The sequence below is a fragment of the Argopecten irradians genome, chromosome 8 (assembly GCF_041381155.1).
Source record: "Argopecten irradians isolate NY chromosome 8, Ai_NY, whole genome shotgun sequence".
In the NCBI taxonomy this organism is placed as follows: Eukaryota; Metazoa; Mollusca; class Bivalvia; order Pectinida; family Pectinidae; genus Argopecten; species Argopecten irradians.
This window is the reverse complement of record NC_091141.1, coordinates 19,985,625-20,046,572: the sequence shown is the minus strand read 5'-3', so window position 1 is coordinate 20,046,572 and position 60,948 is coordinate 19,985,625. Positions and strand designations below refer to the sequence as shown.

General features: G+C 33.0%; 3 protein-coding genes across 3 annotated transcripts; all 3 read left to right on the top strand.

Annotated features, from left to right (window-relative positions):
• Positions 1-8,949: 8,949 nt before the first annotated feature.
• Positions 8,950-21,294, top strand: LOC138329781 (A disintegrin and metalloproteinase with thrombospondin motifs like). The gene is made up of 16 exons (XM_069277074.1): positions 8,950-8,962; positions 10,328-10,566; positions 11,092-11,181; positions 12,644-12,806; positions 13,513-13,720; positions 14,095-14,188; positions 14,634-14,705; positions 14,981-15,132; positions 15,449-15,492; positions 16,788-16,893; positions 17,183-17,341; positions 17,584-17,728; positions 17,879-17,998; positions 18,365-18,416; positions 19,190-19,528; positions 21,140-21,294. Exons 1-16 carry the CDS (start codon positions 8,950-8,952, stop codon positions 21,292-21,294), a joined length of 2,151 nt encoding a protein of 716 aa, XP_069133175.1.
• Positions 21,295-21,522: 228 nt separating this feature from the next.
• LOC138329620 (uncharacterized) lies at positions 21,523-24,741 on the top strand. Its single transcript, XM_069276714.1, has 4 exons — positions 21,523-21,622; positions 22,766-23,659; positions 23,918-24,028; positions 24,247-24,741. Exons 1-4 carry the CDS (start codon positions 21,523-21,525, stop codon positions 24,504-24,506), a joined length of 1,365 nt encoding a protein of 454 aa, XP_069132815.1. The 3' UTR covers positions 24,507-24,741.
• A 29,917-nt stretch (positions 24,742-54,658) lies between these two features.
• LOC138328815 (histone-lysine N-methyltransferase, H3 lysine-79 specific-like) lies at positions 54,659-58,989 on the top strand. Its single transcript, XM_069275548.1, has 4 exons — positions 54,659-54,780; positions 55,273-56,784; positions 57,154-57,264; positions 57,598-58,989. Exons 1-4 carry the CDS (start codon positions 54,690-54,692, stop codon positions 57,855-57,857), a joined length of 1,974 nt encoding a protein of 657 aa, XP_069131649.1. The 5' UTR covers positions 54,659-54,689; the 3' UTR covers positions 57,858-58,989.
• Positions 58,990-60,948: the final 1,959 nt, after the last annotated feature.

The following is a 60,948-nucleotide window of genomic DNA, read 5'->3' as shown; positions in this document are numbered from 1 at the left end:
AGCCGGAGAACTCGGAGAAAAATCAACGACCAGCTGTCAGTACCTGGGAAATTCTCCACATCGGATTCGAACTTGTGACCCAGAGGTGGACGCTTGTGGTAATATGTCGGGACATCTTTACCACTCGGCCACTGTGGCCCCACGAATAGAGTTCATATAAAAGGTCTCATAAATGTTATGATAATTAGAAAGATTGGCACTTATTAAGTTATATAACCCATTACCCTAATTGCCAAACATGAAATTCCAATTAGCATTATACATTTCCAAGGCATTTGTTGATTAAAGCATATTATATTGTTAAATATCTTATGTAAGTATGATCAGATGCATGTACATTTGTATACCATCAAGGGTTGAAAATGACAACTGACTTAAAAGGGTACGTGGGTTTTTAAATAAAAACTTTATATTCTTTAAATATTCACATGAACAGTTTTCATTTGGATTGGATAAAGGGAGGTAATTGGCTTATTTGTTTATTTTTTAAGGTATTTTTCTAGCAAAATGCTCAATATCACTAAAAGAATTTGCGAAAACAGAGAAATGTATGTTTTGTTATGGATTGAGTATTCGGTCAGACCAATATTGTCTATATTATGACAATTTTTTTATCTACATGAGGAAAAACAGTTTCTTATTGATAAAATGGGGGTAGCAGAGACTTTTACATGATTATTCGTGTATATACATGTATACATGTAAGTACATGATATTTTTCAAATCTTTGATGCCATGTCATTATGAAACGAAATAGTCCATATTAAATGAATTCTGGTTATTTTAGCTTGATTATAGCAGTAGTTTTATTTTTTTTTCTCTGTAAAAAACTGTTTAACATTTCTTGTTCTCTAAAATGTATGTGTTTGTAAGAGAATGAGTGTCCAGCTAGGCGATATTGTCTGTTATTACCAAATTTTTTACTTATTTTTCGATAAAATGGGAGTAGCTAGCAGAGACTTTTACATGACTATTCATGAAAATGCATATTCCAGGCAGCAATAGCAATTATGATGAACTCCTTGCTTAATTGTATGTCATAGGGACAATTATAAAATGCCACATTCATTTATTTAAGAAATACCTTTACTTAAGAAAAGAGCCTGCTCAGAGTAATAGCCTAATCCTTCTCCATACGCCAGGGGTTACAATCACTGACATACTATCTATCCCTGCACTATTTCATATTAAACTGATCGCCAGCTGTCAATCAAACCGCATTGTTTGTTTCGACATTGAATAGAAACACAAGTGTTTGCGGGTAGAGGTGTGGCTATATTACACCTGACAAATCGGTCAATGAAACTGCAGGCAACAGAAGACACAGGTAATCAGATCATTTAACGTACATCAAAGGAATTGTATAATGTGGTTCACTGTACATATGTGTTGGTTTGAAGTTGGGTGCCACTTTCTCTGTAATCTTGAAAGGAAGTCTATGCAGGACTCAGTTTTGAAGTCACCTGAGATGAAGTCTCCAGTGACCTAATCTAATTTTGCAGAGATCTTTCATTGCCAAAGGTCAATCAAATTTTGAATTATATGGTCTCCTAGGGACCTGAGGGTTGGGGCCAAAAGGGGTCAATTAGGCTAAAACTTCAACAATCTTCTAAAATTCCGGAAATAGTGGACTCAAATACTCGTCACAGATGGATTCACGTTTCCCCCTGGGGAGGGGGTCAAGTTTACCCCCTAGGTAAAACACATTTTTGAGCATTATTTGGTCATTTGTAATAGAAAATGAGTCAAATGTTGTCAGAATTATCAGTATGAGATGGTCACACGGGTCAAATAGACTAAAATCCTGATATGACTTCAAACTCTGGTATATTTTCCATTACCTAATGAAATTGGTCCCTTTTAAGAATAACAACAAGAGTTATCTCCCATTTCTCTTCTCTTCATTTCATCCGCGACACTCCTTCAGGTGTCGCCCAACTAGTACAATTTTTCATACATTCATCTAGAAACAACTTTATTATCAATGTAATCCAAATGAAACATAAAACATTAACAATAGATTTAGAAGTGATTGCAAAAATCGTCCGCCGAAGATGCGGAAGGATAATGTCTAGACTGTGTGATACGGTTGTCTCCCGCTTCGATTCAAAATGGAGAGTCACCGTAACTGAGACGTTCTAACGTAGTTTCGACACACGTCTTACATGGACATGACACATTTTATTTTGCTTTGGTAGGCAAAGTTGCTGACTCGAACGATACAGAAGTGTCACGGAGTCAGTAAAACAATAGTTCATAAATATTCTTTTAGAATTGTAGAAATCGGTCCGTAATATTTGCATTTAAAAAAAACCGGCGCTGTTTAGATCTATGCCTAGGCCTAGCAGGAAGCTTTTCAGGCAAAAGTAGGTCTAGATAAAATATTTTCTTGTGCGAAAATCGATGTAAAATACCCAAGTTCATACCCAAGTTCATGAGCAAACAAATGAAACCGGATTTTTAAGTAGTTTCATTGAGTCCAACTTCAGTGAAAATTGAAATATTTGAATATATTCTTCATTTATGTTTGAAAGAATTCAGTAAAGTTAATTAACATGATAAACAAGGGCAAAATATCTCATGATATATTTGAAATTTTATGAATTTATATTCAAAACACATTCTTGTTCAGGCATTTTCCTCTGTAAGGTATTTTATAACACTTACACTTGTACTTTTATTTAGTAAGTGTGTAATTATAGATCGTCTTGTGATTTTGTCTTTATACAGAGTTATCGTTCTTTCTTCCCTGCATAATGGATATGAGTAAATCAACTTATTTCAATATTTCCCATTTGTCAATTTTGAAAATGTATTTTACGGTGTCATAATTGATAATTTTAGATTGTTTCTGTTGCAATTACTTTGAGGTTAAACTTTTGTGACTAGACTAGATGATTAAGTGACACATTATATTTGATTTAGGACCGTTCGTTACCATGTTTTGTTTACTGCCTTATTTCGTGATTAAAAGGTCTATATACAATACAGATGGTGAATTATGTAAATGGATATGCTCGCAAACGCCAATTATTCACGTTAACTAGAAATGATACATTTTGTATATACTTTTACAAAATCTTGGGTGCGACTGATATACTTGCATAATCAAAATGGTAATGTGAACAATTAAATGCAATTTATTGTCATTGCCTATTCACTGATGATATTCCACCGTCACAACGCAACAATTGTAAAGATGTATGATAAATTCCTTTTGATTTCACCACAATTTGTGTGTATGCAATACATTGGAATATAATAAAGACCAATTAGTCATATATTGTTTATCATAATAAACTAATTTTACGCAGTCAAATAGCGGTATTTGACTTGGCAACTGATCGAATTTACCTATAAAAATGTCGGCAATTTTTTTTATTATAAAATTCTTGAACATTATGAAAAAAATAGACATTTAAACATGTGAAAAAAAGATTGAAATGTTTATTCGCGACAAGAATATTTATATCAGGGTGATAAATTAAAAGTACACCGAACAATATATACTAGTAATTATCCATTGGATTGAACCATCATTTTATAGGGTCAAAAATATCATCTTTTTAGCACAAATCACCAATGTGATAACATTATTAGCTCAATTGGTTTCTGCTATAAATCTTTTAAATGTTCATTGTGGTGAACTTATCAACCAATTAAGTATGGAATAATAACGTTTTTAGTGTGGATTAAGTATCTTTTCATTTTTTTAAATGAAAAATATTAAACATTGTAATAAAGCAAAATCAATTACATTGGTATTTTAAAGTCGGTTTTAGTAATCCGAACTTTATATGACATATTGAATCTATCAAAAATAGTGAAAAGAGGTAATTATGTAAACAGTCACGAATCCTTTATCCCCCTGTCTTACCACACTCCAACTGCAATTAAACATTCTGCTTTTATATGTTTAGATGTCTCGATGTCTGTGTATTTTGGGATGATGCTGCGAACAAGAACAGTCTACGCGCCCTGTCACATACTGACAACGGGCGAACCAGTCATCCAACCTCGTTAATGCTGTGCGCGCTAACAAGATTATAAACTGCCAATTTGGACTATCATGCGATGCGGCCAAGAACATAACTCAGAATCTTCCTCACAGTGGCGAGCGCTCCGCTGAAGTCCAAAAGTGAGACAGCGTCAAAGGAAACGCTAGGAAGAAGCATGGAACTACGGGGTCCCAAGTAACCGATGTGTTTGCTTGGCATAAGTAATTGCGAAAGTTTTGTATTTGCTTCCAAAATCACCCAACAGCGAACACAATCTCCAAAAACCCCATATTCTTCTCCACAGAGTCGAACGTTTCAAATATTAAGCCAAGAGACAGTTAGAATGCAGTAGGAGGAATGGACAGGGAAATGAGATGCAAACTTTAGTCGTCATTATTGATCAATTGAGAGCAATTCAAAATGATACAAAACTTCAAGGAAGTACACACATCAGCAAGAATTTGCATACAAAGTTTTCTTTTAGATTCTTGTAAATCAATAATGACTAACAGATGAAATTTTGTTTCAATCATTAAGGCGTTTTAATTCGATTGTGACATAACATACATTCAGCTTAGTTTCGCCCACATAATCATTGATAATGCGAGAAAGCAACTAATTCACTCTTCTATGTAGCTGCTAGACTAATTGTCGGAGTACTCAAGGTAAGTTATTACCATATTTGATATGTAGATATCACGCTTACTCAAGATAACGTATAACCGTGTGTAATATGGGGGTATCACGTTTAATCAAGGTAACTTATTTCCACATGTATTATGCAGGTATCACGCTTACTCAAGGTGCCTTATTAGCATATATAATATGTAGGTATCAGACTTAAATGAATTAACTTATTACGATATGTAATATGCAGGTATATATAGGTATCACGCTTACTCAAGGTAAGTTATTACCATATATACTTGTAGGTATCACGTTTACACAAGGAACCTGATTACTATATGTTATATGTAGGTATCAAGCTTACTGAACGTAACTTATTACCATATGTATTATGCAGGTATCACGCTTACTCAAGTAAACTTATTACCATTTGTAATATGCAGGTATCATGCTTACTCAAGGTTACTTATTACCATATGTATTATGTAGGTATCACATTTACCCAAGGTAACTTATTACCATTTGTAATATGCAGGTATCACGCTTACTCAAGGTTACTTAATAGCATATGTAATATGTAGGTATCACGCTTACTCAAGTAAACTTATTACAATATGTATTATGTAGGTGTCACGCTTACTCAAGTAAACTTATTACCATATGTATTATGTAGGTATCACGCTTACTCAAGTAAACTTATTACAATATGTATTATGTAGGTATCACGCTTACTCAAGTAAACTTATTACCATATGTATTATGTAGGTATCACGCTTACTCAAGGTTACTTAATAACATATATAATATGTAGGTATCACGCTTACTCAAGTAAACTTATTACCATTTGTAATATGTAGGTATCAAGGTTACTTATTACCATATGTATTATGTAGGTATCACGCTTAATCAAGTAAACTTATTACCATTTGTAATATGCAGGTATCACGCTTACTCAAAAGGTTACTTATTACCACATGTAATATGTAGGACTAACGTTTAAGGTCCAAAGAAAACAGCCTATTATGCATTCGTTAGATCTGTGATGCATTTTATTGAATTAAAATGTAACAGTAAAAGCGTTGACATTAGGAGACGTGAGCTGATGACGGATGTGTCAGAGTGGGTGTCACATTATACTGTAGCTGAACACACTGTCCTTACATCTTAGAACAAGAGAGAATTGAGACATCTGTACAATTTATCTTTTAATTCAAATTCTAACGATATATGTCAAAATATTTTTTAATTCAAATTCTAACGATATATGTCAAAATATTTTAGTAATTACTTTTCTCGACCATTTCCTTTAAGAATCGGAGACCACAGTAAAGTAACAGTAGTTTTGAGCCATTAATTAAATATTTGCTGTAATACATAAATATAACCACATTTCCTACAATAAACACAGTTTCTTAATAGTACCTCTGCAAATATATTACATGATGAATAGAGAATATGTGGTTAGTATCTAACAATACAAGGTTTATTTTGGTGCGAAACTTAGGAAAGCCGAGATGACGAGGCTTTGTCGAGTTATCTCGGCTTTCCGTGTCGAGCACCACAATAAACTTTGCATCGTAAAACACTAACCATGTATTCTGTTTATCCTGCAACCAGTATGACATGCAAAACGAAAGCAAATTGTCAGTTATTTACTTGCTTTCGCTCAAGCTAGACGCTTCTTTGATGCGTAGGAAAAGATTCATTCAATAACCGAATGAGAGTTTACCCATTTTTACTATGATGGGAAATATATAAGCGCATTCGCAAAATGTACCAGTGATTATATTCAGCGTGTGATATCACTGAAACTAAATGAAAATACTCAAAAATCAATAACAATATAAGAATTTCTATACGATACATACCTTTGCCATGAGCCAAGAAAAAGACGACACCGCTGTGCGTTACAGATATCCACTTTTATCACATACAATGTTATCCGCCTGATATCCAGTGCTGTCTCCCGTGTAATATTTTTGCGTATGTCCATAGCGTAATATGACCTAGAGCGATTTTCATTGGTTGGAAATTCATTGTGACCTCAGACAGAAACAATAAAATGATGTCAGGAAAAATGACGTGACGTCAGGATTACAAAGACTGTGGGATAAAATGGCGGCCTCTGCTGGATTTTCAGAATACCTTTTGACGTAAAGTCTGTGTTATGTAGGTATTTGTAGTTATGTGATAAAAAGTATCCTAAATTTGTGTTAATTTCATATGAGATTTTATAAAACTCGTCTCGCCAAGGCTCGCAAAAATAAAAAAAACTTCTTAGACTCGTTTCATGAAATCTAAAATGAAATGATCACTCATGTAAGTTCCTATATATTTGTGTCTAGGTTTTCTTTATCAATATGCTCATCAACTGGAACGTGTAGGAGAATGATCAATAAAAGTTCAGTTATACTCAGATGTTGTGGGCACAATTTTGGAGAAGCAAACAAATGACTTCATTGTTGATATAGTAATGAAAGAAAATAAACTGCATTTGTATGCATGACTTTCGAAAAATAAACATATTAAATAAAATCAACACTCTCTTATTTATGATAAGTAAATGAATATACAACAATGTTATCAGAGGTATTGTATGATTCATGTATGAGGGAGAATAAACTTGGATATCCATATAATACAACTGCGTAAGGGATGTCTACATTATTAGAAGCAATCGTACATGGCATTTAACGATAATAATGAGAAGGATTATAATGCGATAAGGGGAGTAAACTTGTTTTCTATATTGTTTGATTTATATTATTTTGAAGATTAAGATGTGGCTTTGCCAGAAAATCGTGCATTAATCAAAGGCAGAAGGCATGGAAGAATGAACATTTACACCTCTTTGTACATACATGTATAATCCAATGCAATGTAAGCGGAACCGACTTCAGGACATATAAGACTTGGGGCAATAAATTCGTATATGCAAATATATCATGCATATGCAGATATATTCTTGTTATAATAGTTTCATTGTCTCATGGTAAGATGTAAAAATTCTTTCATTGAATTCGGAACAAGAAAATAAAATGGGATTTTCATTAACGGTGAACCAGAATGAAATTCAATGCAAAGATTCGATTTTAGACGGGTTCAATATACAGTTAATACAAAAACTCGGAACTTTTAACTAAGCCAAACATATAAAAGTTTCGTTTTGACCACAGAAATAATTTTAAAATTTATGTTTAACATTATTAAGACAAGAACCACCTTTAAATTAATTAAAATATAATGACATGTTTCTAATGTATAGCTCTTACAGTTGTTACACTATCGTTGTGACCTGATGCCTAACATAATTATACAAGACCAAACAACTAAACCAACTAAATTCTTTTTCATAGATCCCTGTTACTGTAGTCGAAAACAAAAGATTCTCAAATAACACTTGATATAAAAAGGATGGAGTCTTTCATCTTAAAACTCCTACCAGGATAGTTATTTGAAAATTCATGAAATGTGTTTACCTATTCATTATTAAAATTGATATTTCGAACCTAAATTTCAATCTGGATTTCCATGTTCATATTATTGTTACCTAGAGATAATAACATGTCAGAAAACGTTTTTACTTTTTAATTTAATGATTAACCAGCTGAGATTTTTTTACTGGGGTCCACAACACATGGGCCATTTCAAAGGTTTATTCTTCACTGATGGAAGACTTAACTGTAGTTATCATTGATTACATTTTGTCTACATTTTAGCTCATCTTGTCAGAATCCTGACTCTGACCCCAAAGGAGCAAGACGGGCGGGTCCAAATAGGGAAAATAGAAGTAAATTCTTTACATCGCTACTAGTATTAAAATTCCGCATAATATGTAATCAAATCTAGTCAGAAACATCTTTGAAGAAAGTGGAACAGGGTTTTTATTAATCTTGGGGCTACCCAACAAAAATTGAAAGTAACTCCTTTGGGAACCTGTATTAAGAAGATTTCTTGGCACAGTAAGCCAAGTGAGCGATACAGTTCATCTGGGCTCTTGTTTCGTTGAACAAGTCAACTTTCTCTTTCAACTACTCGACAAACGCATGACGTAGCACGGTGTTCAGAGGTGGTTTTTTCTCCAATCACGCTTGTCAATGTACTCTCGATATTGAATCGCATTTTATTAAGATTGGTTTGTAATGATACCAAAACCTCTCAGTACTTGAAAGACACCATTGATATCTTTAACTTGAATGTAATGTAATTGTCGGCGTAAAGACATTGTATTATCAGAATGTTGACAACAATAGAAAATACATCAGAGGTCAACTTCGGTATAACTGTACTCGAAGTGTAAGGCATAGTGTATGAAGTAGGGGCAATGGAGAAAGCGGGTAAACCTTCTGCGACAATATCTGTAATCCAAATAAAGGTCAAAGATGATTTAGTGACGAACCAGACATTTCTCTTGGAGATACATGGGTCAAGCTGCCTAGCTGTCAGAAACTATTGGTAGTGCGCGTAAAACTCGTAATGGCGTCCTCCCACTAGGCGCAATATCTAATGGGGCGACTGGGTTCTTCACTTACGTGGTACTGTTGGTAAATATAACAAACTAACTATTAGGCGAGGTACATAAGTTGAATATAACGAATTCCCATTGAACTTAAATGACCTTTATGTTTAATAGGGAGTTATGCCCAAATAAATGAATGCGCGAGTACTTCATATATCTTATATGTATATTGCATTCATTGACTTATTATGGTAAATACATGATAATTAGTTATTTAAAAAAATCTAAAATATCTCATTGCCGTATTTTTGTACGAAATTACCATAGGTCTCATACGTAGACTATGTAATGAATTTTATTGAGCGGCCGTTAGCGGCTGATCTGGTGAAATGCTTATAGCTCGATTATATATAGATATGTATGAGTTGCTCGTCACCTCTGACAGGCGTATAAAACTAACATGACACTAGGTACTGCTCATTTAGTACGTTTATCAGTGAGGGGGTAGGTCACGTCGTTATAGGTAACACTTAATGAGTTGATAGTGCACCGACTGATAGACACACTAGAAATCATTTATTGGATACACTTTTCTGCGGATCCGTCGACATTTCGCCTTGGCCTTATGTGATAACATAATTCGATCGACGATTCAGGATTATCTGTAACACAGAACAAGATTTTTTACTACGACCTCAAGGACATTTTAGTTATTGATTTTACACTTAATGAATTTTAATACTGCAATGGCTATTTTTATACAAACTGCAATTTTTTTCTTGATGAGTTTGCAAGGGTGCCTTTGTCAAAATGGTAAGTTTGCTCATTTTTTTTTTTACTGCAACGCCCTTATAGATTCCATATGTTACATAATGATACAATTTTGATAGAATAAAATCATAAATATTAATTGGTTCAACTTAGCAAAAATGTCTTGCAAGTAATTATTCCAAACTGTTTATGCATTGGATGACTTCAGTCAGAAAAATAAAGTCGTGACTAAAATGATACTTAACATATTTCTATTCTACAGTCTCTATCATCATCGCTATATATTTGATCTCCAATTTCTGACTTACCTTTTGTAGTTATATTTCTTTTAAGAAAGTTACTTAAATTCTCTAGTTATATTTTGTTTAAAGAAAGTGATTTTTCGTTCAATTTCACGCACATGGTTATAAATAAATGTGGATATTCATAGTGTATTCTTGTTTTCATGTGAATACTTACATTTGTGATACAGATTCAGCTATCGAGGTAGCAGTTGTGGAGGAGAATCTTCCCACGGGAGATGAGCAGGAAGGTGCGGCATTACCATCCAACTTAAACATGACCATTAACCTCTTCCAAAATGACACGAACGCTGTTGATCTGAGGCTTGATATGAATAATGCTATGAATGAACAGCGAAGTATTTACGTGATACGGACAAACAAGGCGGGAAAACAAGTTTTAAAGAAAGAGCAAATTCCAATTGAAGGGGTAAGTAGATATTCAGTTAGGTTAATGACTCTTTAACATATGTTAAATTAAAGGCTTGGTGTGTTTCTGATTTTATATCGTATTTATAGATATAGCAATATATTTTTTTTCGTTACGTGGACATGTCTTGTGTTGGGATTTTAGCTGAACAGTAAAATATGTATACGTGTGTTAACAAATTTATGGTTTTTGTGTTGGATACATCGTTCGATATAGTGTCTTTCCCTGGAATGTTTAGATCTGAATGTTTCAAACCAAATTTCAAATAATCATTAACAAAAATTATATAAAACTGCGGAAATCGTCCCAAATCATTTTTAATATAATGTAACTAAAATAAAGTAATAGAAATTACATCAGTCGTTTCATAAGCCCATGAAACATTAATAATCAGTTTTGTTTAAATATTTGTTTTCTTTAATTCATTTTCTGAAAATTATTTTATAAGACTATCTCTTTTTAACCACTTCCAAAACCTTTAAAAACATCTACCGAGTGATAAATCTATGTCCCGTTCTGTTACAGAACATCGCCTTTTACCAGGACAAGGACACTGGAGCTAATGTGATGGTACGGTGTGACGGATTTACCAGTGGCAAGTGTGACCCAACTCTCGTAAGTATCCGATCCTGTACATCTGAAAAGTGTTACATGTATCGCATGCGCAATTGACCGCCAACCCGACGTAATCACTTCTTGTACTTCCACACCACGTGTCCTTATTCGATGTCGGAGAATATGGTATACCATATCCATTACAAAATGCAAAGCCACGTACGATTATAAAGAATATAGCATTATTAGCCAAAGGAGCGATTTTCTGTTTACAAGGAGATATTGTTTTTAGAATTTGTCATTTAAGGTGCCAAAAGAAACTGTTAATATGATCTCTATAACATTTATATTTATAATTTATAGCTAATAGTGCGTATCATACAAAGGTAAGATTTAGCTGTAGAAATGATCAAGAAGTGAACTATGTGAACAAATGTAATCATATTCAAGTAAATAAAATACCAGGATACTTTACCTTCAATATTAAAAAATCGGTATTTAATCAGGGTAATGCTTTACAATGATGTTTGTTTGACGTAAATTCATAAAAAACATTTAACGACAGCTTTATTTGTATGTCAAAACAGTTTTATTAAGCTCAGAACTTAGAAAACCAGCAAATTCTATGTCAACACTTTACAATTGTAAAATCGAAAAAACCAGTTTTCGATAGCGTAATATTGCGATTTAATAATTTGTGGTAAACAAAGAATTTGAATTGTGGTGTTATCTAATTTGACTAAGAGCCAATATAAATTCCAGTTACATAGAAAGAGGTTACATAATTCATTTTGCTTTAATAAATTCTCATTTTTTGTAGATTTTTTAAAAACTAATCAGTATGGTAATCGATATGGTAATATGATATGAATTTAATTGATTGATGATGCATCTCATACATTTATGAAGGAAATTCGCACCATACAATACCAGAGGCCACATTATTGAAATTAAAGTGGTTTCCCTGTGATCATTACAAGAGATTGATGTCATAAGTTATCAATTTATACACGGTGTAATAGATGACAAGGAAACACTTGATGTTGGATTCAATTACATAGAATAATACAAGCCAAATTGGATTTGCATTTTCAATCAATCTTTGAAGCAATTTAATGATTATAATTCAATTACATTTTTAACTTATATTCGAAATGTATGTTCTTTTTATTGTTCATTCAATGTTCATTTCAATTAAGGCGTGAATTTATTAATCTTTTTGATCAATTATTTCCTTTTTTCCTAATTAATAAGTAGTCATCAAAATTCTTATTTTTATCTTTACACTAGTAATCGTTTCTAATTAATCAACGTGGTTTCAATAATATGAATTCCATAACCATATTAAAAAAAAACAAAAAACAGAAAACAAGTTTTTATTATTTCCAATATATCACCTGGCATTATGAGTGAATTCAAAACTATTATTAGTTGTTTGTGGTTGGTACCGAATATCCGAATACACGGCATAAAAAATTATATGGTATTAATTGCAAACACAATGCATACTACTTGTTTATAGGAAGGAAGCTTTTTTGTGGATCAAGTGGAATACGGTCTAGAGCCATTGCCATTCGACTCTCCGGAAAGGAAAAAGAGGAGTGTTACTGGGAGTCGAAGGGGAAAGTTATACTCAGTATTCAAACGGAAACAGGATAAACCGGTCAAAGACGATTTTGTAAAGGGTAATTATTTCTATGTCACAAATAAGATATAGGAGTAGTATGAGTAGTATAGAAACACAGGGCTCATTTGAAATGTAAATTCAGGTGATAGCAGGGAATACCGTAAAACAAGACAATTATTTCTGTATTTAAATATGTTTTTACATCAAAGGTGCTGGGTTGAAATAAAAACAGATGAATGACTCCTTTCGAATTTTTAATACCAATTTTACAGCCAGATATATTTTTCATAAATTGTCCACCGAGAGACAAGAAAAATAAAATTGTCCAGCGAGAGACAAGAAAAATAAATATGTTAACCATGAAGGAGCTGTCTAGTTATTTAAAGTCCCCTTATGCTTTCACCAAACTTTGCTAAAATATATATTAACATCCCTTATGAAAGGTTCTTCATTCGGTTTCTTTCCAATGAAGATAATTACGCAATAATCAATTAGTAAAGAGTTCTTAAAATAGAACGGGTTGATTTGCATAGTTAAAAATACCTCGTGTATACGTATATGTTCGATACCCGGATATAGTAAACAAAACAAGCATTCACCCCAAAACATAATGGGGCTTTAACTTAATGGTATTATGTAAATGTTTTTTGTAAAATATGCATTATGATCAAATGCGTGCATATACTTCTACTATGCTATTTACGTTAAGTTGTTGTAAAATCTTAAACCAATACAAATATCTTATTTAAACGTATATTTCCTAGAATCTGCAACAGGCCCTGGACAGTCCATGCAGATGGTGGACAGAATTGTAGACCTGAGTGAATTTCTTAGCCCTGAGAGTGCCTCCATGACGATGAGAAGACGGGTTTCACACTACCCTAAACGGAGGCCAAAGAAACAGTTCAGAACAGACGATACCCCTTACGAAATGGGACTGATTGTATTGATAGACTACAGTGTGTATCGCAGGTAACACACTAAGCTCATATTGTGTTACATGTAATAATATCTGTCATCGCTGTCATGTAATTAAATAAAGCGAAATGTTTAGCAAGAGCATTTTGATATTACCGCCATCCTTTGCCTTAAAATAATTGATGAGAGTGAAACAATTATATGCGGCAATGAACACTTATATCTATGTGCCGATATACAAAATGACAAATCATCACGTATATGATCTTAACAAGTAAATACATGTCTGGAGAAAAAGGAATATAACTGGAATTTAAGAAATGGATGAGATCTTTCTGATCAGAGACGTAGATCCCAGTCCAATCCCACCTTTTATATATGAAAGTGTGTTTTATGTATAATGCAGATCATTTTATTTATATCGACAGTTGGTACCAGCGCAGTCACCAGAAAACTCACGCCGAGAAGGATATCGAAGCCAAGTCCAAAATAAGGCAGTACATGTCCCATGTCATCAATGGGGTGAGTAGTCTTCTACTGGAAACTCAATGCTTCTCATTGGGATCGGCTAGTTTATAAACATTCATCGAAGGTGTGCTCATTTTGTTTGGGTTCAGAAAAATAATAAATATACACATAAAACATAAATATATATGATAATCTGATTAGGTACAAATGATATGATCTTATGAAAACATAAATCATATATAAATCACTTTGGAATAATGCATCTAATTCACCAAGCATAATCAATTGAAATCTAGCAATGTAAGACGTTATTGATGTAGTTGCTGACGATATTACAATTAGGTCATTTCATAACAAAATTAGAAAAAGTGTTAACAGTATATGACAAAGTTTGATTGATATATTAAGAATTAGTGTCGTAACAGTTGTGTGGTCGGTATATTATATACTGTATCTAATGATTACAGCGGTATAACCAACATATTTGTTTGAATTACAGATTGATCTGCGGTTTCAAAACCTGAAGGTTAATCGTGTCAAGGTTGTGGTATCACGGTATATTATAGCTGACGTAAGTTTTCCCTTTCTACTGAAGCTTTATTTCATTATTATATAACATAAGTTTGAAGCGGATATATATGAACATTTTGCTGATTTTATTTGCTTTGTAATCGTTGATATTTTCGGTTTTCGTTATTTCAATTCGAATTCAACGATAATTACGTGCGTACTTCTAACACACACGAAACGCTATCCCTAAGATCGTAGGTAAATGAAGAAAATTAATATAAATATCAGCATAACAATCAATCGTATCCATTTATACTGATATTTATGTCTGTACAGACGCCAGAGGCCTCCCACTGGACAGCCGACCGTCTGGAGGCCAGCCCTCGAGATCTGGTATATGCTGATGAAGTTTTAAACAAACTCATTAAATGGCGATTCAGGATGGGAATGGACCTTCCAGTACACGATCACGTCATTTTGTTTACCGGGTAGGAAAGCTTTAATCACATGACTTGCTTTGAGTAGCTAAGGGAAGAATAGCTAAAAATGTAACCATCATATTAAGTTTGAACATTTCATCTCGAACATTGTTAATGTAAAACTATATAGAACTACCTGTCATGGGATATGCTAACACTTAACATTGATATCGGACATTAAAAATCAAATTCAACATATTCTGATTTCGAATACTATTAATTTGTTTAATATTTTTATTTCTTTATTTGCAGGTGAAAAAATTAATTTATTCTAAAAGTTACATTTGTACATATTTCAATTACATAACGGTTTTTCCATTGACAGGTATGACCTTTACAGACCAACCGTTCAAAATAAAGGAGTCGCAGGTATGTCGTGTGTGACAGAGATATGGAACTATATAATATTATAAATATTCATACTTTATATTTGGTATAGCAGTTTATTAGAGGCATTTCTTTCAAACGATTTTCGAACGCAAATATTGACAAGCAATGTAATTGTTTGTGACAGTGATGTCCTTTATAAAAGACTAGTGTGCTATTTTAGAACGTCTCTATTATTAATGAAATCGTAGCAATATATTACATGGAATCTTCAGAAATGTAAATGAAGTTATCTATATACTGAAATAAGATATGAATATTTATATCAATAATCAATTGTATTGTATTTGTTATGTGACACCTCGTAGAGGCCTATATTATGTGTGAGTAAGCTTATTTCCGTATCCATTTATTAAAATAGTAAGGATGACTTTGATAGATTGAAAAATTCAGAAATTCATTCTATAAATTGATCAAATTATGTATATTAATTATCCGATACCATATCTTAGGTGGATTATCAGTCATAAATGGGATTAAAATATTTGACATTGACATAGAAGAGCATATAAGGTCTGATAATGTGTGACTTTACTGATTTATTCACGTGAATTAATAGTCAGTAAAACTATGTAGCCTTGTATGTGAAATATATCAATTCTACACATTTCCTTTAAGCTATGGATGAACATTCCCATAAACTATTTCTAACATCTAAGATTTTAATGTGTCAAGGTAGATATATTAAAGGGCAATGGCCGACATGTCAACAGGCAGGCGTTTCCAGTACTTTCGGAGGACACAATCCATTAAATCTTAACATATATATTACCAACACAACATCTGATGTGTTAAACCAATATTAAAATGTATTACAATCACAGAATATGAATATGTAACATTAATATTTAAATGTGTCACAAACACAGCTTCTAAATAAATGTTACATTAATATCTAAATGTATTACAAACACAGCATCTAAATGTGTTACATTTATATCTAGATGTATTACAAACACAGCATCTTAATGTACTACATTAATATTAAAATGATATTCCAGTTACTTGGACGTTCGACTTCATGCATAATATGTATGACTTGTCAAGAGAACGTTGGTCATGTTTTATGTCATACCTGCCAGTATGTTCACACAAAGTTCTAAATAAATTAATATGGTTGGATTCCTGTCGATTTCGGGTATGTAAAAAGTCATGATTAGAAGGTATACAAAATGAAAGCGTGAATAAATTAAAATAATTAAGATATTATAAAAATAAAAAATGAATATATGTTTGCCTGCATATTTGTTTTATTTTGATGATGTTGTCTTTAACAGGTTTTGCACGTGTAAAATCTATGTGTACTCACACAAGTGTGTCTATCGTAGAGGAGCACGGAGGATTCAACAGTATACTCACTGCTACTCACGAAATAGGACATAGGTAACTATTTAAAGTTTAAGTTCTGCAATCTGCATACTACAATCCCCCCTAAATCATTTCTATTGGATCCACAACATTGCTTAAAGTTTTCCACAGTTATTACTTACAGATTGAAGCTACCAGTATTTAAGATAATTCTTATAGACTCTAAAGAAATTGTATAGTACAGTTTTCTAGTGTAATATATTGGAGTATACTTGAGACCGTGACTTGATCCTATCGTATAAAGTGAACATAAAGCCGGATGATAACATTGGCACTGACCTCTGAACCTCTTTTCACTTTTCAGTTTGGGGGCCTATCATGATGGTCACAATAATTCGTGCGTTGGCCAGGATAATTACATCATGACTCCTATTGGAGGCTCTGCAACACCATCGAACGCATTGAATCCGTTTCAGTTCTCCCCGTGTTCACAAGACGCCTTCCAATCCTACCTCGATTCATTGTAAGTCGATGTGAATCGCATCTAACCAATAATTTAAAAGTTATTCATTACGTTTACAGAAATGTTTAACGTATTCAATATGGTATCGATACATGGGTAATGAAATATAACGTATTGTTTAAGCAATGTTGAAATGTCGCATGGCAATATACACAATACATGTATATCTATTTGATATTGAAAACGACAAATAAAATATATATTTCGAAATAATATGGTTGAAAATATGTATAACCTATCAGACCAACGAAGAACTGCCTGACGGACGAGACAGATATTTATGATGAGGAAGAGTTTCGGGAACATCTAAGTCAGGAGGCTGGACAGTTGTACGGACCGAACGAGCAGTGTAAGCAACATCTTGGCCAGTCGTCTTACTATGCATGGGTAAGTTCAATATCCCCCTCCCCCCAAAAAGAGAAAGAAATGATTTTAAATTACAAAACAAATCTATTTCAATAGAAGGCAATCTGATAATTCCACTATAAGTTATATTTGGCTTCATAGATGTAACATGAATCATTGTTTATTTTACAGGGTGGTATTTTAGGTGACGCAGCAGAGGTATGCACACATATGGCCTGTAAGAATTCAATGTCCGACACCAGTTTTAATATATATTACGCGGCTCGTGGGACATCATGCGGAAACAAAAAAGTAAGTAATTTGTCTTCAATGACAAATATCAATAAACGCCAACTGTTTACAACGAATGTTTTTTTTAGAAAAGAAACAAAGCAAAAAATAAAAGAGTAATCTATTTTCAATTATAGCAAACAATTTGTTCCGACCAATATTGTAGTCTAAACTTACTTATTTCAAGTTATGATTCTGAAATGTATCGGCGTTTAAATTTACATTAACATTATCGACTGATATGTATTTCTTTTTACCGATAACTTAGTGTAAAGTGTCTATAATTCCTTATATAAAGGGACATAGAGACGATGTACATCAAACATAGAGATACATGTTGACAACTATAATAGTTCATTTTACACATAATAATTTCTTTTATTGTAGTGGTGTATTGACGGCGTGTGTACCTATTCGGAAGAGGCTCCTGACAGAAAAGGTAAGATTTATTATCGAATTAGATCTAGAAATCTTGTAATACACCAGTGGACATCACATTGCTAACCATAGTAAATCTGGCTAATTGCCGTGTAACTGAATAGAACCGTTTCCGGCACGCGTTGATCCCCGTAAGCTAGGATTCCATAAAACACCTGATTACCGGACAGACGGCTAGGACTATTGTCTGAAATGATAAAAAGACAGAGACATGTGTCAAAGAAAATAGGATTTTTTTCCTTTTGTTTTTAAATGCTTGTGTTCAAGATTTAACAAGATTTCATATACGAGGCTATTAAAGGGTCAACGTTTCCGAAACAAAAATTAAAACTTTATTAATATCAATTGTAACGTAAAAGCATTTCCATTCACGGCCGAAGATGAAGTTATAACGACAAAGAAATGTTGTATTTCCTTTGTAAACATATGTCAATAATAAAGGTTCATTTTGTTGAAGCGTATACTATACTATATTTAGGACGCCATTGGAAAACATAGACTACTCGCATCGTACAAATTAACATAATATGTATCGATTTAAAATTTTACATTTTCAGAATTAAATTCAACTTGGTTAACTTATGTTCCTTAAGATAGAAAGAAATAACAAGAATTATTCTATAAACGACATTTTACATTAATATGCTATGTTGAGCTGTCTTCATACTACTCCAATTGTTATTTGAGAAAACGATTTCAAATGCTTTCGGGAAGCATGTGCAAATTAGATTTTGTGATACCATGGCGATTCTCAAAAAGCTAAAATTATTCCAGCTCCTCCAAACGAGACCATGAGCTTTACGAACGATAAAATAGATGAAAAGCTGTCTAAAGTGTTGATGGAGGAAAGCCTGTTTAGCACGTTACACTCACTGAGAGACGACATCCGAAACGAAAATCACAAGATGATGCAAAGACTAGTGGATAAAATTTCCATACTAGAAGATGAAAATAAGAAGCTTCGAAAAAACGTGTCTGTTTTACAATCCCGTCTTTTCACCGTGGTGGATACTTTAGAAGCACATCTGGTGAGAGGGAACACTACTGAACAACACGATAGCAACAATTCAATAAAGGTGATAGAAGTGAAGGACAGTGGCCCGAGGCCGATTGGTGATACTGTGAAGAATATAGTCCAGTTTATAGGTCATACAATCTATGTTACCGTTGGAACGTTAATTTCGCGGGTGGGCTGGACCTCAACGAAACAAACAAACCAGGAACTTGTATTTGCGAATGTATCTTTTGGCGAAACGAGTTCCAACTGATGAAAGGGAAATAGGTTTTCGCAATACTGCCAGGTTGAACTGAAAATAATATTGACATTATGAACTGATACGTTAATACTTCATACTAATTTTCAAACTATTGCCACTTATTGGATTATGTAAATGGTATATGGGTTTATTCGAGAGTGGGCGAAGACGAGCATTGAGAAAAGGTGGTCAATATATCACGTAAATACGCACATATGAGACGGGTATGCACTAGAGGACTTTTAAGTAGTGACATTTGGGTGTACATGTTATTATTGTTAATTATATTTTATTTTGCTAATGTTTATTGCTCCGTTCAGTAACGTTCTTTATATTACTTTATATTATATATCAATTTACATATACTGTTTTATTAATCGCTAACGTTGTGTACATTTATATTTTTGATAATAAATATTTGAATATTCAGTCTTGTTTTAGTATAAATCACACTACCAGTTGTTATTAATGTTAATAACATGCTTATCTGTAACGGAAGCCATATAATACAGACATGGACCCAGGCCACAGTAATGTGTGTATGAATAGCACTCATTTGATATATCGCAATTTACATAGAATTATGTAAATGTTCCAATGTTTGTTAAATTAATCTATTACACAAATAAATGATGATTAATATGCAGATCATATATATTAATTACAAGAGTAATTAAACTAAGTATTTGTCGTCATACTTTAAAAGAGGATGTGACGAATGTTTCGACATTAATTAGAGAATTATGCAAAGTCTGTATATGCCCGTATATTTTTCAATCAAAATAAAATATCAAGTTTATTCAAGTCACGACAAACAAGTCATGTACAAACATAAATTCAGTGAAGTAAAAATGTCGTATATACGTCAAAACTGGCGATAACGCTTGGCTTGATAGGAATAAAATACAAATGAAACGAGCCAATTTTTACCGCTTTGGATAACATTAAAGTTTTGTTTCAATAGACCAGCTCTGAAATATAGGCATATTTGTTGACGCCTGCCTAATAAATGACATTTAGATACGTGTTTTTCATTAAAAAGAAAATAAATCTGAACGTGAACTTCCGTGTCAATATGCAACACATAAATTATACTTTAGACGGAGAAGTTTTCATGGCAATAAAAACTGTTTTAAACTTGAAAATTGAGTACAATAAGATTCAAACAATCAAATCAAAAATGCTTCTTCTATTCACTGTAAACATGTTTTGTGGTTTGATTGACGGGGTTGATTTTGTCTTTTATATTTTAGATAGATTATGATATATTTTGGTCAAAAAACAAACAATCTTAGCTTAAAAATCTGACTGATTACGGTATAGCGACTTCATTGTTTTTGGTTCTGTGCGATAGAGCAAGCAAATTGGGCGAAAAAACCCTATTTGTTCAATATGTTATTATGACAACATGGGTAAAGGGAGGCAACTGCATCATTCTGAGTTTGATCAAATGTCTTATATTATTCAGAAAATTGTGTCCATGGCGATGCCCAGCGTATGTTTGGAAACAAGACTTGCTCCCAGTATATATCAGAGGACCCCGGTCGGTGCTACTTTTCCTATTACAACAGATTCTGCTGTACGTCGTGTGACAGGGTTCGGCGACACCAACGTGGTGAGTAGATTGTGAATTCAGATATATAAAACATTTGTATGATTTTCTTCAATTTTTTCATTACAACATATAACACAATTGATGATAATCAAGATAGCTTTTAATACAAGTTCGCTTAGTTGTTATAATAGTGTGTGGGTAAATCAAATATATTCTTAAAATACACCAAAAACCGTTATGCTCAAAATTATTCTGATATGCAAATTTCAGATTGTGAATTCGGAAACAGGAAGAAAATGTGCGATATCGTGGATAAAGAAGCTAGATTTTGTTATCACGATGATAACGAGAGGATGTGCTGCGAAAGCTGCAAACGCCATCACACCGGGGTCAAAGGTAAGTTCATATCACACTGGGGTCAAAGGTAAGTTCACATCACACTGGTTCAAAGGTAAGTTCACATCACACTGGGGTCAAAGGTAAGTTCACATCACACTAGAGTCAAAGGTAAGTTCACATCATACTTTGGTCAAAGGTACACTAAGTTATCGGTGCGAGACAAACACTATCGGTACATCAATATCAATATTCTGTATGTATTTTGTGACGACGGCATGAGTATCGATATGTTTTTTAAATAAATATGATTGTATCAATGTAACAATGTTTTGGGTGGTTTTGCTTGGTCATGGGATGATAATTGATATAAATGAAGATTTCTACAGCTTCGGCCTGATAAATCAAATACGTTCATGATAGCTATATATTCACTAATCTAAATCCTTGTATTCCACACACGTATGGAAGTGAACGTGAATGTACCATATAAACGTCATATATGGGTCATCGTTGATGTTAACGATGTAAACATATCAATCTCTTAGGCTCGTCGTCTCACTTCTTCAAATGTGTGTATTACAGCTAGTCACTTCGTCGATCTACGTATTTACGATATACTGCTTCAGAGAAAATGATTTCAGACACAAAACGCAGAGCTTCGAACTTGATTTGTCCCACAAATATATGCATATTTTACAATTGCACTTACTGTCTAAATAGGTGATTGCTCATTTAAAGTGTAAAACTAAATGATATTTGCTCTCTATGTATGCACTATAAATTATGGCGGAAAGCTGCCGTGTGATACGTATCACTAATAACAAGAATCAAATAATAACCACAGTAACAATATAGAATCAAAGTTATGAGAAAAACAAGTTTTATCATCTTAATCTAAAGTCTCAATATCTAATTTTCAAATTTTGAAAAGACATGTGCTAATTAAAAAAATTCCGTGTCTTTTCAAAAATTGAAAACTAACTAGCAACAGCTTGCTAAACATGATAACCAACAGGCACTTGTTGGTGAACCTCTATTTCACAACCAAAATAATTAGAACGTGCCAATCTAGCCAGAAACTTGTCTAAAGCATGAACCAACACACGTCATTTGATTCATAGCTCGCTGCTCATATAATGTCATTACTGACACCTGCAGTTTTATGATAAATAAACAATTCGACTTAAATTTTGTTTACAGATTGTGAATTTGGGAATAGAATTGCAGACTGCGACCCCCGAAGATGCTCAGACTATAACTACGCGACTCAGTGTTGTCAAACGTGTGCTAGGATAAATAACAGGGACACCACACAAGTGCCAGCAGCTCCAAAACCAACACAAGGCGTGTTGTTCTTCACAGATCATACACATACGACTCTTTCAGACACCGGACCGAAAGCCAACTTACTACCAACGTTGTCATCGCCCCTTAGGCACACCAGAAAACTCCAGGACAATACTCTACTTCCCCAAAAAGAAATAAAAGTAGTAACTGATGCTGACATATCGGTGCCAGCACTATCGCTGAACAAAGGAGGCACAACGAAACCTTTGGTCGAAATGCAAGCTGTGCCTAGCGCCAAAAAGTTTAAGTCACATGGACCTTACGTTCATCAAAACAAGTTGGACCATAAGCCAAGGCCAACGCAACGTCCACTGACTAAACCTCCAGTCAGACCTACGGCACCATTTAGGCGTACGTCATCTTCTACTGCAAGGAATCATTGGAAACAACAACAGAAGATAAAAAGACAACGAACACAAAATATACGCCAACCGGAAAAGGTTCCATCCAGGAGTCGTAATCAGTATTACAACACTAACCATTCCCCTAAATATAACAAACCTCAGAAGGTTAACAATCCCAAGCACTCGCGTATGATGACTACAACGTTTAGAACAAGTCTCAACAGACAAAGTAGAAAACAGAAGATGTTTGCATTTCCATCACAGAAATGTGTTAAACCTGACGCCACATTCATGTCTCTGAAATGTTCATGGTTAGTACGACTCATGAAAGGACTCTGCTCAAATGCTTTACTTGGCAGTATTTGCTGCGAACCTTGTACGCCTGCCAAGAAAAAAGAATTCGGTACGTATCATGTAACAATTTAACCTTTTTAAAGAATCATGGAATCATGAGAGAATTTAAAATGCTTAAGTAACGGAGCGTTGATAAAAATAAGTAATTTAGTTAGATTCTACACATGATTATATTGTTTGTTTCAAACGACAGCAATAATAATTCGCAATATTAGAAATACTCATCGTGAATTTGGAACTTTTTGCAAATGATTTTTAACGATAGGTGGTAGGTCATATCTCTAAGAATATTTACGTACACTTACAGTTTGTAAAGACCATCAAGGATGTACCGCGAAAACTGGTGCACAATGTTACAACGATATGATCCGCTCCAAGTGTTGTGCCACATGTAAACGTTTTGATACAGGTTATCCAGGTACGTTTACCTATTCAATGGTCAATGGAAATTATATTACATTAATAAATATGGATATGAAAACGTTATCTTCGTTGTTTTACCTTTTACACTACTCCATCGCTGTTAATCAATGTCTGGCATATTTAAAGTTCATTTATATATTGTACATTGTCTATCTATGTTATAATTTGTCCATATATTGTATTATCTAATAAAGTTGTAATTTATCCTTTCAGACTGTCGATATGGTGACAGGGAAAGCCATTGCAGTTTGTTCCTTCATTACATGCCTGCATACACATGTGGTACCTTCAAACAAAAGTGTTGCATGTCGTGTAAATCAAGCAAAGCTCAAATCACAACAATAACCCCAAAAGTGTCCAGAAATGAAGTGCATCCTTCCAAGGTTAATCCTGTAGTATCCGGAATGACTCACTCCTCGTTCCAGGACCGCACGCAGAGGTTTAGACCGTCATATAGCTACAGACGTTGGTAGTATTATAAGGATAATTCAAGATTTTAATTTCGCTCATCATCCATTTCGCATATCTTTTGGATTATTCATATGGAAATACACATATTTTCATTAGAAAATTGCATTCATCATATTATGAAATCCACGCCGGAGTTCGCCAGGAAAAACGAGTCAGTTTAAACAGTGGGAAATATCTTCTGCTTGGAGGGAGGACGTAACACAACATTTCCAATACCTCAGAAAACATATGTCAGGACTAGTCATATTCATCAGCAGTTCATTTTAATGATGACCTTTCTTTCAACCAACATATGTCACAGGACAATCCCAAATCAGGTAAATATACATACGATTATTCTTATATCATTCCTTGTAGCGTCAACAATTTGTTTCGCTTGGTTGCACCCTATAATTAGCAGTCCGATTTACATGTATTTTCGGGTTATCATGTTTGATTTGAGCCGATAGATAAACAAGATCAATATACTGAAGGCTGGCACAATAATTCGGACTTCTATAGATACATGACCGTCCTACAATGAGCTATAATAAGGAAAGGGAATACAGACGACTAAGATAAGGAAGAGTCATGAAAAAGAGAAATCACGGGGGGTTTAATGTTGATTGGATAAACTATTGATTTACATAGGATGTGTTTATATACGAATACCATAGATACTTCAATCTGACGACACTTTATTTTCTGTTTCAGAAATCAATCGCGTAATAACTATTTCGGTGGTTCATCGGTTTTCAACACGTATTATTCATCCCGTCTTACCCTTAAATCTCGGAACAGCCTGGACGGGATTTATTACCAAGAATAGAAATCCAGAATCGACTCATTTTAGTGTCAACGACGCTTAAATAAAATCATGTAGCTAGATTGATATAAAAAACTTTAAACATATTTATTATCATGTTCTTGAGTTTCATTTAGAATCAACATAGCCATGCATTAGTTATAGATAGTTTATCACTGTATATTTTCACAAAGTAGTCAATATATACCACTGCACTTAAATCGATATCAATAAATTGCACCTTCAAATATCGTGCATGTACTGATAAATATATTATTTATCAACATGATTGTGTGTTGATTATATACCTAGCTTCTATTACATGATACCCCATTACAATGCGCAAATATTTATTTCTTTGAACTCATATATTCATATTGTAATTTCTTCATTTTCAGACGATATATTTTGTCCATGCCATGATTACGTTCTATGAGTTTTCATTTAAAGAATTTTACATACTTGTGTTCCATATATGTACCATGAATTCTGTTGAATTCTTACTTCTGAATTCAATTGTTCACGACGCAGAATTGTCGCCGATTCTGCAACCATTATATGTTATAATGAGTACATGACATAGAAAATAGCAATACCTGTCTACATAAATCTTGTATGACATAAGTATATTAATAATTCATAACGACTTTTTATAATTGTAATCAAATAATAGTTTGGGGGTACAAGATAAGTTTAAAATAAAAAGTGTTTAAATGGTTTAACGAAGACATAAATCAGTAATCCTTGTAATCTTAATAACCATATCAATTGTTCAATAAAACGTATTTTCACTCATATATATGTTGTTGTTATTTGTTCCTGATAGCTTTAAGGTGCTCTGATCTCTGGTAATTGTCAGGTTTCGGAATCGATATTGTTAGGAAATTTTTATCTGATTTATCATTGATCGATTTGCACCAAAGAAATACTAGTATAAGACTATATTGGCCTTTCTATCTGCAGGCGAATGATACAACGCAAATGGCATAGTATCATATCCACAATCAGGATTTCTCAATGTATTATATTATTTACAAAAGAAATAACAGCGATATTATTACTGAGAATAATATTTTCATTTTTATTTGGTTTGAATTTACGCACAACATATAATTTACCTATTACCTATTATCAAATTTTGTCTTTGTTAAAATAATCGTGTAATTATTGAATTCATCAATTCCCAACACTCATTTTTTATTTTCTGAATTACAATTTGAAAATAATGAATAATTAAATTTCACATCTTGCCTTAAATGCACTGTTTGCTTTTCATCCCGTTTCTTTTTCGTCTATCAGGGTAAATTAAGGCAGAGCTATTCAGAAAAAAAACCCATAGATATACCGAGGTACATTTAACATTAACACATCATAAAGTCATCGCCATGACAACCCAAATTGAAGACACCATTAAACAAGACCGAGAAATATTCCAACATATATCGACATGTAAATCACTCTTAACGTTTTTATAACATGACTTCCTCAAACGACTTTCGCTTTTAAGAATAGAAGAATAGAAAAGGTGAAAATATAATTGATATACGATATAAATGATACACGAATTGCCTGGTAACAACAATTAATGTCGTGACTGGATAAGTAATGTGGCTTTACAGTATATTAAACAAGACACAATATATAATATAACCAGGATGTCGTCCACACAACTCTCTGATAGTGGTCATCAACTAGCAAAACTGTGATTTGTCAGGTATGGCGTTCATGGAAACATGAAATAATGATGACTAAACATGAAAAAAAGTAAATTAGAATAAGTTTAAAAAACAATTATTGGAAACAAAAAAGGTCAAAAATTACTTTTTTAACAATTTTTCTAAAGCCTATTCATCTTATTCATCTCAAGATGTGTTCTTCAGTTGTTGGTCAGTTTTTATTCTCCGCTAACAGATTTTATTTTTTTTGCGATGTTTTTTTTCTCCTCAATATAATTATTGTTTGTTTGTTTGTTTGTTTGATTAAATTAACGTCCTATTAACAGCCAATGTCATGTAAGGACGGCCTCCCATAAATGCGGAGTGTAGCGTGTGTGAAGTGCGAGGTGCATGTTTTGGGAGACTGTGGGATATTTGTGTTGTGTCTTCTCGTATAGTGGAACTCTTGCCCTTTTTATAGTGGTATATCACTGAAGCATTCCGCCGAAGACAGCAAGCAACACTGAATTTATCATTTTGTATTCATTATGATTTTAAAACTACTGGTGGTTTTGAAATGACTCTGTTGAAGAGATAAGAAATTATTAACTTTTACGCTATCAGCTAGGTTTTAGCCCATAGCTCATATCTTTAACGCATGTATTTACCAAAAGGCATACAGACTTTTATACTTATTTCGAGTAAATTTTTGGCGGATTGTCACCGTTATCGGTATACAACAGTCATTGTGGGTATTTAGTTTACGGAAATAAACTTGACTAATATCGGTTATACAAGCAGCTTCACAGTGGGCTTACGGAGAATACAAATTTAAAATGCGCAAATAACGGGAACCTATCTTTAAAAAGCCGGCAGCATATTACAGGCAATAGCATGTAATCCGTAGTTATCTTTTTACAGATGACGATGTACTACATGTATCATTATTATTTATTACACAGACAGCAAAAACCAAATGATTGTTTATATAGATCTCTTAAGGTGTTTAAAAATAATAAAATCTGCATATTCATAGCGTTTACACGTGTAGTTATATCATAAACATGAAATAAAACAAGTCTGTTGACGGTCACAACTCAACAGCTAAAGGACATTGGCAAAAAATAAATTGCGAAGAACGGTCATTAATTATTCATCAGCGGTGATTTGTAATCTAATTACTAGCTGACATAAAGACCGTGGTTGGTTTTTACCTGGCGGTGTTGGTATGACAGGTTAATCATTATACACATTAGCTGGGCAGGCCACACGAGAGCAATCCAATGTCAATATGAGTGCATTACTGTGTATGGAATTTCGGATTTTAATTTTAACCTGGATTTACATCACAGGATGCTTTACTCAAAACGGTGAGAAACTTACTTTTCTGAGTATTATAATATGAGTCATTTTGATATGAATGATTAGTTGTCACTTATACAGGTTTTTTTCCTAGCGTTAGTACCTGCTGGATAAAATAACTAATGCGTATTAGCCAAGAAGTTGTCATAAAGACCTTGGTAAATTTGACTGATATATTACCACCTCCAAAGACAAGTTAAATAAAAACCAGGTAATATTAGGCTTCATAAAGATTTAATAGTATCCATTTGACTAATTCTTAACATAATCATAATCATCATCATCATTTATCATTTCCGTATTTAATCCAGGTACAATTTTCGCATAACAATTGACTATAAAAAGCTCATATCACAAAATCAATCATAGATCCAATGCTTGTAAATATACACAAAGAAAAAGATATCATTTGCATTGATACATATTAAAATTGTAGATTTTTTTTAGATGATTGAAGAGTTGATTTCATCATGAATGACAAAGGAAATAGCAATTGCCCCGTAATCCTTCTAGGGGTTGTGAGATGAAATTCCTAGCACAATAGCATTGAATTAATTGTTTCAATAATTCTCATTTTATATGATAGTAGACCAACCAGTATGTTAATAGAGAAAATATAACATTAAAGTCCAGAATTTATATATTTGTATACATTTATAATATATATATATAACTTTGACGGATGTGAGTTGACTGGTTCTTCTTTCAACTACCAAAGTCGCGACTGTTTTTAACCACGACAGTCAAACAAGTACGTATTGATGTTTATGGGTGAATAAGATCACTAGTAACTGTTTCCTCCGAAACACCAATTACTAAGGTCCAAACTTAAGGACACCTGTTTGTATAGAGACAGTAGAAGCCAGAGTCATTGACCACAGTTTTTTTTCCCTGGAAATTAGTAACAACTAGTGTCCAACCATAATTAGCCATATAATGGCAGGGTTGGATATCATGTCAGTAGGACCAAACCACCAGGTTCCGAGCGAGCAATATTTCCCATAAAAAGAAAAAGAAAAAGCAACACAATGAAAAGGAACAACCTGAAGATATATGAATAGCAACCAAGCCAGTAGTAGTGGTATACTTCATAAATTAAATAATACTAAATTTAAGTCAAATTTCGAAAATATCAAACAATTACATCAGTTCTTATTATATTTCGTGTATTTATGGAACTATCAATGGTGTTGTAATTTCTGAACGGCAGTTCTTATAAAACAAATGATACACTTTGTATAGCAACTAATTTCCTTGTAATATAAATAGCTGTAATGAGCATGGACAACTTGTCACTGCTATATGATTAATAGCTTATAGTCAATTCTCAGTTGATACAGATAAAGATACCTGTATATATATCTGCATCACGTCTCATAGTGTAAAAGGTCATAAAGTAATTATTACAAAAAGAATAATAATAAAGAAAATGTTTAAAAATACAACAAAAAACAAAAACAAAACTTTAATTCCCTTTTAATTATGACCAACTTGTTATCAATAATAATTTGATAATTCTGATAACAAAATGGCAATACTCTGACGACATTAGAGAGGCCAAATATAAGAACAATTTAATGATTATAGTGTAAATAATGAGATTATAACGGAAGTTATATTGGGGACGAGTTAAACATTGTAGGACCAGAATCGCTTTATAATGCTGCACAAAGCGGCACCAATATTTAGTATTCATCAAACAACCTTGGAACACTGATCGAGTGGAAGTTTGCCTGATCAGACATCAATTGATATATAACAGTATATATAGGTAATTAAATAGATAGGTATATTAATGATTACTCAGAGCTGTTGAGGCCACATCACTCGGCTACTTAGCATAGGGTGGGGATCAGTACTACGTTAAATATTCTAGGCACTACTGTGACATTTCACTCAATCGGTGATAGTTTCTTACAACCTTATAAAAAATCTAGCATCTAGAGTAATGAATATCAAATACAAATGACAGTTCATTATTTAAGGAGAAAGGAAATAGCTAATTTTCCTTTCGTTTTATTGTCCCTACGTCAAACTTAATTAATATTGGCTAGGTAAATTGATATTGAATAAGTGTAAGATATAATGGAAAAGGTAACATTGCTGAATAATTTTCGAGTGATTATACTTTTTGTAGGTTATTTCAATTTACAACGAAATATCACCTACATTATTGTATCTACAGTAATACATATATAATGTAATATTATTGCATTTTTAATAAGTATTTTTCCATGTCTATGTTTTTATTCGACATTTTTTCCCAATTTGATTTTCTTTTTTCAATTTTGGTTTTATATCATCGATATTTGTTTCTATGCTTGTAATGGCCCCTATATTATGTTTTCGTTTGAACGATGCTAACACGTGATGAGACGACAGTTGATTCAGAAAATTTAAATGACTAGCGTCAAGGAAATAACAAGTGTTGAGAGTTACCAGAAGCAATTAAAAAGCACCTTACACGGGGGTTAAAGAGAGGAGCAAACTACCAAGCCAAACTAACACACCACACTGCATTTACATTTCTATGTTGTATGTAATACTTTAAGGATGGCCAGGGCAGTATTTGTAAAATATTTTTTTATTTTCATTTCAACAACATTTTTTGACATTATATAGCAGTCAAAAGGATTGAATAACAGTTAAAAACTATATGAATTCTCTCCTTAAGTGGATATTGGGTTACATTATTTTCAAATGAATAATTTTATAACAGCGAAATATAGAAAATATAGCTTGTTAAGCTATATATACATATTACAAAAACACCTACTTTCACACGCACACCGTTACGCACACATACATTAAAACTTAAAATAGATGTAGTGATTTAAAACTAAGGTATTTGAAATATAAGATTTTAATAAGAATGATAAAGAGTTAAGTAGTTTGACTAAATGTTTGAAATCTTATAAGAAGCAGTTTTTGTGTTGAATGACAGACTTAAACGTATAGTAGTTTCAGAATACTAAATACCATTGTAACATTGTTGTTTAAGTATGATGAATACTTCCAAAATTGCACTATGGAATACATCTGTAATATAAAATTGATTGTGAAATAATGCCATTGTTGGAACAGTCTTATTGATCTAGAATTCCTTTGGTTTAGATAACAGGTAATCCAAGGCGACAATACATAATGCTTTCAGTACCCATATTCATTTATTCATATGACGTCAAAGCGTAATGGAATCCATCACGAAGAAGGAGTACTGGCTGATTTGGTTTATAATGTGATGTCAGCAAATACATTCACATATGACGTAATTAAAAATTATGACAATCTGAATCTTTATAACGCATGTTACATAATGTTGGCTTGGTTTTGATCTCCATTTCAATATATGCCAATACGTTATAACAATAGGTCAGGTAATCTGTCATTGATACCACTTGAGAAACATGGGAGATGTTCCTAGCATTAATGCCAATTCCTAGTAATATAACTTTAGATTCTGGTATTAAAGGTTCTAATTACATCTTCGGAAAACATCAAAATGATATTTTAAATACATTAAATAAGGTTGCATATAAATACTGGTCACATAGGTATGGCGTAGAATTGTACCTGCTGCAACTGTTGTGTGATTGTTAAAGGCGAATAAATTTAGTATCATGTCTGTTCTCTTCTTCCTAACAGACTATAATTCGTGCTACCATTTTCCAATGACAACGCTCGCCCCTATAAGGCTCTGGGTTATTTCCTCTAGCCGAGACACACGAAGTCTATAAAATATGTAGTTTTAAAGCCTGATTCGCACTCAGCTGAAAGGAGGTGATATGACTGGTTTGACCGTTAACATAATGGATTATCCAGGTGGGATGTGCTTTTTGGTATCAAAACATACAGACACCCACACACCGCAAAACATTACACACATGGGAGGCCGGCCATAATAGGACAGTAATCTAATACAGCAAACTGAATCAAACATGCAGATTGGAAGTAACATTGAGTGACGATGACGTTTGTCTAATTATATTTCTCTACAACGAAATACTCATCTTAGTCCTCATTTACTGTCATATAGTCTTACGGTATAAATTTTACAGTAAGTGGAAACCAGAATTGACTATAATCAATAGTGATATGTCACTCTCCTCGGTGATAACTAGAACGTCGTGACCTCTGGAGAAAGTCAATCAAAGCAGCATATTAACAGAATGCAGAATGTCGACGATTTTGAAATGAGTAAAATATAAATACGTTTTCTTTAGAAAAGTGTTAGTTAAAGGTTATATCAGTTTCAAGATTAAAATTAATTAAGAAAAAATATTTTATTAGAAAATAATAAAATATAAAATAATGTCACTTTTAGTACTTTCTAGGTACCAATATGACTATTTGAAGAACGGAATAGTATTAATGTGATTAAACTGTTATACAGTCACTCGGGCATTCTCTATTTGGCAGATGTTTTATGTATTTATAATATATATGTGCTTATAATACCTTAATGACATTAGCAATATCTCATAAACTACTGTCTGTTATTAAATAAATACAGAATCATGGCGTATTGCTCATCTTTTTTTTTTCTTTTTTATTTCGTCGCATGTTTCGCCCGAGTAAATAAACGTGATGCATTTAGCATTAAAATATAGATCAATTGTTTAAATGTATAGCGTAGATTCTACCCTATATACGTAGCAATATAGATAAAGTGAGATCTGAATAGGTTTATTTCTTTCATACCTACACGTGTAATACTGGCTGGTCTAGGTTAATACACTCATGTCACCTGAGCCTTTATTGCATGGCTAATCATGCAATAAAGCCTCGTGACGTCACGGCGTCAACAAAATCTCTATTTTCTCGGTAAAATTTTAACATTTTTTCCCCACAAATATGACTGGTTTTACTATAAAAGATGCAAACAACCGAATTTGTGTTAAAAGTATCACCTAATTTTTCTTGAATTGAAAATTGACTTTCACTCGTGGATTTCTTCGAATTTATTTCAAAATGTCGGGATATTATAGTTGTAAAATTGCAATAAAACGTCGAGGTATGAAAGAAAAATACTCTTTCATAAGTGGATATGAAGGATAGGGATATTCTACCCTCGGGATCACAAAATGTTGTAAAACCCTCGGCAAGCCTCGCGTTTTACTACATTTTGTGACCCTCGGGTAGAATATCCCTATCCTTCATATCCACTTATGAAAGAGTCTTATATTATATACCTCCTTCGAAATAAAATGTAGTCATTAGGCATGGTGAACAGTTGACAGAGATACCTGGTTAATTGTCAGGGGTAATACAGTACAGGAGAAGATAACACCATTATCGCTGGCTATACAACACAATGGACATAACACCGTATTAGTATGACTATTATGAAGCGCTGTGATTATTGTGTTGATGACGTAACAAAATCATGATTCTTCATTCGATGAGTCATATCATTGTTATCCAGGAAGCATTATTGTCGTTAGAAGCACTGGCTTTACTTTTGTCCTTTTCTCAACGATATCGTACATTATAAAACTATTCGAATCATCCTATTTAATTCGTTCGGGATAGTCACGCAATAACACTCTTTGTAATTTTAACAAAAACAGCATTTGGATGAGCAAAGAACTTTGTTACTATATACAATGTTTATATATATATCCGATTCCAGTCATGCCGATACACAAATATAGTTGTATATTTCGTATGCTGCATGGATTGGTGTGACGATAACCTCTACTTTTATAAGCCTATTATATTAATAAATCATTTTCACGGAAGATGTTGTCTTTGAAGACTATAGGAATTAACCTTAAAGGAGCAGGTGCACAGCGGCCCACGGCCGATTTATTTTTATGTGTTATATAATATGGTAGACTACCACAAGTTACGTGTCATGTCAGATACAAAATTCAACATTTTTTGTGGATGAGCGTAAAAAACCACGACTGTCGTCAAAAAATATACTATATGAAATCAATAAAATATTATTCTTGCAAAAGAAATGTTTTTGAATGAAAAATTGTTTTTGTGATCTTCCCTTATATCTAATTTTATGAAAACATACGGGAGTTAAACGAATTATCGCTATTGAACGCGAAATTGCGGTTTTTCCAACAAAACAAGTAAAAACAATTTAAATTATACATTTTATTACATTATTATTTTTCGTAAGTCAATAGCATGTCTTTGTCTGACGGGATCAAATTTTGCTTTTCAAAAACATATTTGTACGCTTACCTATAAATATCCAGGAAAGATATTTAGAACATCACTGAATAACAGAATAATTTCGAAACCAAAGTAACGTCGTAGCAATTTCAGTAATTTTTTTTCCAATTTCAGTGTTTAAGTGGCCCTAGATCAGACATTTCAGAGAGAAAACCTAAGATATCGAATATAAATGACTCCCAGACAGTAAGGGTAACAGGAAGATAACATTTTTTGGAAAAAATAAGGGTAATACGACAGCACCCTGTTGAAAAGAAAATGTAACAAATAGTTAAATACAAGAAGAAGTTTGGGGCGAAATTCAGAGGATATACTTTAGAAAATCCCGGAAAAAGACAACTTGAGTACCTGAACCCTATTCCCGGTCATGTCGCATCTTTGTGATTGTCAACAAAGCCTCTTGCATTCAACCCAATTGCCAAGTCAGCACCCTCGCTTCTGTCATTTCGTCACCGTTAATTAAAGAAACGACACCGCTCTGCAACATTTTACAAACACTTTTTTTCTGTAATCTTTACGACGATTATTGTTACCGCTTTTTTGTTGGTTTTCATTATTGGCTTTTTTTATTCCTGTCTTTTTTTAGTTTCTTACATATTGTTGTCAGACTTAATAGCATTATTTACTAGTATTTAAGAGTGATCCGAAATGGAAAATTGCTGTGTTGGGCTAGGCTGAGGAATAAATTCCAAGTATAGTAAGATAGGCAGGTTGAAGAATCCACAGTGCCCACAGGGCTGGATGAGGGACACCCTTTCTGAAGAGGGTATAGATCTATCACAGTGTGATGACCCATGACTATGCCCTAAATGCTTTCTAAAATATTTGAAAAAAACGTCAAAAACCTGGATCCACTAGCAATGAAGATTACGCAGACAAAGTAAAGTCTACAGATCAAGATAATTCAACTGTCGACGATCTGTTTTACGCCGCGTCATCCCACCACAAATACAGCATATGCAACATATTTCGTATGCTGCATGGCTTGGTGTGACAATAACCTCTACTTTTATAAGCCTATTATATTAGTAAATCAATTTTAAGGAAGATGTTGTCTTTGAATACTATAGGAATTAACCTTTAAGGAGCAGGTGCACAGCGGCCCACGGCCGATTTATTTTTATGTGTTATATAATATGGTAGACTACCACAAATTACGTGTCATGTCAGATACAAAATTCAACATTTTTTGTGGATGAGCATAAAAAACCACGACTGTCGTCGAAAAATATACGATATGAAATCAATAAGATATTATTCTTGCAATAGAAATGTTTTTGAATGAAAAATTGTTTTTGTGATCTTCCCTTATATTTAATTTTATGAAAATATTCGGGATTTAAACGAATAATCACTATTGAACGCGAAATTGCGGTTTTTCCAACAAAACAAGTAAAACTAATTTGAATTATACACTATTGTTTGTCCGTAAGTTAATAGCATGTCTTTGTCTGACGGGTACCATCAAATTTTGCTTTTTAAAAACATTTTTGTACCCTTACCTTTAAATATCCAGTAAGGTATTTAGAAAATCACTGGATAACAGAAGAATTTTAAAACCAAATTAACGTCGTAGCAATTTCAGTAAATGTCATGTTCTTTCAAATTTTAGTATTTAGGTGGCCCTAGATCAGTCATTTCAGAGAAAAAACCTAAGATATCGAATATTAATGACTCCCAGACAGTAACAGTAACAGGAAGATGACATTTTATGGGAAAATAAGGGTAATACGACAGCACCCGTGAAAAGAAAATGTAACAAATAGTTAATACAAGTTTGAAATTGCGGTTTTCCAACAAAAAAGTAAAACTAATTAATATACCTATTTTTGTCCTAAGTTAATAGCATGTCTTGTCTGACGGTACCATCAAATTTTGCTTTTTAAAAACATTTTGTACCTTACCTTAAATACCATAGGTATTAGAAAATCACTGATAACAGAAGAATTTAAAACCAAATTAAGGTCGTAGCAATTTCAGTAATGTATGTTCTTTCAAATTTAGTATTAGGTGGCCCTAGATCAGTCATTTCAGAGAAAAAACCTAAGATATCGAATATTAATGACTCCCAGACAGTAACAGTAACAGAAGATGACATTTTATGGAAAATAAGGGTAATACGACAGCACCCTGTTGAAAAGAAAATGTAACAAATAGTTAAATACAAGTTTTGAACGCAATTCAGAGGATATACTTTAGCAAATCCCAGAGAAAGACACCTTGAGTACCATGGCCCGATTCCCGGTCATTTCGCATCTTTGTGATTGTCAAAATTGTTGCATTCAACCCAATTGCCAAGTCGGCACTCTCGGTTCTGTCATTTCGCCACCGTTAATTAAAGAAACGCACCGTTGTGCAACATTTTACAAACACTTTTTTTCTGTAATCTTTACGACGGTTATTGTTATCGCTTTTTTGTTGGTTTTCATTGGTGGTTTTTTAATTCCTTTTTTTATTTTTCAGTTTCTTAATTCAATATTGTTTAAGGCTCAATAGCATTATTTATTGATATTCAAAAGTGATCGAAAATGGAAAATTGCTGTGTTGGGTTAGGCTGTGGAATAAAGTTCAAGTATAGTAAGATAGTCAGGTGGAAGAATCCACGGCGCCCACAGGACTGGATGAGAGACACCCTTTCTGAAGAGGTATAGATCTGTCACAGTGTAATGACCCACGGCTATGTCCTAAATGCTATTTAAAATATTCGAAAAAACCGTCAAAGTCTGGATCCTCTAGCAGTGAACATTCCACAGACGAAGTTTTACGCCGCGTCATCCCACCATAAATGCAACAAATGCAACAAGTATATGGAAGACACGTTGGGCAGTGAAAAGCAATCATTCTAGATTTAAACAATTCAGGTGTTTTTTTTAAATTAGCTGTTGTCTAATTATTTTCTTGAATCTCTCTCGCCATCACTTAAAATTGTGACGGCATATATCAACTGGATGAGGGGACCAATTTTTCAACAGTCTCCGTTGAAAAAAGAAACCGACGTTAAAATATCTGCACGAATGAAAAGTCTTGTATGTAGTGACAACCGTCTCGCCAAACATAGCAAATAAGACTCTAATTTGAGTGAAAGACCAGAAAAAAAATGACAAATTTGGACACTTTCGCATGTGGAACGTATCGATTAAAAATGGCGGCAGTGATTCGTCAGGAAAATATTTTTACTGTGAGTTCTTAAATGTCTTGATATTTTTGAAGCACAAATATTGATAGTACCCCAACATTAAGCCAGTTTTATCGGCCGTTAAAGTAAAAAGTTCAAAAGTAGGTGCTTCCCATGTCGACAATTCAATGTCCCGAAATTTATTTATGGTGAAAATTAGAATATTTAATAGATTACTACATTAAAATGTATTGTTTTGAGAACAATATATAGGTAAAATTGAAGCTGCTGGCGCTTTAAATTTTGACTTCCGGTTAAATATACATTAAATTGTTGCTATTTGGTAAAAACATAAAATCATATGAAACAAAAATATATACACCGAATCAGAAAATGAGTTTTGTACCTGTAGCGGAATGAAATTCTTTTGATACTCAGGATGTAATAAAATAGTTAGGAAAACTGTCATTCTTAGCGTTGATTTTGTGGCATTAAATCCAGGTATAAACTTTGCCAAGGATGTAATTTTACATAAACGTTGCGATTCGACTCCTGAGACTAGATGACAGTCTTCGCATGGTTTTATGAAACATTCACCAGTCAGTTACCAGTCAGTGATTGAAATGTTTTGATAACTGATTTTAAAATTTAAAAACATTGGTATCTAGGTTTAAAGTCTTATTGCCATCCATGGTCATCTGATGACGGCCTCTCATTAGGCCCGCGATGGCCGAGGTTAAGATATTTTATGCCTAGTAATTTTTGCTTCTGAATCTATTAGTTTGTTTCAATTTCAATGATTATGTGTGATACTGTCTATATAGGTACTAACCGCTGGTTGGTGGCTCTAGCTGTTAAAACGGCGTTAAACTTATGGGACCAAAACTATCTCACCCTGGGGTAAAGAAAAGCTAAACTAGATCTTTGCACGTGAGACACAAAGTGGTCACAGGGTAAGAGAAACAGAATCATTCGCTCTAGGGATAAGAGATCTTAACCATTGGGATAAGACTCCTGAGCTGTGTCAAATCCTCGGCAAAGTCTCGTGTTAGACAAGAATCTTACCCTTCGGGTTTAGATTTTCCTGTCTCGTCCCAAAGGGGTTGAAACATTATATAATTCCTTTTAAAATATATAACAAACGAACGATTCTCTTAAAAAATAGATAAGGAACATCGCAAAACATCTACAAACGAGCACTTAAATTACTCATTTTTTATTGTATAATTTCATTTTATCAAACATTTAAGTTAGTAAATACATGTAAATCATTTTTGCACGCAATAATTTGAAGCATATTCTTTGCTATAAAACATAAAAAACAACAAAAACACACATATGTAAATGATACACTATTAGGATGAATACATTTAATGGACAAAGCATATAGAATATACATAACAAGGTGAGTACTATGGTTTTAAAGCTATGTTATATGTGCCATAATTGGAATAACATTCTGACATGCTGTTTGTTCTGAGTATGATTTAGTTATTCCAAAAAATTCACATAAACATTCTGTAAGTATTATCTATTTATGTTTTTATTTATGTAATTATCTATATATCTATTATGTTTGTACATAACTATTGCCATCTTTTTGTCATGAATTACACTGTGGCAAAATCATTCAAAGGTACGGACAGACATGTATGATAAGACAGAGTTACAAAACAGAATTTATGCATCGTAATAGTTCTTGTACTGTATATATATTTAGTTGAAAGCATAAATGAAGATGTCATCTTGTGATTACTGATATCACTGTTAAAATATGAAATGACATTGTAGACCACAATTTGGCTTCTTAGTTTGACCATGTGTACTCATTTCACTGCATTGTTGACATAAACATCATGAAATTTGAGATTGCTGAAAATTTCATTAAAAAAACACAGTTACTTTGTGAAATTAAAACCTATAAAACTATTTAAATTTTCAAAATGTAATTTTTGTTGGTAAATAATGTATTAAAAGGTCTTCCTGATTCCAAGGTATAAATATTATTGCATATATACTTTAATATGCTAATAACGTCTAGCCATAAGTCACTATTTGAACTACATTATTAACAGACAACTAATCCTTGCCTCTCTCAGTTCATCATAACTGCCGTTACAATTTGTCCTGACATCGTTAGTCAAAATCCATTTAAGCATTGGTTGTCATATTTTGACATGCATTGGTGTGTAACATACATTGGGTGTTCTAGCGCACCATGATAGATATGTACGATCACCAAATGTATATTACACACCAATGCATGTCAAAAATATGACAACCAATGCTTGTTTTTACATTTAAAGTAATCATTATCGTTAGAAAAGAAAAGAAATAAAAAATTAAAACCTTGATATAGAGAAAAATATAGTCGGTGGAACAGCCATTTATTTGACGGGTAATACTGAATGCCACTATCTTTCGGTGTGTTGTCATAAACAACCGACTAAATAATAGCAGTTGTGAAAGAGTCCTATCGATAAGTCAAATATACAAAGAAAAATACAACACTTAAATCTGTTTCAAATATTTTAATCAGAAGATATTTTCATATAGATCAATTTCAAGAATATTTTAACAAGTTTGCAATGAATTCTCACACTAGCTTAAACCCAGTGTTTTCTTGACATCTTGAACTCTGATTATGGTATTAATACGCCAGAGTCTAATGGCCGATGTTAATATTGGAAATTAACATACATTGTAGCAACATATATATATAGGTACTGTACAGAGGTAATCTAGATATATCCGTTTGTATTGTAGAAATATAATCTGAATATTGATGATTTTCATGGATATTGTCCTACTTAAAATTGACTTAGAAACGCTTTATGAGGGTCAATTTATTGATGCTTAGAAATTATTGTATATTATACACATAATTACATACATTGTAATTTATGTTAACTACTATACTATATTAATGAGGAATGTATATATATTAACAGATAAGCATTCTTCCTTTTTTTCTTTTAAGTTCATTTTGTTATATAATATGAGCAATAGCAATATATGACAATAGTTTACAACATTAGTAACTACATAAGAACTTAAGATTCGTGTAAAATTCTTACAGCTTAGTCGGTTGATACGTTTCTAAATAACAGTTCATTGATCTTGAGTGGAAACAAAATGAATATTATATCATTAAGTCACGATGACTAGTGCGGCCGATTCATAACCTAGCTAAGATTTGGTGATCAATCTTGTAAGCAATCACATTGCTTAAGTTCACCGTTAAGTATTTAACTCATGACCCTAAATCAGTGGAAACAATCAATCTGCAGTTTAGTTCCTACTAATTCATTCCAGGTTTTTTGGGTTTTTTTTGGCGAACATGCTCTGCATAGTTTTAAAATCAAATAAATGTAGATTTTTATATTTGGCTTATCGATTTTAAACTATAAACAGAACTGTTTGCGATATTTATTATAATGTATACCTTGACGATTCTGTATATAACAGGTGTGATATATATGGTCTGTAATTCATCACCTAGGTTACGTATAGGTCCCATGAAAAAGAAAAACGTCTCTAGCTGTATATTTAATAAAGAATAACTTCATTTACCAATACACTCATACGTTAAAATTACAATTAAAAATCACCAACCATCAGTGCTTTTATATTAATTTACATCCACATGAATGGGCTATTGATAAGTAATGTTGTGCTTCACAAAGTACATTTTTATCGAACTAATTCTAATTCCATGTTACTTTTTCAATTTAACCACTGTAATTTTTAGACATGCTGGAAATGGCCGTTGTGGAAGACAACCTTCATTCCACCGAGGGAGAGGACCCATCCATGCCAACAGTATTAAATATGACCATTAGTCTACTGCAAAATGACACCAACAATGTAGATCTAAAGCTTGGCATGAACGAAGCCTTGAACGAACAACGAAGCGTTTACGTGATTAGGACGAACACAGCGGGACAACCTGTATTGAGAAAACAACAGATACCGATCGAAGGGGTAAGAAAACGGTACAATACAAACATAAAAAACAGTAAAAATAAAAATACCTACGGCCTTCCGGACAGACTAAGGGATGAGGAAACGGTACAATACAAACATAAAAACAGTAAAAATAAAATCACCTACTGCCGCCCGGACAGACTAACAGCACAATTGAAAGCGCGGAAAATTAAGAAACCCAATTTTAGCAAAATAATTGCAGAATCATAGCAAAACCATCATCTCACCAAATGCATATAAAACCTATTTTAATAGTGATTTCTACTGAGGTTTCAGCCTCGTTGAAGTCTCGTGTCAGCCTTGATCAAAGAAGTTTTTTTTATATTATCAATATCTCTTGCCATATGCATACTTGGAAATTAAATTTGAGGTGAGCCAGAATGTTACCTTTTTGTTTTACTTAAAATATTACTGCGGCAGCATTTTAAGTATTTACAGCCAGCGTAACGAATATTTAAATATATGTGAAGAAAGCAAACTGTCTCCAATTGATAGGCACAGAGTTTGCAAAGGTTCATTACTAGACGTTTTTTTCTGTTATGAGTAAAAGCTAGCAAAAACGGTACAATGATGCATTTTTAAACTCAAATGTAAGGGGTAGGATGGCATATGTTGTTATTCTGGCGAAATGGATAAGATTCTTATCAAACATTAATTACTATATTTTTAAAGAAGGCAATTTAACATTAAATTTATCAAACATTTTATATGTATCAAACAACCGATTAAAGACATATGGCTTTAATTTATCATGCATATGACCAATACACCGAAATTCACATAAAAAATAATTTTTGGTCAAAGTGTAACGACGAGATTTTAATTGTGGTTTTGAAAAAATGACAATTTTAATGTACAACACAACAAATAAATAAATGAATAGATAAATAAATAAATAAATAAATCACACTTTATTTGAATTATCGTAGAGTTTGTTTGAATATCTTCAGGAGAAATAAAGTCATTGTATTTTATAACTAATATTAAAATGTAAAAAGCAAACTCCAAATTTCCATAGTAAAGCTCTAGGAACGTCTTATAAGTGTAAAATGAATTTAAAAGCAACGCTATTACCCATGTTATATTCGTTTAATAATAATACTCGTTGTCCTTACAGAACATAGCCTTTTACCAGGATAAGGACACTGGGGCTAATGTGATGATGACGTGTGACGGATTCGACGTCGGACATTGTGATCCCGTACTGGTAAGTATTAATACAATCACACGTACAGACGTACTTCCTGCTAAAAACTTCGTATATTATGACAAGGCGTTGGATATCTTCATTTGTGGATTGAAGCTTTAAAATATTCCATTGCTGGATCCTCCTTGAAGAGATTTTATGTGGAATATTTTATTACAATGAAACAAATGGTATGTTTAATCTTGTTTAAACAATGAGTTATTACATAACACAATTGTTCATGTAATTCAGGTCTCATGTGAGATAGTTAGCTAGTCATTGGTTTATAATATATTTGTCAAAGCCTTTAAGACGACCTTGAATGTATCTTTTATTTTAATATTTCAATCAAATGTCATTATATGACATATCTCATGTAATGCTTCACCATAATTGTTGTACATTTTCGGTATTAGTTACAGCATACTGTCTTCAAATCACGATTTCGTATCTAAGTAGATATGAAATACTTTAATGATTATATTGGTAACACTTGTACTTGGTTACATATTGAGTCGTGATGTTATATTTTAAAATGCCAGGTCGATTGTAGAGCCATGTCTATGTTTGTAATGGTTACCAAAGCTTAGTTTAGTGTGTTGTGGAAGGAATTAAGATGTTGCACCATGATCCCTAGTGATTGACATGCTGATAAAACACCACACGAATGACACATCAACTAATCCATTAATTCGTGATTAACATAGAATTAACAGCTTTTGTAATAAACAATGCATTCCAATCGAAATAAAAAGTATGATTTCACGAAAAGTAGCATAGTAATGGTGGCAAACACAATGGGTTATTATCGACATGAAGAACAATTGAACTGAGAAAAGAGACATCGAGCAAATGATGTATGTCCTGTGTTATGACACTGCACATGGACACCATGAATTGATTAACAATGACTATTCAAACCGTGACTTTGTTAAAGATCAGGCGTGGAATTACATAAGGTAGTCTAATAATTCAACGATTTCATCATAGTGAGGTCACTAATTTTTATTGTTTGATGAATAATGCATTAGAAAGATAACAATAATCAACAAGTGTTAGGATTATTGACCTCCCACCTTTTCATTAATGGGGAATTCAATAAAAGAAATGATTCCTAAAAGAAAAATACGCAAAGAGTAACTATGGAAGCGAAAGTGATTAATGAATTGGACAAAGTGACACTAGTATGTGAAGAGTGTATGTTGGTTAGGACTGGTGGGGATAAAACTACAGGTGTCGGTCATACAGTGCACACACAATTAAGGTTGAACATTGATAATAAGGGGCTAGACGTAAAGAGGAACCTGTAAAACAATTAATACCTGGAATTAGAAAGGCTGAGCACACAACCATTGTCTTGATATAAAGGCTGCAATTTGATATGAAAATGGTTTCTGCAATTTAGTTGCTCTGAACAGTTTATTCATGGTAAATGTCAAGTGCATGCTTAAATTACAGACGAAATAGGTATAATTCAATTTTGAACCTTTATACACATGCATACAAATTTACTATGGTAACGTTTTATTTCCATTATAGATTTAGTGTATATCGACCTTAATGAAATATAAATTTGATTAATGATGATCAGGTGACAAGACATAGATGTGAGATACTTTTGATAAAGAAATTATTTAAACTTGAGTTACTATTTGTAAAGTAGAGCGACTCAAAATGTTTTCATTGTCAAACATAATGCCGTCAATCATCATTAAATGTTTTTGACGTGGAGTTTTCAAAATTTGACGGGGACATAAGATGTTTGATTAGCATTCCATCATATGGTAATATATCGTAATTGATTCAGCATCAAAGTGAAACATATATTTTAAACATTCATATGATAGGAGTTACAGGTCACTCAGTGTTGAATATATATAAGATATTCCTTATTTGTTGATGAATACCAGATATATTTCATCAAGTGAGGTGGAAACTTAGATATTTTTCACAAGTGTAAGGCCTCACTGGTATGCATCAATTAACAAGGAATATTCTAATTATTGTATTTGTTTTCTCACTTTCATTTACAGAAAACCACTGTGAGCTACTAGTTCCTCCAAAGTTGATTCCGCCATTATATTGTACAGAGCTATTTGCCCTTGCGGTTTTTTTTTCAACGCATTTTTGTGAGCATAACGTCATATTTCTTCACAAAAATATGACGTCATTTTCGCGCCTAAACTAACGACGTAACGATTAAAATGATATTTTTTACTGTCAATGCTGCATTACGATTAGTCAAAGGCGACTGAAAATATCAATTCGCTCAAAATTGGTATTTTCACTGGAGTGAATACATGTATGTCACTTTTATATTTCATTGCGAAAAAATGTTTTAAAGATTAATAATATTAAGATAACTATAGCGTTTTGATGAGATAATTATCGCATTTAACGAGAAAAGTAAAATATTTCATTAAAAACTAAGTAGAACAATAGAATCACAATAATACAGTTAATTTATTGGGATTGAAAATACAAATCAAAGTTTTCCAATCTACTTTAAGGAAGCTTGTAACATATTCCGATATCTCAATAAGTGTTTGCCTACTTGTCAAATTCACATTCATATAGTTATTTTGATTTAATTTACCTTAACACATTAACAAGAAGTCGACTGTTGTTCAATGCCTCTTTTCTACATGAAACCTGTGATATAAAAACCAAATAAATGCATCTAGCTTTAAATAATGTGTGTAATATACACATAAATCAATCCATAGTTAGTCTTTCTTTATTCTATATCAAACATCTTATGTATCACACTAAAAATGCATATAGCTTTAAATAATGTATGTAATATACACATAAATCAATTCACAGCTAGTCTTTCTTATTCTATATAAAACATGTTATATATCACACCAAATAAATGCATGTTTTTATATCGCAGCGGGTCGCTGTGAAGCTGTGTCGATAGCGCCTGTAATGATATAGTCATGTCTCTATCGTTATTGCTGTCTTGCACTTTTGGGACATCGGTTCAGAAAATTGATTTATGTGTACCGTGCAGACTTGATTTAAAACGAATGCTAAATTCACGTATTTGATATGAGAAATAGATATATTTATATTTGTATAGATATATGACAAACATTTCGTCCACCAACTCTATATTTAAAAACTATGTTCTCTGATGATTTAACACCGTATTACTCGAGAACGTTCAACTATGCGTATTTGATAAACAAATAATGACTTCTAACAAGTGTGGTTAATTATTCGAAAAATAATTGTAATTGTAATATTGTGTAATACACTATTTGGTTGTGATACCAAACACTTACACATATCTTAGTATTATGCATTTCGTATATCTTATATATATGACGTACATTTCTCGATATCATACGATCAATGAAAACATTACAGATTGTGCTTAAATTGTGTTTTGAGTTATATATGTTTTCATTGCTAAAGTACTACATGAATTACATGAAATGTTAACTAGCTCCGTTAGTTTGAAGCATATAAAGCTTTAAAGCCTTAGATGTCGTGAAATGCTTCAAATTTTCTTCTAAACGATTGCTGCAATGAAATGTTTGCCACTATAAAGTGCTCCTATTTTACATGATAGTATGATGAATGTTATGAAACCATACATACATGTAATCCGTTTTAAATCCTTATCCTAAATCGCAAGTTTGTTTCACAACAGGAAGGCAGTTTCTACGTGAAGAATGTAGAATACGGACTGGAACCCCTCTCCATGGACTCGCCATTACGACGGAAAAGGAGTGTAAATGGACGTAGAGGAAGATTGTATAGTGTATTCCGACGAAAACAAGACAAGCCAGTCAAAAACGATTTCGAACCAAGTGAGTGATAGATTAATGTGTAACATACGGTATGTATGAAGTCTAAATTCATCAGCAAATGCACATTTGTGTTCACTATTTAGGTAGATGACTTCAATGTTATGTCAGCGTGATCGTAGGGATCTCTTTGATTATTCAGACAAATCATATGATCAAAAGAATCAAAACTCTGAATAAGAAAATATGTGTTTTTTCTTCTTCTATTTTTATCAAATTTAACTACATGCCGCTTAGGGAGAAGATATTCTGTTATGGGTTTTTTCGAAGGTACCTCCCCAGTAAATAACGGCCAGTCCATGCAGCTAGTTGACCGAGTGTTGGACCTGAATGACTTTATGAACCCGTCCAGTGCTACCATGGAGATGAGAAGAAGAACGTCCGACACCGATGTAACGAAGAGAAAACGCAAACAGCGGAAACGGACACAGAACCTGACTGGCACACAGTATCAGATGGGACTGATAGTCATCATCGACTTCAGTATCTATCAAACGTAAGTACATAGACTATCAAACGTAAATACATCGTTAGACTGTGAAACCTAAATACGTAGTTTGACTATCAAATGTAAGAGCATAGTTACAAAATTTAATGTAAAATATCAAACGTAGGTACATAGTTAGACAATCAAATGTTAGTACATAGTTACACTATCAAATGTAAGTACATAGTTACACTATCAAATATAAGTACATAGACTATCAAATGTGAGAACATAGTTAAACTATCAAACGTAGGTACATAGATAGACTATCAAATGTTAGTACATAGTTACACTATCAAATCTTAGTATATAGTTAGACTATCAAATGCAAGAACATCGTAAGACTATCTAATGTCAGTACATAGTTAGACTATCTAATGTTGGTACATAGTTAGTCTATCAAATGTAAACATATAGTAAGACTAGCAAACGTACGTACATAGATAGATTATCAAATATAAGTACATAGTTACACTATCAAATGTGAGAACATAGTCAAACTATCAAACGTAGGTACATAGTTAGACTATCAAATGTAAACATATAGTTAGACTAGCAAACGTACGTACAGATAGATTATCAAATATAAGTACATAGTTAGACTATCAAATGTAAGTTTATAGTAAGACTATCAAATATAAGTACATAGTTAGACTATCAAATGTAAGTTTATAGTAAGACTATCAAATATAAGTACATAGTTAGACTATCAAATGTAAACATATAGTTAGACTAGCAAACGTACGTACAGATAGATTATCAAATATAAGTACATAGTTAGACTATCAAATGTAAGTTTATAGTAAGACTATCAAATATAAGTACATAGTTAGACTATCAAATGTAAGTTTATAGTAAGACTATCAAATATAAGTACATAGTTAGACTATCAAATGTAAGTTTATAGTAAGACTATCAAATATAAGTACATAGTTAGACTATCAAATGTAAGTTTATAGTAAGACTATCAAATATAAGTACATAGTTAGACTATCAAATGTAAGTTTATAGTAAGACTATCAAATATAAGTACATAGTTAGACTATCAAATGTAAGTTTATAGTAAGACTATCAAACGAGAGTACATAGTTATTGACCTCTGTATATATCAAACGTAAGATCCTAGTTAGAACAGGTTAATTGATTAAAGTCGTTTTAATGTTAATTGTTAAACAAGGTTCTCACTCTTTAAAACCAATTCTGATTTCCAATTGACCATGTTTAAGATCGATTGCGTTTAATTAAAATATCATATTCCATTTCTTTGACCATTGTTGCAATGTCGTTTCAGTTGGTATAAACGAAGTGACAAAACTTCTCACGTAGAAAAAGACATCGATGCTAAGTCCAAGATTCGACAATACATGGCTCACGTTATCAATGGGGTAAGAAAAAAATAACAAAATACTATAATTTTAGCATGTTTTGAAATGCTAATTTACAGCGTTAAGTTCTACCTTATTTTCTTCTTCCTTACGTATAACGTGTTAGTTTTGAACAGTTTATGGTTTTATGAAGTTGTAAAATGACATTATTTTCTATCGTTTTAGTCGTGTTATATTGGGGAACAATGATAAAGTAGGTCATATTTAGCGCTTTATCCTCATTTGTGCCTACTTCGTACCTATCTTTGCGTCTTTAGTTCACTTACTTTTCGGACTTATCTAATTGATGTTTACCAATAACATGTGTTATATTAATCATTAATAAAAGATATTTACTACAACCGAAGGGTTTGATTAGATTGTACTAAGTGTTTCTTCCGTATCATTTAAATCAATGTCAAAAAAAAAGATGAATATAGAGTATAAAGTATTCGTTTTGTCTAGCTGTCTGATGTTCATGTCAAAGTCTTACAGTCCTGTACTTGATATTCTTTGAGTACAGCAGTACAGCTTCGGTCACATCGCTCCTTAAAAACAATGAGGATATAGATGCAATCCTGGTGAATACTAGCCGCAATATACCGCTCAGCTGGAGAGAACTTCTCTTTAGCTCGATCGGTTGAGCGTCAGACTAGTAATCCAGAAGCCATAGATATACCTTATGTAACATATCTTTAGTAATTTAATATACATGTATGAAGTAAACATATCTAGAGGAATTCTTCTTTTTATAAGTTAGTATGCATTTTGTTTTTCAGTCTCTTAATTGTTTTTTCCCAATTCAATTAGGTGGATCTTCGTTTTCGAAATCTACGAAGTAACCGGATTAAAGTAGTCGTTTCGCGTTATATTATAGCAGATGTAAGTATCAACAATCCACCTTCTAACGTAACAACAAACTAGAAATTATTATGTTCTCGTATATATATTAATGATAGGGAAGCTCGTATATAAATAATCAGAAAATATTGGTTAAACATATCGCATGATCATATTCATCAAGCTGTAAGGTACAGTTGTATTGAAATCAGATCTGCAAGTATGGTAAATGTAACGATTTAGTTAAATACCAATGAATGTTGGAGAGCGTCATTTCGATGACTCGTACTGTTCCATAATTCATCAGACTAATGACCGGGACAGCTTGCGTATACTAAAATATACAAAATATTTACTCATTCAATTAAGTTTCTTTATGTTGTAGAAATTATGTGTTAGAAATTCTGAAATTCTCTATCTTAGACCCCAGGTGCCTCGCCGTGGACATCAAGGAGGTTTTTGGCGCAACCAAGGGACCTGGTTTATGCGGACGATGCTTTAAATGAGCTCATCAAATGGCGTTATAGGATGGGGCCAGAGCTACCCCGACATGATCATACTATTTTATTTACTGGGTAACGTGTCCGATCGTTTCTAGTTTTCTCATTACGAGAGAGCATCAGTATTGCAGTGATATTAGAATTAAGTTAACAGTAATGTTCTGTTATATTTATTTAGATAGACTTTTGTGTAGTAAACAAACAAACGTACCTACATGTATTTTGTTATTATGATAATTCCATTTTCTTAAATAAAAACATAAATGAAATAAAATGAAATATTTTTGCGATTTTGAAAACTATATGCACTAGGGTACTTTTTAATTGAATATTACATTTTCAATTTAGTAACCATTTTACTAGAAATATGTGGAAGAAGCAGAAATGAAAAGAAAATGAGGTTCATGCTATTTAGATTTCGTTCGTGCATATTTGTTTTATGATAATGGAAAAAGTTATGAAACTGATTTGAAGACTTATGTGTCTACGTCTGATTTCCAGGTATGATCTGTACCGACCCACTCTCGCCAACAAGGGGGTTGCAGGTAACATGACCACAGCAAACTGAAAATTAGTTAAGGTTTAAATATTAAGGCTGGTTCCGGATTCCATAAGTAATTCCTAGATATTTTAGCAACCTCGATAAAATTTATTTTAAATACTATTTCAATTTTATTAAAATATAGGCATATAAATCTTTGAAAAAGACTGTTTTCTAAGACACCAGGACCGGTCCACACGTATGTAAACAGTAACTAGTTTTCGGACCCCTGTGTATCAGACGCTATCTGTCAAAGCATATTAATTGGAAATACATGCTTCTCACACCTGTCAAACACTTAACCTATATATACACATTTTAATGTGCTATAAAGTATATGACGCATTGCTACTGACATATTTTATACTTAAAACACGGTCCATGAACGACAAAATAGATATTGATCATCATATTTAGAGAGATAGAAGTAGATTCATTTATACATGCACGATGAAAAATGCCAAAAATAAAAAAGGAATGCATTTATAATCAATTATTAAACGAGTTTAGTAATAAATCTTTGAAAAATAAATGTCTCATTAAGGGTTCGTTCTCAATCGAATTGTCCCTTTGAAGCGGAGATTTACTATAATAAAAGTGCAATTTATTAATTTATGGTCCGTTTACCTTTTACAGCTAATGTCTTTTGGTGGCAAATCCTTCACTTGATGGTTTAATGATTTAATCACTGCTTGTTTTAAAATAATCAGAAATATAGTTAGGAAGGTGTCCCAGGCCTAAACTGGGTTAAAACCATCGTGTGACAGATGGATAAATCTACATGATGCCAAAAAAAACGCAATGTTAGATTAAAAAAATAGAAGTTGTGAGTGAAGCTTCAAATAGAAAATGTCAAACCCGCTTTAATTTTTGAATACCTACATGAAGTACATAATTAGTTGATTAATTTGATGTGTGGTTAATCATGTAATCTGTTTTGTGTCCAGAAAATGAGGCAAGAACAATATCATGATAACGCAAATGCACATTTATTATTTCAAAATGTAAATGCAAGATAAACCCCAGTATTACAAGGAGACACACAAATAAATGCTTTTGATCTAGGTATTGGACTATGTAACGATTGTTTTTAGGTTTCGCACGGGTAAGTTCCATGTGCAGTCATTCCAGTGTGTCTGTAGTCGAGGAACACGGAGGGTTTGGGAGTGTCCTTACTGCCACTCACGAGATAGGACACAGGTAAATAAAACACATATTTCAAAACATTCATTCTGATCATCGCTCAATTATACCTAAACGTGTTTCGGAATAAAAACCAATTACAGATTATCTCGAACTTATCTTAAACTGAAGTTACATATCCTGTATTGCATTAGGGTTCTGTTGTTCTAAAGGTGAAGTGTAGAATTTCTGTCATTTCGTTCGGTTTGACTTGCGAGAAATAATTTCATCATGATTTGATTTTTTCCCAAATTATTGTATGAATTTAATGATAGTTAATTTGAACCATTCGACCCAAACATTTGAACAAAAAAGTGTTGATGTTGATTGTTTAGCCTCGGTGCTTACCATGATGGACACAACAACACCTGTGCCGGCGAGGATAACTTTATTATGACCCCTATTGGGGGTTCCGCTACGCCCTCGAACGCTCTTAACCCCTTCCACTTCTCCGAGTGTTCCGAGGACGCCTTCAATAATCTCATCGAGGCCTTGTAAGTGTTGAATCAGTTAGGTCCCATTTTATCAACATGTTTCGCAAATGCAAAAAATAATAACGTTGATACTATTTAAAGAAATCATGTATGACCACCGACACTCCTCAAATACATAAGAAATATGTACTATGTACGATAAGTAGGGTATACATTCACCAAAAAAAAAAAAAAAAAAAAAAAAAAATCCATCCTGTACACTATTTAAAGTCTACGTCTTTTTATTTGAAAGTGAATTATGATTCCTGTTTTGATTGTTTCCTCCTACAGTATCTCTTTCACATCGTATTGTGATTAAGAAAATCACAACTGTTTCGTATTCACACATACTTGTAACGCAGAAATTTTGTTTGTTATTGTAACGCTCAGACCCCCGAATCACTGCCTGACAGACGATACCGACATCTATGACCAGGAGGAGTTCGATTCCTATGTTACACAGCAGGCAGGCCAGCTATATGGACCTAACGAGCAATGTCGTCAGCATCTCGGGCCGGAGTCCTACTACGCATGGGTAGGTCGTAGGTGCAAGCCATACTAAACTCTCGTATGTAAAACATATTGACAAGAAATTGAAAAGGGCAACTTAATCTTAGAACATATGTTTTCTCTTTCCCCAGTTCATTTTTAAGTTTCGTATTTCTGTCTTGGAAGGCAACTGAATTCGGAATTTTATCTTTTAATATTTTTGAATGTCCTGTGAACATCCCGCGTCATTTAAGGACGTGCCATGTGAGGTGGTGGAGCCGCAGAAAAAAATATCACTACCTGATAACGTCCCGACATAAGTTTCGCAACTAAGAGATGTAGGACATGTATAATAATATGTCTTAATCACACTACCAACACGGCCCCTCAAACACCAGTACTTCAAGCGTGAAAAGCTGCACATCGTGCCTAGATTTATTTTTCTATTTCTTATCTTCAACTAAAAGGTATTATGCTGATTTTGTTTTCGCTTAAATTGGTTGATGTTGTAAGTAATTAGTATGCATAATGTAGAAATGAACACTGCTGATCTGATGTTTCTTAAACTAGCGATATATTCAGATCGCACTACAAGGATTTACGGTAGTATCGCTATGTTCCTCAAACTATCGATAGCCAGTAACAGTGATATTTCTTTAGCAATCAAAGTAAGTTTTATGCCTCTCGGTATTCGTTATAGGGTGGAATACTCGGAGAGTCAAACGAAGTGTGTACACATATGGCGTGTAAAAACGCTATGTCAAACACAAGCTTCAACATCTACTACGCTGCGCAGGGAACATCGTGTGGTAATAAGAAGGTAGGGTAATCAAACGTTTAATACTACAACTTACCTTTTGGTATAACACAGTAATTTATTTTAACAAGCATGCACTTATCTCGAAATCATTTAAAAGAATTTATTACCTCTACTTAATGTTAGTAATTGTCCCGATTATTTACTAGTTCAAAAACTATACATACATTCTTGTATGTAATTGATGTATCGGTTCTTTTTTTCGTACCATCCTTGAGATTGGAACACTATTTATTCAATGATGTAAAAGACAATAAGGAAATGTTTGGCATTTATTTTACAATTCTGGATTTTTATGCCGGTAAAATTATTTTCACATGTAAATCTTTATTTTTTCATAAAGTGATGTTTATATTTTGGTAATTAATTCTTTTGTACATATTTGATTTTACTTTTATCACATTCCATTTACAGTGGTGTGTGGATGGTGAATGTCTGCACGAAGAAAAAGCTCCCACAAGAGACGGTAACAAGTCATCTTACTTTTATAAAAAAAACACAAAATGTCAATTTATATTCTCGATACTTTGTATCGATATCCATACATAGCGTGTAACACCAAAATATGCATGATTTGTCTGATGACAAAATACAGATATTAGCATAAGTAATGTAGAATATTATAAAACAATAATGAAAAGAATCACAATAGAATACCACGAATATATCGACCGTATTTCTAATGGATGGGTGTAGATGACAGTATCATTAGCGTCCTGAATAACCATTATCTGGTATGTGGAATAATGAAATGAATAATCGAATAACTCAGACTGTGTTAAAATGAATCAGCCAGATTAAATACTTCACAATTTATACAATATAAGTAATTATGATTTCAGACTCGTGTGTCCATGGTGACGCGTGGAGGGAGTTTGGGGGACTAACGTGTGCTCAGTATGTCGCCGATGATCCAAGTAGATGCTACTATTCCTACTACAGTCGCTTCTGTTGTGTATCCTGTACCAATCTACGGAAAGGCCCTTCAGGTAGCTTGCTCTACAGATATCTCAAATTCTTAATTATCAATTATGAAGTGAATTCGATAAATAACTCACCCAGTGTTACTAATGCATCTTTAGGGCTCAAATCAACAAAAGGAAAACTAAAAAGTTTTTTTCGTTAACTTAAGTTATATAATTCGACTGTTTTAACTTATTACTACATTTACCAGACATCTTGCTCCATGTTCTAACATTTGATGATGACGTGGGTAAGTGGTTTGTGTTAATCCAGACATTCAGAAAAGTAATTACTGTTGTCTCCGAATGCTTTCTTTCTTTCTTTGTTCAAATTACACTGTGTTATATGTTGTGATGTTTGTGTACAAGAACGTTACAAATATTGATTTTTAGGATGTGAGTATGGTAACAGGAAGAAGAAGGTGTGCAGAATGGTTGACAAGGATCCACGATTTTGTTACCATGACAACAACGAAAAAATGTGTTGTGGGACTTGTAATAAACACAATACGGGAGTAACAGGTAAAAACTGTTTGGTTGTGAAAATGATAGCTTTCGAAAATAAGACAAAATCAAAGATAATTGTTATGATATACATTTAAGTTTTACATATCTTTTCCATTTATGTTATAAGACATATTTCGTTCAATATTAATCCATGAATGCATCGTGGCATCATCATGCGTCAGGAATGAAACTTTACCAAGAATAAAGTCATAGATGTAGTTCTTCAATTTGAGGTGGCATAACAGGAAGTTACATTTATGCTTATTTACTTATTCCGTAATTGCATATTACAGAGTTATCTGTCTTTACGGGAACGTATTGATTATGACGTCATGTGTATGCAACCGTAACGTTAAACCTGTTAGAGAAAACTGCATGAATTTCGCTCTCAAAATAATGACGTCACAATAGATACTTTCCTGCATGGGGATAACTCTGTAATTTGTAAATGCGACAATGGTACACAGAGACAACATCATGGTCTTGATTCCATTTCTTATGCTTAAGGTTGTGAGTACGGTGATCGGCTGCCGAATTGCACTCTGAAAAGGTGTTCGGAAGAATCCTATTCTAAGAAGTGCTGTAAGACTTGTAGTCAGTTCAAACCTGAACCAAAATTAGAAGAGCCTGTTTTGCCTCTACAAGAATCGTTTTCGTCTACAATTTCAATGTCTCAAAAGACCAATTCCAGCAATGAAGGATCAGTTCCTGTACAGTCGCCAGTTACAACAGAGTCTCCCTTAAATCAATCCTTATCCGAGTCGCCGACGACGCAGGAACAAATAGACAAAGAAAACTCCCTAGCAATTTCTCCTAAAGTGGAGGGGATAAAAGTTACAGAGCTTGGTCCGATAACGCCACTGAAGCCTTTGACGCCACTAATTGATACAGTTACTGAGCCTTTAGTATCACAAGCGACGAAACATTTACACAATCGGAAGTGGAAATCGAGGGACCCTATACAGTCAAAGACATTACCACGTAGCCGAACGCTGGTTGTTTCACCTACTAATGATGTACCTCTGAATCAAACTAGTTCTGTAAAATTATTTTCAAACAACGATGCTAGTACCAGTTTAAATAGTGTTGTTCCAAAGCAGAGACAAGTAATTCCCAACGACAAACAAGTTGTAGAGAATACTATTGAATCAATTAATGTGCTTGAATCTAGAACAACACTAAAACAGGAACGTGAAAACCGTCAGCGAGAGCAACAATTACGTGAACAACAAGAAAAAGAGCAGAGAGAATATCGTTTAAAGCAAGAAAGACTGCAGCGTGAGCAAGAGCAGAAGGAACGTTTACTAGTACAGCAAGAACGTGAAAAGCGTCAAAGAGAACAGCAACAAACGGAACAACGTCAGCGCGAGCAACAACTCCGAGAGCAACGTCAACGCGAACAAAAACTGCGAGAAGAACGTCAACGCGAACAACAGCTACAAGAGCAACGTCTACGCGAACAAAAAATGCGAGAACAACGTCAACGGGAGCAACAACTGCGAGAGCAACGTCAACGCGAGCAACAACTGCGAGAGCAACGTCAGCGTGAAAGGCATCTAGCACAACAACGTCAACGCGAACGGTACCTACGTGAACAACAGAAAAATACACAAATAGAACAGCATGGAGGACTAATAACACATGACCACAACCGAAAACTCGGTTCTACACAATTTATTGTTCAACCTAAATATAGATCCAAAAATCCGAGAATTTTCCACGTGAATAGATTCCCAGCAGCATCTCGATCAACTAATGTTCTGAATAAATTACGTCAGAATTCCATCCGTCCGAAGGTGACTACCACCACCACCACAACAACAACTCCAGCTCCGCCACCATTAGTGTTAGCGTCCATATTTAGTCGTCCTGAGCCGGAGCAGTGTGTCAAACCTGAAGCCAGATTTATGACTTTACGATGTGATTGGCTAGTACGATTAATGAAGGGACTGTGTAAGAATTCTATTCTTGGAAAAGTTTGTTGTGAGGATTGTATACCTGTACAGCAACACGAGCCAGGTAATGCTACAGTAAAGCATAGCACATGGTTCTAATACCATGGGCGTAATTATATAGATTCATGCCTTGGCTTCAAGGTTTGACTATATAAATTCATTTCACTACGCTATACACGTACATATTATGATTTCTGGCAGTAATGTCAAAATGTAAAATTTTGATCTCTTATTTGTCTGTGTAGAAATATAACCTTAGCATTGTAAGTATTGTATTTATCAAATGTTGGTAATTGTTGTCAGTGATTAAGATATGAAAAGCTCTAAATGATTCGAAAGTATGCAAATTATGGTAGATATAACTTTAGACGTAACGTAACCTTTGACTGTATCTATTGTCACGTGTAAAATTATGTTGCCTGTTTTTCTCCAGTGTGCATTGACGATATCGACTGTCCAGTTAAGCATGCAGCCCAATGTTACGATGACCTGCATAGGTCGAAGTGTTGTTCGACGTGTAGCGCATTTAAAACAGAATATTCCGGTCAGTATGAATTAAGAACGCTATTATCTATATATAGAATACCCCTTCAAAATTGATTTGTTAAACAATATATCAACACGGTACCCTTATCTTGATATAAACTCTCTATTAAAACAAAAGGTAATAAATGAAAAGTCATATTATTCTGGTGAGCTAATTTCAGAGACCACGTAGAAATTCACTAATTTCATCATCATTATGAAAAAAAAGTATTTCTGTTAAGTTTACTCTTTATTTTAAAGGCGGGTGTCAATTGTGAAAAAACTGTGTTCAATGCAGTTATTTACAACCACACGACATCGATATATTTATCAATATTTTTTGTGTTTTCAGATTGTGAATATGGCGACCGTCAAAATCATTGTGATCTGTTCATGCGTTACATGCCTAACTACACGTGCGATGCCTTCAGAAAGAGTTGTTGTCTGTCGTGTAAAAGTAGGAGAATTGAAATAACAACCGTACCTCCTGTCGTCATGACAACCGCCAGATGGAGCGGCAACGTTTGGGACAGCTCGTTCAATTCCAGGAATGCTTTTCATCAACATGATAGAACAGCCGAAAGTAATAATATTTTTCACTGGAAGAAATGATGAATCGTTACTTTAAAAATGGACTAAATTTTACTTTAATCCTTGGTACTATTGGTATCAAGTTATCCAATATTACCATGTATTAGTGTCATAGAAATGCTGTCTGGGCAGAGTTGAGTGAAGCAGCAAATTATCTTGGTACAACAACAGGAAACTTTTTCAGTGATAGCATATGTCATTTTGAGACGTAGAAAAGCAATGTGATGAGAAAATGTGCTCACAGTACAATGGAGTTTAGTACACAAATGATATTCATGTGTATGTTATATTTGAATCGGGTAAATAGAATTTATTTCGTTTTTATAATAATATTAGATTGTACAACTTTAATAACAAACAATCTTGTCTTTTAAACATTCCTTATCATTATTGATATTTCGGGAAATACTTTTTAGCGAATAACTATAAACTATATCTGTAAACTATAGAAATATAACATTGTATATTTATCATAATTCGATATATGATTGACCAGGTATAAACGTGCCAACTCTAGTTTACATATTTTATGTAATGCACTGTAAGTCACAACAATACTTGTAATAATTTGTTCAGTACATCTATCATTATTTATCGTTGTGTTATGTATGACTGTTACAAAACACAAGTAAAAGAAAAATTAAGAAAAGATGTGTTGTGAATAATATATGTAGACAAGCATTTTGGTAGAGATGATAAAATATAAAAAGAACAATATGTGTGAGAAGAATCAAGTGATTTTTAAACAATACATTTTATCAAGAACGAATGATTGGAATAAATCAACTGCTTCTTGAGTCTGATGTCCCATTCCAACAATTGTTTCGTTATTACCAAATCACTGAATAAAACCCATTGAAATCAAAATAATTAAATTGCATACATGTATGTTTATATTTATGATATAATATTATATTTCATATGATGAGGTACATACTAAACCTAAATAGGTATCCCCGGGATATGTACAATACTTTAAATTATCAGATCATGGAGTGCACGTGGATAATTTTTATATTTCTTGACAAATAAATGTGTAAATTCTATACATATCATTCATGGTAGTAGATTTTAAGAATTATTCTTAAACAAAGAAATGTTAAAAATGTGTTTACATAATATAAATAATGACATGAAACGCCAATACATTAAAAATAACATAGGTAAAAAAATCTATATTCTTTAACAATTTAATTGATAATAATATATGAGTATCGATTTATTTTACAAGTGTCTGCATATGAATATGTATGTATTATGTTGAAATAAAAAAAAAACAATCAACGTTCTGTATTCTGGTGTATTAAATGCTTCTTTGATATCCACCTACATTGATCATTGGTGACAAAGTACACTGCATTATCAATTTTATTAATACCATAACTTACATATCCAAAAGAATAACTATATATGTGATTTCCGTTTATAGTTATACATTTGTATGTGCCATAACTAGGCAAAAAATGTCGACATTGCTTCTTCAATAATCTATCAAAAAGTTGAGATGAATAAAGCTGTGAAAACTACTCATGGCACGGACAAAAGGTATGACGCGCTTATAAACATTTGGAACAAAACCAAATGCATTCACTATATTAGTTCTGGTACACAATTGCTTATATCGTTAAAAAATTGTGAAATGCGACCATAGTTTGGATTCTTATTTGACCATGTTGTTTTGTTACACTGCATTGTAGAATAAATATTATCATTTTGGGCAGTACTGTCAAAATCCATTTTCAACGTTGTACAATTAAAACCTAAGCATTGTAAATATTGGAATCTTCAAATTGTTGGTAACGTTTTGGTGGTAAATAACATCTTAAAATATCTCCTCGATTCGTTAGTATGCAAATTACGATGCATGCGCATGTAGCTCTAAAGAGGTAGTGTACAAATGCACGAGACACTATTTTACACAAAAAAAATTAAACATGATCCTGAAATGATTAGTTTACCTTATCTAAGCTATTGTATTTAAGTCAGTTGTCTGTCCAGGTTTCGTGGTTCATCAGGTTTAAGTTATCTGAAGCTATACCTTGACGTTTACCTGTTTTTGATCCACGCAATGTTGATTTATGATATGATTTACAGATAAAGATATAAAGGTGTTTAATATCAAACAGAACACCTGGTGAATAAGACGAGTAATCACGTGACATCACCCACACAAATATGTAACACGTCTCCTTATTAAAATCTATAACATCACATTATAATTTACATAACTAATTATTCTACTTGAAAATCCCAAACAAAATTGAATTGTTATATGCATTCTATTTTATGTAGTAAAATTGCTATGTCTTCAAGCGAAACTGTGAATATATTGCTTAAACCTGATCAGTAAACAGAAGTTTCCTGAAAACGCCGTTGCAACAATCTAGATAAAACTTAATCTGAATGTGCAACTTTTACCCAATACGAAGCAGTGGGTTATTGGTTACAGTATTCAACATTTAGTGTACATTAATGTATATTTGATCATCGACTTTTCAAACACAGATGTCTAGAAATTAACTTCCTCTAAATTTCAAACAGAGAACACGTTAATATTACAGATGGTTATACGCATTGAAATATAACAAGATGTGTATTGTTCAAGATTTCTAAAAATAAATAAAAATGATATTCCAAATGTCAAGTTTGTGTTAATACGATACACCCCAACCATTTTATAATATCAAATTATCCGTGCCCTTACTATACAAAATCTATTCCGTGCCAACCTAAAAATGTCAATTATATATCAAAACTTAATTAAACTGTTAACAAACAAACCGAGACCATGCTTCAGGATTTCATTAATTTCAAAGCGTCTGTAAAATAATCAACTTGATTTCTTTACATATGTTAGCTTCAAAACAACCTTATTCTACAAATTCTGTCTTAGCGACTTCAAAGCTCATCTTAAACAAAATTAATTATTACTATGATAATAATTCGATCAAGGAAAAATTAATTAAAGGGCAAATGATCAATGCATCAATCAATTAAGAAATTAGACATCTACCTAGCAGAGCTTCCTGCTACAACAAGTGACAAAGGCAGTGTCCTCCATAATACTCGCTTCCACAACAAAATACATATAATCTCTTTTTTCAATGTTTTT

Excerpts from the sequence above, each read along its gene's own strand:
- LOC138329781 (XM_069277074.1), top strand. Across the intron at positions 15,133-15,448 it reads CACGTCATTTTGTTTACCGG|GTATGACCTTTACAGACCAA; the intron begins GTAGGAAAGCTT and ends TTCCATTGACAG. Across the intron at positions 17,729-17,878 it reads AGTCGTCTTACTATGCATGG|GGTGGTATTTTAGGTGACGC; the intron begins GTAAGTTCAATA and ends TTTATTTTACAG.
- LOC138328815 (XM_069275548.1), top strand. The coding sequence starts at position 54,690 with ATGGTTGACAAGGATCCACGATTTTGTTACCATGACAACAACGAAAAA. Across the intron at positions 54,781-55,272 it reads ACACAATACGGGAGTAACAG|GTTGTGAGTACGGTGATCGG; the intron begins GTAAAAACTGTT and ends CTTATGCTTAAG. Across the intron at positions 57,265-57,597 it reads ATTTAAAACAGAATATTCCG|ATTGTGAATATGGCGACCGT; the intron begins GTCAGTATGAAT and ends TTGTGTTTTCAG.
- LOC138329620 (XM_069276714.1), top strand. The coding sequence starts at position 21,523 with ATGTGCGATATCGTGGATAAAGAAGCTAGATTTTGTTATCACGATGAT. Across the intron at positions 21,623-22,765 it reads CCATCACACCGGGGTCAAAG|ATTGTGAATTTGGGAATAGA; the intron begins GTAAGTTCATAT and ends TTTTGTTTACAG. Across the intron at positions 23,660-23,917 it reads TGCCAAGAAAAAAGAATTCG|TTTGTAAAGACCATCAAGGA; the intron begins GTACGTATCATG and ends GTACACTTACAG.